The 72,089-nt window shown below is 38.0% G+C and overlaps 1 protein-coding gene and 1 pseudogene across 1 annotated transcript; both read left to right on the top strand.

Moving 5' to 3' along the window:
• The first annotated feature begins 2,534 nt into the window (after positions 1–2,534).
• On the top strand, positions 2,535–28,474 carry LOC122709267 (cytochrome P450 2C42-like). Its single transcript, XM_043926488.1, has 9 exons — positions 2,535–2,740; positions 4,224–4,386; positions 4,562–4,711; positions 8,880–9,040; positions 10,195–10,371; positions 18,641–18,782; positions 23,024–23,211; positions 26,211–26,352; positions 27,072–28,474. The coding sequence occupies exons 1-9, from the start codon at positions 2,573–2,575 to the stop codon at positions 27,251–27,253; spliced, it is 1,473 nt and encodes a 490-aa protein (XP_043782423.1). The 5' UTR covers positions 2,535–2,572; the 3' UTR covers positions 27,254–28,474.
• Positions 28,475–54,131: 25,657 nt separating this feature from the next.
• LOC122708548 lies at positions 54,132–71,090 on the top strand (annotated as a pseudogene).
• Positions 71,091–72,089: the final 999 nt, after the last annotated feature.

Genomic DNA, 72,089 nt, shown 5'->3' on the forward strand with positions numbered 1-72,089 from the left:
AGTCTAGTGAAAGTTGATTCAGTTACTTAATGAATCTATGTCTCTTGGGCTGCAGTCCTAACAACTGCCATGTCTTGATTGCAATATCCTGGTTCTTATATCAATCAGGTCTTCATTTTCTAAAGTTTTGGTTTGCTACTGTACAAACTTTATTGCATTGTTGTTTAGTTCCTCAGTTGTGTCCAATTCTTTTGTGACCTCATGGACTGTAGCCCACCAGGTTCCTCTGTCCATGGCATTGTCCAGGCAAGAAATCCTGGAATGGGTTGCTATTTCCTTCTCCAGGGGATCTTTCTGACCCAGAGTTCAAACCTGCAGCTCCTGCTGCATCCTGCTTTGTAGGAAGATTCTTTACTGATGAGCCATAGGAGAAGCCCCTTTTATTTCATTATTTCTGACAAAGTAAAACTCCAAAGGACAACAAAGCATTTGGGTTTGGAAGCAACTGGGAGGCTTAAGCCACAGGCCTTCTATATAAATTCTTGAGATTGACTCTTCCTTCTATTGCCTGAGCGAGTTTTACCTCTGTTGATGAGGAGGGGAGAGTACCTTTTTAACATTTCTCCACTAGAGAATCTATGATCCTTTTCACCTTGGAGTCCAGGGAGATGTATTTACTGTGATGCCTGTTGTTTTGTAAATTGTCAGTGGGGTGCATATTCAGAGTACCATTTTAGGGTATTTGGCTTTTTTTTTTTTTTCTAAAATTTTTCCTGAGGCAGCTGTAGTATATATGAGACAGCATCACAATGGGCATCAGAAAATTTCAGTTTAAATCCTAATTTTATTTATTATGAGCCTTTTGACACTGGACAGTTGTCCTCTTTACCCAGAATCTCCCTTTCCCTCATTTGAAAAACACAAATTTACCATCTCTACTGTCCAGTGTTTGTTTTGTTGGGGTAGTCCTGGGATTTCCAAGTAAAAGTCGTGTTGATTTACTTAGACAACTATCTTATATGTCTTTGGTCATTCAGGATGCTTGAATTATGTTATTGCTAACCATGAATTTCCAGAATGGAAAATGGTTGAAATCAAGAGGTGTTTATTTGGGATTTGTTAGGACTGCTTCTCAGAAGACACATATCCAGGAAGTACTTAAGCCGTGTTCTTCCACACTACGAAATGAGGAAGTTTATAAGGGCAAAAATTACAAATTGTGTCAAAAATTAGGATTGGATATATTGTAATAACAGTTAATGGAAAGTAACCTTAAATAATTGTACAAAAAATTAAAAATTTTTTAAAGTAAGGATCTTGAGAATAGAAAATCATCCTGGATTACCTGGTATGCCCAGTGGAATTGTAAGCGTCCTTGTAGCAGGAGGTCAAGAAGATCAAAGAGCTTTGCAGATGCTGTGCTGCTGACCTTGGCAATGGGGGAGGTGGTCGTGAGCTAAGGAATGAAGGTGGCCTCTAGAAACTGGAAAAGACAAGGAAATGGATTTTCCTGAGAGCCTCCAGGAGGAATGCAGCCCAGTCAACACCTTAATTTTCAGATTTGTGACCTCTAGAATTGTAGGATAATAAATTAGTGTTGTCTTAAGCCAAGGAAAAAGAAAAGAATTAGGATTGAAGATGGAAAGATGTAAAGATGTTTTGTTAAGCAAGGATTGGTTGTGCCTGAAGTGATTAAATAGTTGTGAAGTAGGCAGTTTTGATACTATAAACTTGCAGTTAACAGCTACTAGTATATATCATTTTGAAAATGGCTGGTGGAGTACTTGAGTTTGACATAGTTCAGAATTGAAGTAATCAGTGATGCAGGAACATGTCTGAAATCATGTCATCCACATGACTGCCCATAGTTACTCCATTTTGATTTTCTTAAATATGTCATCATTAACTATTTTATGAGTAGGTAACTGTAATGTTGGATTTCTGTGGTGGCTCCATGGTAAAGAATCCACCTGCCAATGTAGAAGAGGCAGGTTCGATCCTTGGGTCAGGAAGATCCCCTGGAGAAGGAAACAGCAACCCACTTCAGTATTCTTGCCTGGGAAATCCCATGGACAGAGGAGCCTGGCAGGCTACAGTCCATGGGGCACAAAGAGTTGGACACGACTTAGTGACTAAACAGCCACAAGTGCAATGTTAGTACAATGCATTCAAATACTTTGAAGCCTTTCACTTTCAAGGACAAAATATCCTAGCATTAGATAGAGCATTCTTTTTAAATAAACAGTGATTGTCCTCAAAGTGATACATTCCCAGCTGGTCATTGATTTGAATCCAGAATTTCAAGCCCTTTTTGTCATTAGATTTTTTATTTCAGTGGTTCTCAATCTTGGTTGCATAATGGAAACACTTTGTAAAATTATAACTGGAACACCATCTACTGTGATTAAATCAGAATCTCCAGAGCGGTCACTGGACACAGAGAAAACAGGACTAAAGGGCAGTTTATTTTGATTTTTATCAGTGGGGTAAAGTCTACTCAGAATAGAGTGCAAAGTGGATATAACTGATTGGCCTGTTTATATGGGAGAGGCCAAGGTTGAATTAACAGTGACTATTATAAAAGCTTTAGGTTTCAGAATCACAGTCGTCTGAGTAAGAAGAGACGGCGTCAATGGATCTGGCTGTGGCCCTGGTGCTCTGTCTCTGCTCTCTGCTTCTCCTCTTGCTCTGGAAACAGAGCTCTGGGAGAGGGAAGCTCCCGCCGGGCCCCACTCCTCTCCCGATTCTTGGAAACATCCTACAGTTAGATGTTAAGAACATCAAGCAATCCTTAAGTGATGTAAGTAGGTTTTAAGCTCCTCCAGTGTCTTGCAAACAGTAAGTAAATTAAGCCAAACTAAAAAAATAATATACATATATACCTAAACTTTGATATTTCTCCTTTTTTTTTTTTTAGCTCTGTCATTGTCATAGAGAAACAAAATAATGTGTTTTGTGAGTAGAGGAGCACTTAGCTCTTTGAATGGAGCAATCAAAATAATAAGGTGTCAAAAGTTAAAGATTTGCTTCCCTTGTTTATTTCACAGCCTGGGGCTGAAGGTAAATTGGTAAATGAAGTGTTTGGCAATAATAAAAGTTCCTTGTGGAAGATGTACACTATATAAGCTGTGTATTTTGTTCAGATGGTCAATTCTATGAAAACAGAACTTTTCTGAAGAAGCGCATTGGGCTTGGTATTAAGGAAATAGCTCTGTGTTCAAGACCAGCATGAGTGAGTGAAAGAAACAAGTCATCAGTTAGGGTCCAACTGGCGGCAGCTTCGTTCATTTGGATTCTGCAGGAAGCTGCCGTCTGTACCCTGTGGATGCTGCAGGATGGACGATGATGTTCTTCCATGAGATGCTGCATGTCCTCTCCCTGCCTCTACGATGCTTCCTGTCTTTCTGTGTTAGTGACACCAGTGGATCTCAAACAAGGCTGGGCGTTAGAACACTTGAACTTATTTTTTAAAATATAGGGTTGTAAAATATTCAGTAGTTTGCAATGGCCTATAATGGAACAGAATTTGAAAAAATAACATGTTTTATATCTATGTATTATGTATAGTATATACATGTATGTATGTATACATATATAAAACTGAATTGTATATACACATATGATATACATTGTATGATATATATATATACACAAGCATATATACATATATATACATACATATATATATATATATATATAAAACTGAATCAGTGTGCTGTAATCTTGAAACTAGTACTGTAGTTTTATAACAGTATTATAAGTCAACTATCCTTCAAAAAATTATTGTAGCATTCATCACAGGACTGAAGAATGAGAATTCTCATGGGAAGAACTCTACATGTAACTCTGAAGCAGTCAGCTGGGTGTTGGTTTAAAGGTTGGCTTTGAAGAATCATGTATTGTTCAAGGATCAGAAGTTGAACAAGGAGAGATTCAAATTTCAATCCTCTATATATAGTAACTCTGGGACACTGGAATGAAATGAAGTTCCTTGACCATGGTTTCCTTATTTATAAGTGGAGCAAATAAACTTGCTGAAGGTGTTGATGTGAGGATTAACTGTCACCTGTGTGCCAGTTACTTGGCATTGCCTGGCATTACAGTTCATCCATTAGTGGAAGCTGTAACAATCACCATCATGTTTAGGTATTGAATTCAGGAATATTTAGGCTGTATGTGGCAGAAGAAACACACAATTGTAGGATGATAACACATTCTGCATCAGGCACAAGGTATTATCAAATATTGACTTCTTTTGTTATTACATGCATCTCCATTCCCAGCTCTCAAAAGTCTATGGCCCTGTGTTCACTCTGTATTTTGGCATGAAGCCCGTAGTGGTCTTGCATGGGTATGAAGCAGTGAAGGAAGCTCTGACTGATCTGGGAGAGGAGTTTTCTGGAAGAGGCCGTTTCCCAGTGAATGAAAAAGTTAGAAAAGGACATGGTAGGTGTGAATGTGCACATGTTCTGCATTCAAAATGGGGATGAGGAGGATGGAAAAGAGGGATTTGAAGAGCCCTCCAGAAGAGCTGGATCCACCAGAAGGGCTGCCAACTGTAAGCTCACTCCTTGCCTCAGGCCTCCCTCCAGTTAATAGTTTCTGTTTCTCCTCCTGGTAGGAATCATTCTCAGCAATGGCAACAGATGGAAGAAGACCCGGCGCTTCTCCCTCATGACCTTGCGGAATTTTGGGATGGGGAAGAAGAGCATTGAGGACAGAGTTCAAGAGGAAGCACACTGCCTTGTGGAGGAGTTGAGAAAAACCAACGGTGGGTGATTCTATGCTCTGTAACTCTGACCTTAACGGACTGCCGTCTTCTCCAGTGATGCCCTTGGAAACATTTCAGGAGTAGACGCATTTTTCCTATGGATCATGATTGCCAGCCCTTCCTTCGAGGGGGAGACTGTGAAGAAGAGGAAGCCAGGGGAGTTTTGTGTAGCCAGCTGATCGTTTGGTGTATACCCATGGTTGTGTACACAGTGTGGGTTTAAAGATCACTTATCATACTTTCTCTGATACTTTTTTTTTGTTTTCACATCAGAAATCACAAAAAATAATTCTGAATAATTTACTGAAAAAGTGAGAAAACAGTATTTTCTCATAGCATAAATATGGATGGTCTACTTAGAGCATTTCATCAGGGAATAGTTGTTAACTGGACAGGGTGGGAATGACCTCCTCATATGCTTATGGAGTGTGAAACTAGTATCATGTACATTCACTTAATTAAACTATATTTATCATCCTCACAGACTTGTCTGAGAGTATTTCCAGGGCCCAAACCTACAATACTTGCCAATATTAATGCCATATGATTTTAATCATTTAAGGATATCTTATTGCAATTCTCATCTATTATGATTTTTCTAAAAACCAACACTATTTTAAAATATCAGCACTCTTAATTTTCTGTTGCATAATACTCACTGTATTGATTTATATATTTTGAATAAATATTTGCTGTGTCATAATTCTGTAAAACACCAAGTTATAAAAAATGTTTATTTAACTAGATTTCAACACCTGCTTACCCTGTCTTCTCTAAGTCAAACTTGGCTCTCTTTTCAATTTGCAAACTTGCCCCACCTTTATTGGACTTTGTAACAAATGTATGGTAATTATTTACCTTGCAGTACCAGGTGTAATCACCTATAAAGTGTTTGTCGTAATGACTCTAATTTTCAGCTTATATTACAAATTCCACTATTTAGTCTTTTGATATGTATTTATTTATTTATTTGGCTGCACGGGGTCTTAGATGTGGTATTTGGGACTTAGTTCCTTCACCAGGAATTGAACCCAGGCTCCCTGCATTGGGAGCATGGAGTCAGCCACTGGACCACCTTGGAAGTCCCCAATTCTGCTGTTTTAAAATTCTTTATCCTGTAGTAAGTGAAACAAATGACAGCAAATCAGATTTTACCTGTGACTCACATATAGACAAAGAAATACTTGCCCCAAATTACCTCTTTTCCAAATTATCTCTGCCAGTGTAGCTAAAATAATTTTTTTTTTTTTTTTTTAAGACTTAGGACCCTGGAACCTGGCATAGAAGCCCAAGATACATGTTTCTTTTATCTATTTCTTAACCATTTCTTCCCAACACCTTTTGAAAATTTATAGTTAAAAAACCACCTAACATGAAATCTACCATCTTAGCAAATTATTAAGTGAATACTTACTTACAACACTGAGTTTGTTAACTATAATCATACTGTTATACAGCAGGTCTCTAGAACTTTTCATCTTACATGCCTGATACTCTGTACTCTTTAAACTACGACTGTCTGTTACCATACCAAAAGGAGTTCACTTCTCGGTGTTTAATCAGAGACAACTCCAAGAGTAACTGACATATGAATTAAAGTGTTTATTTGCATCTAGTAAAGGGAATCCTTTTTCAAAGCTCTGGCTTCCTCAGCACCCTGAGTCACTTATCTGGCTTTCCTGATAAAAGTTTTGTCCTTTTATCAGGGCAGGGGCTGAATATTTGGCAGGAAAGTTTTGTCATTACATATAAAGGTGGTCATAATTTCACAGAAGCTCTGTTTGAGAGCATGCTTCTTTATAGATCATGTATTATGTTAATAGGCCTTAATCTCTGACTACAGAGGAGATTTTAGCATTCACATGAAGCAAAGGTAGCTTTTGGACAGTTTTTGGTTTGTGTGCTCAGTCTCCAGTCTTGTGGTTGGTCCCAACCTGGTTTGAATTGGCTTTTGAGTAATATCTCCTTGAACCTTCTGTACGTTAAAATAATCACACAACAGCAACAAAGAAATCAACACTGGCTGATACTCTTACATGATGAATTCCATAGGGATACGATGAGGTTTCTAGATCTCATTCTTTGCATGAGTTGCTCAAGGGCAGAGGCCTACTGGAGTCATCTTCATTTCCTCTTCCCCCAGACCCTGGCAACTAGCATTCTGTTTTCTGTTTCTATGAGTTTGACTACTATAGCTACTTCATGTATAAGTGAAATCATGCAACATTTGTTCTTCTGTAATTGATTATTTTCACTTAGCCCAGTGTTCTCACTTTTTATTCATGTTGTAGCTTATGATACAATCTTTCATTTTTATGGCTGAATAATATTCCAGTGTATTTATTTATCACATTGTCTTCTTTCTAAATAGCTTTATCTTGAAGTTCTAAGCAGCATTGTACATTATTTAGTACAGATTTTCCATGATTTGAAAAAAATTCAGAAAAATCCTTTATATGAATATAATTCATTCATATAACTGATACCCTGAGATTGCAGTTCATTGTTCTCTGACTTTCTCTCTTTTTTTGTTTTAATATTTATTTATTTTTGGCTACATTGATGTTAGTTGTGGCATCCTGGATCTTGATTGCAGTATGTGGGTTTCTCTCTAGTTGTGGCCTGTGGACTCTGTAGTTTGTAGCACACGGGCTCCCTAGTGGAGGTTCACAGGCTTAGTTGCCCTGCGGCATGTGGAATCTTAGTTCTCCAATAGATCCCACGTCCCCTGCATTGGAAGTTGAATTCTTAACCACTGACCACCACTGGAAAGTCCCCAGTGCTTAATTTTCTACAGAATTTTCAAACGGATGATAATCAGCATTTACAATGTTAGTAATTAAATTATATGAAAATGCCATCTTTTAAATTTTTTAAAATAATTTTTTAATCAATTTTCTTCATTGAAGTATATTTGATTTACAATGTTGTGTTAATTTCTGCTGTACAGCAAAATGGTTTAGTTATACATATATATATATATGTGTGTGTGTGTATATATATATACACACACACATTCTTTTTAAAATATTTTTTCGTTATGGTTTACCATAGGATAATGAATATAGTTCTCTGTGCTGTATAGTAGGACTTTGTTGTTTACCCACTTGATACTTAACTCTTATGTGTAACACCCCTCTCCCAAACTCTGATATCTGAAGTAGTAACTAAGTAACTGAGTTATTTAGTATCTAAGTAACTAACTCTGCTAACCCCAACTTTCCACTCCACTCCACCCCTCCGCCAAACCTCCCCAAAGGCAACCACCTGTCTCTTTTCTATGTCTGTGATTCTATTTTTGTACCCACGATTTTTAAATTGCATTTTCATTTTGCTTCATGGCTTTGCTCTTAGATTCTAATTTAAAGGCAAAGAATGACAGGATTAGAAAGCAGTGGGAGCATTGCATGGCCCATTGAACTTGAACTCCAAAGACCAAGGTTTGAGTCCCAGCGTTGCCCCTATCTTGCCATGTGACTCTGGCTGAATCTCTCCTGCTTCCAGGACCTTGTCCTCTTATTCTTTAAAATGGGCACAGTAATACCTAACAACAATAGTGTGAAATATATTCAGTGAGTTTAACTGAATGGGCTTTGAAAATGCTGAGCTACCACACAAATACTACAAAATATAATTACTCAAGACCATGTCAAGTACAACCACTTCTTACAACTAATTAAAAGTTGTCCTTTTCCTTTCCTGAGCTTCCATAATCCTTTTCCCAACAATTGCTTGTATTCCGATTTTAAGTTTGTATTGCATGGTGTGCCCCCTACTGTTATCTGCCAGTTCTGCATCTTGCCTGTACAAGGGGATTGTAAACCACCCAAGGGATACACTTATATTCTCTCCTATTTCTCTTAAAAATAGTATCTTTAAATATTTTCTTCTTTATCCCTTGGGCAAAGGAACGTTGGGTTCTGAAGAGAGCACAAGTATTGGCAGTGGATATGATTTTAATATTTTTTAAAAGCATTATTTAACTAGCTATTCAGATCAAGGTAAAAGTTGATGTGTTAATTTTGTGCATGTTGAATATTGTGCTGTTAAGGGATTTTGTAGGAGAAATACTGATAAACTTTCTAACATAACGTTTACTTCCTGTCTCAAAGGCAAAGCGTTTTTCACATGTATGCTTTAATGACGTGCTTAAATTGTTATTCTTCAGGGTTGCCCTGTGATCCCACTTTCATCCTGAGCTGTGCTCCCTGCAATGTGATCTGCTCCATTATTTTCCAGAACCGTTTTGAGTATAAAGATCAGGTGTTTCTAGATATAATGAAAATGTTTAATGAAAACACCAGAATTCTGAGCTCTCCATGGCTGCAGGTGAGACCAAGTTCCTTTCTTCTTGAGGAATCATTTCTGCTCTTTTCTGCGTGAGGTCCAGATCTCTCTCTGCACGAAGCTGTGAGGCGAATGTATGAAGAGCACAGTCCGGCCCAGAGCTTAGCATTGTGGAGTGTTCATCTGGGGTAGATAGCTGAGCCCTTTAAGAGCAGACAGGAAAGTACATGCCCAGAATAATACAGAACTGCAATTCAGTCCTGTTGACTCTGTTCAATGGTTTTTCCATAAACTACTTGGGTGACTTCTCCAAAGCATGCCCACAGCAGTAGAAGGACGTCCAGACCCTTCTGGAAAGGCTTCCATTGCCCACAAGTCTAGTCATTCAGTCTCCACTTAGTTACTACTTCAGCATATTAATTGGCAGAAATATCTGCTTTGGGGAAGGAAGAGAAGATCTCCTTCAAGGGGGAGAGTGCTGCCAGGGGACACCGACTAGGATAGGAGAGTTTGATACTTCAGTTGGCATCCTGACTGACAAAATAATTGCTTTGGGGATGACAAAATGATTGTTTCCTTGGTGTAGGAACCAAAAACAAACCTCACAGGTGTACCCTGTGCTGAGCTGACATGTTCTGCCCTCTGCCTAAATGACAATGGTGTGACCTCATAAAGGTCACTTAATTGCTCTGGTTCCCAGTTACTTTATCCATAAAATGTTGAGTTGTGTTTCATGGTGTCTTTTGAACCCTCTAGGTTCTAAAATACTGATTTTGTGTTTGAGGCTACTAAGCAGAAATAGAAACATCAGGAATCATCTCTGTGCATATCAAGTTATCCAAATTCTCTTAACCTCTACTGTCATCTATAAAATGTAAATCTATCCCTTATTTCATGATTGTAGGGAAAAGTTGTTGTAAGAAATAATAAGATAATTGATACAAGGATGATTTTATACTGTAAACTTGATGTGTGATTATAGGAAATGATTATCATTTTTTATCCCTGGGTTGTATTTTCTTCCTCAAATACATCTATCAACATAGATACAGTGTATTGTGAAATAAATATTTCCTTCAATACAAAGACCATTTTATATCACTATTTTAACATGGCTGCTCACCAAGGACGGGCATATAGTATATAAATTTTCATAAGGTATTCTTTAGTTAATAAACTATTGTTTTCTTTTGTAGATCTGCAATACTTTCCCTGTTCTCATTGATTATTTCCCAGGGAGCCATAACAAATTCATTAAAAACTGTGCTAATTTAAAGAGTTATGTTTTTGAGAAAGCAAGAGAACACCAAACATCCCTGGACATTAACAATCCTCGGGATTTTATTGATTGTTTTCTAATCAAGATGGAGCAGGTAAAATGTTAATGACAACTCAATAACTTGGTTGCTTATGCAGTTTGGGGGGGATCATTGAATTTACTGGAGATATTTCAGTGGTTTGGCACTATATGCTGACAAGTATTTGAATTGTGCACAAATCTATAGTTGAGAATCTATTTTGGAAGATATGACATTTAACTGTTTAATCAGTTGAATATATTGATTCTACTCTTCACATACTAATAATATACCTATGGAAAGACTGATGACATCTCAGGTGAAATGGAAACATTTAGAAACAAGTTAGAACATACAAAATATCATGGTATGATATGATGATGGACATGATCATTGCACACACTGTATGAGGAAATGGAAAAGAAAGCCTTAATCTAGCCGAAGTTTTTGCATGTCAGGTGGTTGGAAATAAATCTGAATATATTAGCACTGAAGGGCAAGGTAGGGAATTTCAGATGGGTGAATGCTGTATATATAATGCCGTATATATTGGCCTGTGATGGGAACGAGTAGATGGATGGAAGAGAGAAGCCTTAATTTTGTGTGAAGTAAAATGAATTGCCATAGATATGGAGGTGGAGTTACATGTCTGTGAGCATAAATCCTGCACCATGTGTTGAAAAGACTATTTTCCCCATATGAATCACCTCGGCATCTTTGTCAAAAATCAGCTGACCCAAAATTTGAGGTATTTATGTAATCTGATGTCTGTTCCAGTAATCAAAATGTTAGTCCTTACACTTTCATCTGGTCATTTTAATTAGTTTTCTTTTTTTTAAAATCAGAGACATCTCTTTGCCAACATAGATCCATATAGTTAAAGCTATGGTTTTTTCATTAGTCATGTATGGATGTGAGAGTTGGACCGTAAAGAAGGCTGAGTGCCAAAGAATTCATGCTTTCGAACTGTAGTGCTGGAGAAATTGAGTCCCTTAGATTGTAAGGATAGCAAATCAGTCAATCCTAAAGGAAATCAACCCTGAATATTCATTGGAAGGACTGATGCTGAGGCTGAGACTTCAATATTTTGGCCACCTGATATGAAGAACTGACTCATTGGAAAAGACCCTCATGCTGGGGAAGATTAAGGGCAAAAGAAGAAGGGGAAAAAAAAAAAAAAAAAAAGAAGGGGATGGCACAGGATGAGATGGGTAGATAGCATCACTGACTTAATGGACATTAATTTGAGGAAACTCTGGGAGGTAGTGGAGGACAGAGGAGCCTGGCATGCTGCAGTCCATGGTGTCACAAAGAGTTGGACACAACTTAGCAGCTGAACAACAACAGTTAGTTTTGAAGTTGAGAAGTGTGAGTCCTTTAATTTTTTGTCATTTTTAAGATTGCTTTGGTTTTGTGTGTCTCTTGAATTTCCAGATGATTTTTAGGAAAAACATATCAATTTATGCAAAGAAATCAGTGGTGCTTTTGACAGGAAATATGTAGATCAACTTATGAAGCAGTGTCATTTTAAAATTGAGGTGAAATTTATATCCGTATAATTAACCATTTTAAGGTATACACTTTATTGATATTTAGTGCTACAATTTTTGTGTTGCAATTAGCTCATTCATTAAAATATTTTTTCATCACTTTGCAGAAACATACCATATCCATTAAATCATCACTGTCCATTTCCTCCACCCCATCATGTGTCAACCTGTAGTCTATGTTTTGAGTCTATGAATTTTCTTGTTATGGATATAGTGTATAACAGAACTCATAGTATTGCCACTTTTGTTTCTAACTTCTTTTACCTAGTATGTTTTGGAAGTTTATCTAAGTTATAGTATGTATCAGTACTTTGTTTTTCTCTTTTATGGCTGCATAATTTTTGATTTTATGTACATTTGATAATTTTTATTCACTCATGTACTGTTAAACATCTGTGTTGTCTACCTTTGGGTCTTATAAATGATGTTTCTTCATGGGCATGTTTTCATTTTCATTGAATATATTCCTAGGGGTGGAATTGATGAGATGTGGTAATTTTATGTCTAACATTTTGAGGAACAGCCAAATTTTTTCAGTAGTGACTGCAGCATTTATATTCCTACTGTCAATTAAAGGTTTCTATTCTCTGACATAATTGCCAGTACTTAATTTCCAATTTCTTGTCATTATTAAAGCTTGCCTAGTTAATGTGAAGTAGTTTCTCATCGTAGCTTTAGTTTTCATCTCCCTAATGAACGATGATGTTGAACATATTTTTGCAGGGTGTTCGTGGGTTGTTACCCATTTTTATATCTCCTTTGGAGAAATGTTATTCAAGTTCTTTGTCATTTTAAAATTGTGTTGCTTGTCTTTATCATTGAACTATAGCTGTAGCTCAAATTTGATATTTTGTGCGTCATGCCCTTACATATATATAAAGTGCAAGTATTTTCTCTCAACGTGTATATTTTCATTTCACGTCTTTGATTATGTCTTTTGATACACAAATATTTTTACTTTGATACACAACAACATTTTTTACTTTGATGAAGTCTAGCATGTGTATCAGACAAATACATATATAAGACAAATATATGCACATATATTTGTAACTTTGGTGTCAAATCTAAGGATCTGTTGCCAAATCTGTGCTTGTGAAGATTTACCACTTTTTCTTCTAAGAGTTTTATACATTTAGCTCTTACATTAAAGTTTTCATCTATTCTGAGTTACATTTTGTGTATGAAGTGAGGCTGACTCTTAACTTCACTCCTTTTCTTGAGCTTACCTAGTTGTTTCAGCACCATTTCACAGAGAATAGCAAAATAATTCTGTTTCTTCCCTTCCATTCCTTGTATCAGGCTATCATTCTTCCCACTTTTATATAAGCATATATGTTTGTATGACATATTCATAAGCATTACCCAATTAAATTCATTGTTATTATTTTGAACAAACTTTTAGCTTTGAGATCAATTAAGAAAAAAGAAAATAACTTTTTTTAACCTTCACTCATTCTTTGTAGCTCTTCATTTATATAGGTGTGTTTCTCACCTATGTGATTTTCCTTCTCTCTGAAAAGTTCTTTTAACAGTTCTTGCAAAGTGGTTCTATTGGCAACAAATTCTCTCAATTTTTGCTTTCCAGGCTTTTTTCCCCCCAAGAAAGTCTTCATTTCTCTTTCCTTAATGAAGCATCATTTTGCAGGGTTCACAGTCTTGGTTGGTGATTTCTTTCTCTTGATGCTTTAAATATTTCACTCCACTGTCCTTTTGCTTCTGAGGTATGTAAGGAGAAGTTGGAGTGATTCTTCTTATTGTTCTTGAATAAGTAAGATGCTCTTTTCCCCTTTTTTTCAGAATTTTAAATTTATTTATTTATTTATTTTGGTAATATGAAAATATATGCCTCGGTGCAGGAGCTTTTGGATTATGTTTTGCTTTTTTGATATATATTTTGTTTATGTTCCTTACATTTTCTTAATTGGTGGTTTAGTATGTGATATTAATTTGGGGGAAATTCTGTCATTATTGTTTCAAATATTTCTTCTGTTCCTTTATCTCTTTTTTTCTCCCTCTCCAATCACGAATGTGTTACACATTTTGAACTTGTCTCATAGTCCTTGGATATGCTTTTTTTCTCTTTTTTAAAAGTCTTTGGTCTCTTTGCATTGGTGGTTTCTGTTGAGATTTCCTCAAAATAGAGATTCTTTCTTCAGCTGTGTCCCGTGTACTGAGAAGCCCATCAAAGGCATTCTTTATTTCTGTTACAGTGTGTTGATCTCTAGCATTTCTTTTTGATTCTTTTTTAGGATTTCTATGTCTCTCCTTACATTTCCCATCTGTTCTTGCATGGTTTCTACCTTATCCTTTAAATCCATGAGCAGAGGAATATAATTTTATGTCCTAGTCTGATAATTTCACATCCCTGTCATGTCTGGTTTTGATGCTTGCTCTGTCAAATTCTGGTTTCTGCCTTTTGGTATGCCTTGTAATTTCTTGTTGAATGGTGAACATGATGTGCTTGGTGAAAGGAACTGTTACAAATAGTCATTTAGTAATATGATGGTGACATGTGGGAGGAGAGGAAACATTCTATAGTCCTATGACTTGGTCTCATATATTAAACAAAACTTTGCCTCTGGACTGTGAGCTTTACATGTATTTTTCTCCTTCCTTAGGTGGGAGAGGGTAGGTTTAGTAGACTAGAGGTGAATATTTTTCTTCCCTCACATGGAATGCTAGAGCTGACTGGATTGAGTACTTCCCTTTCCTTCAGTCAGTTAGGCTCTGATAATACCCCAGCAGGTGAGACTATTGATTACTAATTTCTGTTGAGGGCAAGGCTTGTTAAGAAGAATCGAGTGCTCTGATATATTTTAAAAACACTCCTTTTGCTCTTCACCTGCTGGAAGCTTAACGGATTTTTTTTTTCCAGTTGTACTTTGAGAACTTGCTAAAACTCCTAGAGATAAATCTCAAAAACTTTGATGGCCCCTGGAAGATGGGGTCACCCTGTCTCTCAAAGTTGTTCAGGCTAAACTTTGAGAGATTTCTCTATTACAATTCAGACTTTTCCTTCCCTGATACTTGTTCTCACGGTTCTTTTCACTCATTGAAGCTCCTTTTGGTAAGTCTGACTCCCTGTATTCCCCTGTCAACCTCTCCAAGCTAGGGGGCATTGGTGTTCCCTTTGTGCTAAACACTCTTAAGAGTCTTTGAAAAGTTTATTTTTTCGTCTGCTCAGCTTTTTAATTGTTTTTAGGAATGGAGTTGAAGCTTCCAAGGTCTTTACATGTATAACTATCAGATTTATTTTTCTACATTTACATATTTGTGAATTTTTAATTTTTCATTCTGCTATTGATGTTTAGGGGATTCTCAGGTGACAGACCATGAAGAGTCTGCCTGCAATGCAGGAGTTATAAATGCAGGGATTGCCTTCAATCCCTGGGTCAGGAAGATTCCCCTGGAGAAAGAAATGCAACCCACTCCATTATTCTTGCCTGGAGAATCCCATGGGCAGAGGAATTTGGCGGACGATGGGGTCACAAAGAGTCAGATACAGCTTCACTTTCTATCTTTCTTCTATTAATGTTTAGCCTCATTTTACTGTGGTCAGAGAAGATAGGTTGTATCATTTTTAAAATCTTTTTGAGTCCAAAAGTCTGTTCTGTACATCTGTGTCTCTTGAGTTTGTTGAGAATTGTTTATGATCTAACATGTGGAGAATGCTGTATGTGCACTGGAGAAGTGTGTATATTCTGCAGTTGTTGAGTGAAGTTTTCCTTATATGTCTGTGAGTATAGTTGATTCTAGTGTTGTTCAAGTTTTTATGTTTGCTCATCAATCTTTTGTCTAGTAGTACTATCCATTATTGAAAATTGAATATTGAAGTCTTGCATGATTATTGTAGAACCCTGCATTTATCCTGTTGGGTCTTTCAATGTTTGCTTCATATATTTGGGGGGCTCTGTTGCTTGATGGATACACGTTTATAATTCTATAACTTCTTGATGACTTCACCTTTCTTAGTCCAGTATCAAACATCCCATTCTTATTTTTTCCCTTTAAACTATTTTTGATAATTTTTTTCTAATATTAATATAGTCAGTATAGCTTTATTTGGTTACTCATAGCTTACAAAATCTCTTTCCTTCTTTCTCATTCAATATATTTGTATTTTAGCATCTCAAGTGAGTTTCTTGTACAACATGCAGGGTTTTTTTGTTGAGAATAGTTGACCTGTAACACGTACAGTTATATATCAGTTAGCTATAGGTGTACCACATAATGATTCCATATATTACAAGATGATTACTGCAATATGTATAATTAACATTTATTACCACACATAGTTATAGATTTTTGCTTGTAAATCTTAGAATTTACTCTTAGCAATTCAGATAGGGAATATGTCATTAACTACAGTCATCATGCTGTGTATTATATCACCAGGACTTATTTATTTTATAACTGGACATTTGTACCTTTGATTCCCTTCATTCATTTTGACCTCTTCTCCCTTCACTGGTAGCCACCAATGTGGTCTCTCTGAGATAAAGTTATTAGACTATTTCACATATAAATTTGATCACGTGGTATTTGCCTTTCTGTGTATAATTTATTTTACTTAGCATAATAGATATAAGGCCCATCCATCTTGTCACAGACATCAGGATTTCCTTCTTTTATGGCTAAATCATATTCTATACTGGTGTAGATTCATTATGGATACATAGTGGAATATTTCTACACACAGTTTAAAATTTTATTCCTTCAATATCTGTCTTAAATTGTGAGTTTCAATCAAAGAGATCAGTCATATTGAAGGATCTATTTCTGCCCTATAATTTTTTCTTCTAATGTATTTTATAATTTTGCTTCTCAATTCCTTCAGTATAGCCTTGTTTTTTTTGATCAACTTTTTTCTAGTGTACCTTTTTTATTTCCATTAAAATTTTTTGTGTATTTTAAAATTAACTTCTTAGTACTTATAAAAGACATTATTGTTGCCATTCTAAATTCATAACATTCAACATGAACTGATTTCTCAGTAGCTTCAAATCACATACAGTAACTCTGCTCCCATCCAACTTCACCCCCTTATTTCATTGGTGTACAATATTATATCTCTATATTTTGTGCCTTAAATCATCTATTTATAATGATTTTTTAAATAAACTTTTCTTTTACATAATTTAGAAAATGAAATGAGGCTTTTCTACTAGAATGCAGTAGAAGCAGTGACAGGTTTCCTCTTCTCGGTATCTAAAATCACTGTGGATGGTGACTGCAGCCATGAAAGCTATGACAAACCTAGATAGCATATTAAAAAGCTGAGCCATTACTTTGCCAACAAAGGTCCATGTAGTCAAGGCTATGGTTTTTCCAGTAGTCATGTATGGATGTGACAGATGGACAATAAAGAGGGCAGAGTGCTGAAGAATTGATGCTTTCTAACTGTGGTGCTGGAGAAGGCTCTTGAGAGTTCTTTGGATAGCAAGGAGATCAAACCAGTCAATCTTAAAGGAAATCAACCCTGAATATTCTTTGGAAGGACTGATGATGAACCCAACACTCCAGTACTTTGACCACCTGATACACACAGCCAACTCATTGGAAAAGACCCCGATGCTGGGAAATAGTGAGGGCGGAAGGAAAAAATGGTGACAGAGGATGAGATGATTGGAGGATAAACCATCTCAGAGGATAAATGGTATCACTGATTTAGTGGACATGAACTTGTGCAAATTCCAGGAGATAGTGACAGGGAGGGAAGCCTGGCATGCTGCAGTCCTTGGAGTCCCAGAGAGTCGGACATGACTTGGTGACTGAACAACAACAATAGTGGTTTTTGCTTTTCTATTTGCCTACATGTTTATTTGAAACAATGAACTTTATAAATCTGGCTTTGAATTATTATCTTGTATCTTTGGTTTTGTCAACCAGGAACCCCTTAGTCTTTATTTTGGGGTGTCTTATAGCTCCTATTTATGGAGGAGTAGTTTTGCCACATACGAAAGTCTTGGTGGGCATAATTGCCTTCAAGATTTTAAATATATCTTTCCACTGATTTTTGGCCTCTACAGTTTCTGTGGAAAAAATGTAATGTTATCATATGGATGAGCCTTTGTATATGACAAGTTACTATTCTCTGGATGCTTTGAACATTCTCTCCCTTGCTTTGGCTTTTGACAGTTTTTTTTTTTTTTTTGACAGTTTTATTACAATATGCCTTACTGTGAGTCTGTTTGGTTTTATCCTTCTTGGAGTTTAACTTTTTGGATTTCTAGATTCAGGTACTTCGCAAAATTTTGGAAGTTTTCAGTCATTCTTATTTTAAATACTTATTCCTTCCTGATCTCTCTTCTGGGACTCTATAAAGTGGATGTTACTACAATTGATTGAGTTCCATGGGTCCCTTAAGATCTGTTTATTTTTCTTTATTCTTTTTTCTTTCTGATAATCACACTGCAAATTTTTATTCTTTCTTCAGGCTTGTTGTTTCTTTCTTGAGTTTCCTGTAGTCTATTATTCAAACTTTCTGGTAAAATTTTAAATCTTCAAGGATTGCATTTTTTTTTAGCTCCAAGACTCTGTTTGGTTTATTTTTATAGAAACTTTCTCATTATTCTGTACTTGTTCATATACTTTTCAGATTTTCTTTCATTCTTGATGATTTTCATCGGTTGTTGCATATTTAAGGCATTTATCTAAAAGTTTTTATTTAGTAAGTCCATGCCTGGACTTCCTCAGGAATGATTTGTGTCAACTTGGTTTTTTAGCTGCTAGTGTTTCATGCTTCTTCCTTTTTTGTATACTTTGTAACTTTTTAATTAAATTATTCCTAGGAAAAGGACAATCAAGAACTTGTGTATACGGCTGAAAACTTGGCAAACACTATATTGGATTTGTTTGCAGCTGGGACAGAAACAACAAGCACCACACTGAGATATGGGCTCCTCCTCCTGCTGAAACACCCTGAGGTCACAGGTATGATAACATGGTGGGCAGGGTGACTGCAGAAGAGATGAGAGAAAGATGCTTGAAAGTATTCCACCTTGTTTCTCTCAGAAAACTATTTAAGTCTCTGAGCAGCTTCATTTTTCTCAAATTTAATGAAGGGATAGCAATGTGACATCTTTACATAATATGAGATGACTAAGAGGAGTGAAGACTCTGTGAATGGTAAGAACATCAACACTGTAGCATCTGAATTTCATGGGAGGTCATGTGTAGCAGGCATGGCCAGCATGAATTGACCTGGAGCTGCATATTGGTTTTATCATGGAAATGTAACTGTGATGGCCCTTCATTCTGAAAATGAGATGTTCCAAACAACAGTGTCTGAGGACTACTCGGTGGTCTAGTGTTTACAACTCCACCTCCAATTCACGGGGTATGGGTTCAATCCCAGTTTGGAGAGCTAAGGTCCCATGTGCTGTGGAGGGTGGCCAAAAGTCAAAACAAAAGAAAAAAAAAAAAGCCAGTGTTGGGAAAATAGAAATGCTCCTTACTGAAGCATCATTGGAAATTATAGAAATTTAGTGAAGCTGCCTGATATAATTTCCACAGTCTAGGAAGTTCTCTAAAGAGTTAGATTGACAATAAATTGGCTTAAGATATTTATGTAAAGGAATTTTATTGGTCCATAAGTTTCTTTTCAGAAGAGTGGTTATTGCCAAAAAATGCATTTTGAGGAGTCAAGAATTTTATCTTTCACAACAACTTTTTGTTAGAAATTAATTTTTAAAGGATTATGGCTATGCGTCACTGTTTAGAAACATACATTACCTTGATTAGTGTCAGAATAGCCCTGAAATGATTATAACATATAAGAATTAACCTTTTAAAGTTGGAGAAGAGGAGGTCAAGAAGCAGCCAACAAATATTCAAAAAATTTCTGAAACACAGAGAGCATATTGAGGGGTGACAATGAAGTCAGTAGAGAGGATGAAGTTGTTTAGTCACTGAGTTGTGTCCAGCTCTTTGCAACCCCATAGACTGCAGCATGTCAGGCTACCCCATCCTTCAGTATCTCCCAGAGTTTGCTCAAATTCATTTCCATTGAGTCAGTGATGCTATCTACCCTCTCATCTTCTGCTGCTCCTCTCTACTTTTGGCCTCAATCTTTCCCAGCATCAGGGTCTTTTCCAAAGAGTTGGCTCTTTGCATCAGGTAGCCAGAGTATTGAAGCTTTAGTTTCAGCATCTGTCTTTCCTTTGAGTATCCAGGGTTGATTTCCTTTAAGATTAACTTGTTTGATCTCCTTGTAGTCCAAAGGACTCTCAAGAGTCTTCTCCAGCACCACAATTCAAAACCATCAATTCTTCAGTGTTCAGCCTTCTTTATGGTCCAACTCTCACATCCATACATGACTACTGGAAAGGCCATACCTTTGACTATATAGAATTTTGTCAGCATCATGATGTCTCTGCTTCCTATTACTCTGGCCTGGTTTGTCATAGTTTTCCTTCCAAGGAGCAAGCGTCTTTTAATTTCGTGGCTGCACTCACCATCTGCAGTGATTTTGGAGCCTAAGAAAATAAAATCTGTCACTGCTTTCACTTTTTCCCCTTCTATTTGCCATGAAGTGATGGGACTGGATTCCATGATTTTATTTTTTTGAATGTTGAGTTTTAAGCCGACTTTATCCCTCTCCTCTTTCACCCTCATCAAGAAGTTCTTCAGCCTCTTCACTTTCAACCATGAGAGTGGTATCATCAAATGAGGAGAAGTCAGTTATATTCTTATAGCCCTAAAAGTTCTGAATTGGGAAGTACCTAGTTTCAAAAAGGATGAATGGAGACAAAGGCTGATAAAAGTAGCTCTCCCAGCCACAAGTCTTTGATAACTCCTTTTATCAGGTAACTTTGATTCTCCAATAGGATGAGAGAGGTTTGCTGTCTAGAAAAATGGAATCTAAGAGGTCCTACACTCAGGATGCTTGGCTGAGACAGGGGAAAAGAGTGAGGTCACAACATAGAGGAAAGATTAGGGAAGATCCACTTCTTGAATTCAGAGATTCTTAGTTCCTTTCTCCAACCTATTTCCTGAAATTCAGCTGCCAGAGAAAAACTCCAGAGTGAGCACTCTGGAGAAAAGATTTCCAAGTTTTGCCATCTAGATAGAAAATTATCTTAACATGTCTCACAGAGTGAATGAAATAAAAACATCCTTCCCAAGACACAAGGTCACGAAATTTCAGAACCCCAGGATGAAAGAGAAAATCACTAAAACTTTCAGAGAGACATAGCAGATCATAGATAAAAGATTAGAGTTCACAACAGCATCAGAATTCAGGAGTAACTATCAAACTGAGTATTATTTTTTAAAGGGTTTTTTCAGTCTAGAATGTTTGTCACAGTTTTTTTCCACTCTTTACCCTTTCTCATGCAGATGCCTGAAATCATATCGAGGAAGTCATGGGCTCCGGGGATTTGAAAAACTCATGAAGGAGAGTGAAAGTGTCAGGGCTATTGATAGATAGCGAGCCTGGAAAATATCCACAGCTAAATGGATTAGGTGGATAAAGCAGGTGTGAGGAGAGACACCAAGAGCAAAAGAGAGGTGGTGGAATATCTGTAACTTCTGAATAATAAGTAAATTATTATTAGGAGTTTGAAGCATCTGCCTCAGTGTTAGGAAACAATCCTAAATCAAGATACAAAGTTGTTTGAATTGAACTAAAATAATATGGTTAGGTCCAAGAAAGTACCAAAAAGGAATATAATCATAATTTTCTTACCAGGAAGCAATGTTTATTTAGTCAGAATGCTGTTAGAGTGAATATTCTAATAACCAAAAATTGTGATGTAAATATATTTGGGAAATGGACTAAGGGGATTTGTGTGTGTGTTTGTGTGTGTGAGTGTGTGATTTTGTATGCTCTCATGCCAGGACATCAGATTATTGTTTTAAAATTTGCAAGTTAAAAATAGAAACAAAGAGGTATTATTTAGAAATAGGACATGAATTTCAGAAGAAGCTGCTAAAATGCTCCAAGTGGTGGCATTTGGCAACAGGAGGATAAAGTGAATACCATTGTAAACTGTTCACGCAAAATACACAAATACAGTAAAACACATATAAGTTAAATTTTAACCTATATTATTTTGATATCAAATTAATATTTTATTATTGTTTGTTTTTTGAAGGACAATATTTTTTAATTAATTAATTAATTTTAAATGGAGGCTTATTACTTTATAATATTGTGGTGGTTTTTGCCATACATTGACATGAATCAGCCACAGGTGTACATGTGTCCCCCATCGCAAACCCCCCTCCCACCTCCCTCCCCATCCCATCCCTCTGGGTTGTCCCACTGCACCTGCTTTGAGTGCCTTGTTTCATGCTTCGAACTTGGACTGGTGATCTATTTCACATACAGTAATATACATGTTTCAATGCTATTCTCTCAGATCTTCCCACCCTCACCTTTTCCCACAGAGTCCAAAAGTCTGTTCTTTATATCTGTGTCTCTTCTGCTGTCTTGCATATAGGGTCATCGTTACCATCCTTCTAAATTCCATATGTATGCATTAATATACCATATTGGTGTTTTTCTTTCTGACTTACTTCACTTTGTATAATAGGCTCCAGTTTCATCCACCTCATTAGAACTGATTCAAATGTGTTCTTTTTAATCGCTGAGTAATATTGCATTGTATATATGTACCACAACTTTCTTATCCATTAGTCTGCCAATGTAAAGTTTTTACTTTATATTTTGTTTATATTTGAAACATTCCATCATTTCTCTTTGTTTTATCATGTATGCTAATATAGAGATATGTATAGATGTATCTTAAGCCAGGCTTGTAAGAGACTTGTGTCTCTACTATGGCCATTACCTCTCTATGTTTAGGTTCATTTCTGGTCTTGTAGTTTATGTGTATAATGATGTTGAAAGTGAAAGAAAGTGTTAGTCGCTCAGTCGTGTCCCTTTGAGACCCCATGGGCTGTAGCCCACCATGCTCCTCTGTCCATAGGATTTTCCAGGCAGGAATGCTAGAGTGAGTAGCCCATTTCCTGTTCCATGGCATCTTCCCAAACCAGGGATAGAACCCAGGTCTCCTACTTTGCAGGCAGATTCTTTAACATCTGAACTACTAGGGAAACCCATAATGCTGTTGGGACACCTTCATAATGCCTCATGTATCCCTGAATTGGTATGGAATATGGGTGTACATTTTCTTCTTTCTCCATCCTTCTTACTTATCTCTTATCAGCTAAGGTCCAAGAAGAGATTGACCGTGTCATTGGCAGACACCGGAGCCCCTGCATGCAGGACAAGAGCCACATGCCCTACACGGATGCTGTGATCCATGAGATCCAGCGATACACTGATCTGCTCCCCACCAGTCTTCCCCATGCAGTGACCCGTGACATTAAATTCAGAAACTACCTCATCCCCAAGGTAAGACTGGTTTCTCTTATACTGACCTCATTGGTTTCATAGTTCCTATTTACATAGTGTGGGCACAACCCTCAATGAACACAAGGTGAGAGAAGTAAAAGTAGTCTTGTGTGTGGTGGCTTGATGGGTTGTGTGTTGCTTCCAGTTTAATTTGTAAAGCTTTGTAATAGATTTTGACAGGCAGCATGCAAGACTTCCACACTTTTTGTTTCTTTTATATTGTTTGTCTAACCATAGCTGTCCACATTTCCAACTGAATGTTAGTATCAATTTGTCAATTTACCAAAATACTCTGCAGGGATTTTCTTTTAGAAAGGTGACATTTTAGATCAATTTAGAAAGACTGAATATTATGATATGAATATGATATAGTCTCCTTGTTTTAAAGGGCTTTCTGTAATGTTTTTCAATAATTTATTCCAGGCACTGGCTTGAATATTTTGGGGATAATTTTCCCAAGGTGGTTATAGTAGTTATAAATTTTTTAAATGCCTTTTCCATTTTTTCATATATAATATCAAAATAGAATTGATTTTATCATTTTTATGACCTTATATATAGCAAACTTGCTAAATTTAAAATCATTTCTGAAAATTTCTCTCTAGTTAATTGCAATTTCTATATACATTATCCTGCCTATCTGAGTTAATATCTTTGTATCATCCTTTATTTATTTCTGATCTGAAGGAGAGTTGAGATTCAGTTCAGTCGCTCAGTCGTGTCCAACTCTTTACGACCCCACGAACCACAGCACGCCAGTCCTTCCTGTCCATCACCAACTCCCGGAGTCCACCCAAACCCATGGCCATTGAGTTGGTGATGCTATCCAACCATCTCATCCTCTTTTGTCCCCTTCTCCTCCTGCTCTCAATCTTTCCTAGCATCAGGGTCTTTTCCAATGAGTCAGTTCTTCGCATCAGGTGGCCAAAATATTGGAGTTTAAGCTTCAACATCAGTCCTTCAAATGAACACCCAGGACTGATCTCCTTTAGGATGGACTGGTTGGATCTCCTTGCAGTCCAAGGGACTCTCAAGAGTCTTCTCCAACACCACAGTTCAACAACATCAATTCTAACGCATTCAGCTTTCTTTATAGTCCAACTTTCACATCCATACATCTCACTACTAAGAATGATGTTTTATGTACATTTTGTTATTTTTTTTTAAATCAAATTAGGAAAGTTTGCTTGGTGGCCTAGTGGTAAAATAATCCTCTTACCAGTACAGGAGATTCAGGAGACACCAGTTCAATCCCTGTTGGAAAGCTCCCCTGGAGAAGGAAATGGCAACCCACTCCAGTATTCTTGCCTGGAAAACCCCACCAGAGGAGCCTGGCGGGCTACAGTCCATGGGGACAAAAAGTGTTGGACATGACTGAGCAGGAGCACAGACAGCGTATATTTGATAGACCATACCAGGTTGTTTTAGTTAATGCAGAATTCAGGTTAAATCATTGATAAGCCAGAATGATTTCACTATATTGCAATATGTGAAAATTTCTTCCATTAATAGCCACTTAAGTATCCTTATCCAACTATTCATCAAAACCTCCTTACTTCGGTATGCATGCCTCAATAACAGTGATTATTGTACACAGAGGAATAATAGCATGTGTACACAAGGGTTATCACTGAAACAATGATATTATCTAATGCACTGGCTATACTTAAAATATCCCTATTTTCTTAGAATAACCTTTCTAGTGGTTTTTTTTTTTCCTTCATAAATGAGGTGAGGGTCCATACTGCCACTTATTCCATTATTATTTGTTATGCAGTGCTGTCCACATGATAAAGTGGTATTTGCCAGACTGCTCCAGAGCAGAGGTCCTTTTCTTAGATTTAATACACCAAAATCTATTGCACAGTCCATTAGGGCTTTGAGAGTATAGTGTTTCTTAATCATTTACCCAACAGTTTTAGCTTTGCTAGCAAAACTTGTTTAAACTGATGATACTAACCTGATTGATATGAATGATTTTTCTTGTTTTATCATTCTTTCTGTGTTTCAAATCTAGGATTAATTTGTATTACGTCTACTGTATTTTTGTTTCTTAAATAATTCCATTTATTTATTCATTTATTTTTGGCTGTGCTGGGTCTTTGTTGCTACATGCGGGCTTTTCTCTAGTTGTGGTGAATGGGGGTTAATCTTCACTGCAGTGCATGGGCCTTCCATTTTGCATGACTTCTCCTGTTGTGGAACATGTGCTCTAGGGCACAAGAGCTTCACCAGTTATGGCGATTTGACTCAATAGTTGTGGTTCCCAGGTTCTAGAGCACAGGTTCAGTAGTTTGGTGCCTTGGCTTCTCTGCTCCACAGCATGTGGGATCTTCTTGGACAGAGATCAAACCTGTGTCTCCTGCATTGGCAAGTGGATTCTTTACCAATGACCTACCAGGGAAGCCCTACCATATATTTTTAAATAAAGACTGAAATGTTGTGAAGTAATTAGCCTCCAACTAATAAAAAAATTAAAAAAAAAAAAAAAGACAGACTGTCTGCATGCCAATGGTAAACACTAATATTTGTTACCATACTTATTCTTATTATCACAGAAAATCATATATCCATTTATAAAAAACACTGTGAACAGGTAACTCCAGAACTTTCTAGTTCAATAGAGACTTCCATTTTAAACCATAATCCAAATATGAGATGAGTGAAAATTGAAATGATAAAATAAAGCACCTGGTGGGAACAGACACTAGTATCCAAATATGGTGATTAGCAGATGGAATTCATAAGGTCTGACACCCTAGGACCCAGATACCGAGGTTTTCAGATGCTGTTGAAGTTCACTTTAGCAGCATCACTGCCACTAGTCTTAAACTTATCCTTGTTAATTACTTGTTCTGTCTGTCTCAAAATACCACTGCCGTTCTTTGGACTGAGGATTCCTTATTATTAATCCTTAGAATGGACTAAGCGATTTGCAGCATTCCTTCTAGCTTCGTGACTTCTCCATAGTTTAGTTTATCTTCATATATTTTTTCCAGGGCACAGATATATTAGCATCACTGACTTCTGTGCTACATGATGACAAAGAATTCCCCAACCCTGGGGTATTTGATCCTGGCCACTTCCTGGATGATAGTGGCAACTTTAGAAGGAGTGACTATTTTGTGGCTTTTTCTACAGGTAATAATTTTTTTTTTCCTCAGTCCTTTAAAGGACAAGATACCTTCTAAAGATCAGTTGGGAGTTACATAGTAATCCTATGGGGCTGGTAGAAGTGCTTTCTCCATGATGAGGGGCAGCAATCCCAATGCCCACGCACTTTCCCTTCACATGAGACATTGTCAGTATTGGGCTAGATTACTGGAGCTTTGGAGAGGTGACTCAGTTATTTCAAATTTAGAAATAAAACTTGAGCTGGAAACTGAACATATAAGAGAACCATATCTTAGCCAAAAAGAACCATGTGTTATAAAATGTCAAGGTGTGTTGGAGGTTGATGAAAAGTAGGTATACTTAGTGCAGAGAACAGAGGCTGTGTGGAATGAAAAGAAACATGTGGAACTACTAGACTAGGATCATAAAATAAAGCCAGTATATGTGACTTTCTAGAAAAAGATGGATAGAAACCTGAAAATATGAAATTGTGGTTATAATATGTGAATAATTTAATGAAGTGTTTGGAATAGTCAGTAAATATTTGTTGAAAGGGTAATATTTGCTATGGGAAGATGTCAGGTGGATAGCATATGTGTCCACCCTTTGTCCATCAGTCTCCCTAGTCATCCTGCTTTCCATCCATCCATTCAAACATTCATCAAATGGATATTACATAATCTCTTTCCGACAGCCAGAAAGACAGAGTTCAAGGAATATGTACTCTCTGTGTTTGTTATTTTCAGGAAAACGTGTTTGTGTGGGAGAGGGCCTGGCCCGCATGGAGCTGTTTTTATTCCTGACCACAATTTTACAAAAACTTACCTTGAAATCTGTGGTTGACCCAAAGGACCTCGACACCACCCACGCTGTCACTGGGTTTATTTCTTTGCCACCTTTTTACCAGCTCTGTTTCATTCCTGTGTGAGGAATGTTAGGTCATCTGGCTTCTTCACTGATGTTGTCTTCAACTCCCTCTCATCTGGGGCATCGTTCACCTGCTTCCCCTCATCGTTCCTGAGAGTGCTTGCTCTGACCTCTCTTCATTCATTGTGCAATTTCAATGCAGAAATGTATCTGCCATTCTTCATACTCTGTAACATCTATATTGGCTACCAGATAATGCACATAATTATCTGATGTTGAATAGTTCTACATTCATGGGACTATATACTCCATCAAAATAAAACAAGATGATTACTCTCTGTACAATGCAGAGCTCTTTCTGCTATGCCTGTTCCTAATACACATACCTTGGTAAGCCAGTATGAAACTTTCCTTCTTTTGTGCATATTGCAGATAAGGGAGGAAAGAAAAAAGAGGCAAAGATGTCACATGGTCCTCATATGCACAGAGGAGGGAATGAGAGTAGAAAAGCTCCCTTGGTTGCATGTTACCATGAGTTACTTGAGGTTTGGACTTGAAAGTGAAAAATTGTTTTCAAGAGCATCTTCATCCTGTAGGGATTATGGAGATCACTGAGTGTTGTTTAGTTGCCCAGTAATGTCTGACTCTTTGATGAAACTCCATGGACTGTGGCCCAGGTGCCTCTCTCCATGGGATATCTCAGCCAGGAATACTGGAGTGAGTTCCATTTCCTTCTCCAGGGGTTCTTCCCCACCCAGGGATTGAACCCCGGTAGCCTACTTTGGCAGGGAGATTCTTTACTGCTATGCCACAAGGGAAGCTCAAAGTCAAAGTAATCCAGGAAAACTACAATTGAAAATCAGAATAGAAATCAATGAAATTGTATAAAGGAAATCACTAGATAGAATCAAAGAAACCAATGCTAGTTCTTTGAAAATTTGAAGAGAATTGATATATCTGTAGCTAGGTTACCCTCAGAAACACGTTGGACACGAGTTTGAGTAGGTTCAGGGAGCTGGTGATGGACAGTGAAGCCTGGTGTGCTGCAGTCCGTGGGGTCACAAAGAGTTGGACCTGAATGAGTGACTGAACTGAACTGAACCCTCAAAAAAGCCATAAAAGAGAAATTACACAAGTTATCCTTGAAATGGGGAGTCATCTCTTTAGTGCCATGGACATAAAATGGATAATGAAAGAGTATTCTGAATAGCTCTATGTCCACCAGTTTGATGACTTAATTGAAATGGGTCAATTTTGTAAGAACACAGTCTGACAAAATATACATAAGGAATAACATCTGTACCGTGACATTATAGAGAGTGCTAAAGTACACTTTCCCCTGTGGGCATATTGATTCAAAGCAACATGAATAAATTCTCTTTGTCAAAAAACAGTCCAGAAACTAGTGGAAAGATTTCTATACCCTTAGTGAGTGTGAATTCAGCTACATCAAAGCCAGAAGGAAAGACAAGGACAGAGTCTCACAAATTCAACAACAAATTAGAAGGACTATACATCATAGCTATTCAGGATTTATCCCTGTCATGCAGGAGTGCATCAACATACAAAATTCAAACAATGTGATATGCAACATTGCCACAACAAAGAATAAAAATCACATGATATTCTCAACAGATGTAGTAAAAGCATTTGACAGCATTCAACAAGCTTTCATTACGAAAAAACTCAACAGACTAGGAATAATAAGCCCATATGAAAAGCAGTACTTAGAATCATAGATTTCAAAAAGCTGAAAGCTCTTTCTCTAAGCTCTGGAGCAAGGAAGGAAATCCACTCTCACCCCTGATACCTGACATCATATTAGAAATCATAGTTAGAGAAATTAGAAAAAGAAGTAAAAGGCATTCAAATCAGAAGGAAGAACTAATATTATATCTGTTCACAGATGACATGATCTTATATGAAGAAAACCATAAAGATTCCATGATAAAATCCTGTAAGAACTAATAAATGAAATAATTCAGTAAATTTGCAGAACATAAGGTGGTCAACATGCAAAAATCAGTTGCTTTTCTATATACTACTACTAAGCTATGTGTTAATTAGAAATACAATACCATCTGTCGTAGCAAGGAAAATATCAAAAAGTTAAGAATAACTTAATTAAAGAAATGAAAGCCTGTACACCAAGCCGTGTAAAACATTGCTGAAAGAACTTTTAAAAGACACAAAGAAATAGAAAGATATTCCATGTTCATAGGTTGGAAGAGTTAATATTGTTAAACTGTCCATACTACCCAAAGTCATCTAATATTCCATGTAGTATGCATCAAAATCATAATGACATTTTATACAAAAATAGAAATAATCTTAAAATTCATGTGGAAGCACAAGGCTCCAAATAGCCAATGCAATTTTGAAAAAGAAGGACAAAGCTGGAGGCATCACACTTTCTGATTTTAAATATATTTAAAAGGTAATTAAACAGTTTTGTACTAACTTAAAAATAAACACAGAGCAATATAATAGTATAGAGAGCCCAGAAGTGAATCCAAGTTTACAGAGTCATGTGATCATCATCTAGTATGCCAAGACTACCCAGTGGGGAAAGAGCAGTCTCTTCTACAAATAATGCAGGAAAAATAGATACTCATGTGCAAAAGAATAAAATTGGACCCTTATTTTACACCAGAGAGAAAAGTCAACTAGAGATACATTAAAGACCAAATATAAGACCTGAAACTATAGAAGTTTTGGAAGATAACATAGGGTATGATCTCCATGACATTGATTCTGACAGTGATTTCATGCTTATGACACTAAAAGCACAGGCAGCAAAAGCAATCTTAAACAAGTGGGACAATAAAAACAAAATCTACACAGGAAGCAAAAACAGTCAAAAAGATTAAAAGACAACATACAAAACAGGAGAAAAATATCTGCAAGTCATATCTGACAAGGGGTTAATCTCCAAAATATATAGGAACTCTTAAAACTCAATAGTAAAAGTTAGAAAACCTATTAACCCAATTTAAATATGGGCAAAGGGCTAGAAGGGCCATACCTCTAAAGAAAAACAAGAATGGCAAGCAGGTGTATGAAAAAGTGCTCAACATCAGTAATCTTCAGAGAATGCAAATCAAAACCACAATGATATAGCTCCTTACATCTGTTAGGCTGAATATTATAAGAAAGAAAAATGTGTTGGCAAGGATATGAAGAAATTGAAATCCTTGTATACTGTTGGTGAAAAGACAAAATGGTGCAGCTTATAAGGAAAACAGAAGAGAGGTAAACCAAAAAACTAAAAATAGAATTACCACATGACCCAGCAATCCCATTTTGGACTATTTAATAAAAGAAGTGAAATCATGATGCTAAGGAGATATTACACACCCATGTTCAAGTTAGCATTATTCACTCTAGACAAATGTGGAAAATCCTCAATGTCCATCAGTGGGTGGATGGGAGAAATGTGGTATTTAACAAATGAATGTGTATGCAAAGCTGAAACAGACTCACAGATATATTAAACAAACTAGTGGTTTTCAAAGGGGACAGGAAAGTGGGCATGGATAAATTGTTGGTTGGGTTTAAGAGATATAAACTAGTATGAATAAAATATGTAAGCAACAAGAATATATTGTGTGGGCTTTCTGGTGGCTCAGCGGTAAAAAGCTGACTGCAATGCAGGAGAAATGGGTTGGATCTTCGGGTGGGAACTATCTGCTGGAGAAGGAAATGGCAACCCACTCCTGTATTCTTGCCTGAAAAATAACATGAACAGAAGAGCCTGGCGAGCTACAGTCTCAAGGCTGTAGCCTTGGATGTGACTTAGCAACTAAGCAACAACCATAATAGAATGTATGACACAAGGGGTTAAACTTAAGTAAACCCTGAACTTTGGCTGATATTGCTGTGTCAGAGTTGGTTCGTTGAAACAAATGCACCACACTGGTGAGGGTTATTGATAGAAGAGGCTTTGTGGGTTTAGGATGAGCTATGTGGGAATTGAATACATGTTGCCCAGTTTTGTGTGAACCTAGAACTTCTTCAAAAATAACATTATTTAAAAGAAAAATACACAAAAATAGTTGTAGAATAGCTCCATTCTACAACTCTTGCCAAGACAAGGTGCATTCCTCTCTGGTTGTGGAGACTTTAGTGCTGATGCCCTCCTGGTCATTTGGACATCAATAGGAATTCCATCAGATGTGCGATATCGCTAAACTGAGAGTAAAAAATGCTGAACTCTCAGATAAGGTCTTGTACTGATGAATTGGTGATAGTTAAACTCACTAAGACATACATTGTTCACTTGAAAAAATAAAGGTCAGATTGGCTGATCTAAGATTTCCACTTATTAGTCATTCTTTCATTCCATATAAAGAAGAGCCTTTCAGAAATCTTAGCAGGAAGAAGGAGGTACAGAGCAAGACACTCCTTAATCAAGGAATAAAATAGTTGCTAAAGGAGCATGACTGAGCTTCTTTTATTCAGAATAAACTGCTGTGGTTCTATTAGTGTGAGAGGCAAATGAATTGCTCGTTGTTCAGTTGCTAAGTCTTGTATAGCTAATTGTGATCCTATGGACTGCAGGATGCCAGGCTTTGCTGTCCTTCACTGTCTCCTGGAGTTTGAACAAACTCATGTCCGTTGAGTCAATGATGCCATCCAAGCACCTCATCCTCTGTTGCCCACTTCTCCCCCTGACCTCAAGCTTTCCCAGCATCAGGAATTTTTTCAAATGAGTTGGCACTTCGCATCTGTTGGCCAAAGTATTGGAGCTTCAGCATCAGTCCTTCCAATGAATATTCAGGGTTGATTTCTTTGGCGTTGACTGGTTTGATCTCCTTGCAGTCCAAGGGATTCCTCTCCAGCATCACAGTTTGAAAGCACGCAGTTTGAAAGCATCAATTCTTGGTGCTCAGACTTCTTTATGGTCCAACTCTCAAATCCGTACATGACTACAGGAAAAACCATAGCTTTGACTAGACAGACCTTTTAAGAGAAGTGATGTCTCTGCTTTTTTAATATGCTGCCTAGGTTTGCCATAGCTTTCCTTCCAAGAAGCAAGCATCTATTAATTTTATGACTGGAGTCACCATCCACATTGACTTTGGAGCCCAAGAAAATATTATCTGCCACTGTTTCCACTTTCCCCTCTTCTATTTGCCATGAAGTGATGGGAACTGTGGTGTTGGAGATGCCTCTTGAGATTCCCTTGGACTGCAAGGAGATCCAACCAGTCCATCCTAAAGGAGATCAGTCTTGGGTGTTCACTGGAGAGACTGATGCTGAAGCTGAAGCTCCAATACTCTGGCCACCTCATGCAAAGAGTTGACTCATTGGAAAAACCCTGATGCTGGGAAGGGACTGGGGGCAGGAGGAGAAGGGGGCGACAGAGGATGAGATGGCTGGATGGCATCACTGACTAGATGGGCATGAGTTTGAGTAAACTCTGGGAGTTGGTGATGGACAGGGAGGCCTGGTGTGCTGCGATTCATGGGGTCGCAAAGAGTTGGACACGACTGAGAGACTGAACTGACTGACTGACTGACTGATGGGATTGGATGCTATGATCTTAGTTCTTTGAATGTTGAGTTTTAAGTCATTGTCTTCACTCTCCTCTTTCACCCTCTTCCAGAGACCCTTTACTTTTGCCTTACTTTGTGCCATTGGAGCAGTCTCATCTGTGTATCTGAGGCTATTGATATTTCTACAGCAATCCTGATGCCAGCTTGTGATTTCATCCAGTTTAGTATTTCATATGATGTCCTCAGCATAGATGTTAAATAAGCAGGGTGACAATGTACAGCCTTGACATATTCCTTTCCCATTTTTGAAAATATAGCAGTAATGTACTTTGTGAGTATATTTTATGGAAAGTGAGATACATTACAACAATGCTATTAGTAAGGGGAGAGAGACCTTAGATATACTTTGTTACAAGGTACTTGTACTTCATATGAAATAGTATTGGATTATTTTAAAATGGACTTGAATTAATTGTATATTGAGAGCTCTAGGGAAACCATCAAAAACAAGTAATAAAACAGGTATAAGTAATAAGAATAAGTAATAAGAAAATTGAGAAGATGAGAGGTGTCAGCTGCATGGTGACTTAAAACGTTCCTCCTTTCTCTTCCCTCTTTAACAACAAGTTAGAGATCTTTGCCAGCAAATGTCTGTTTGTGCATGCATGTGTGCTAAGTCACCTCAGTTGTGTCAGACTCTGTGCAACCCTGTGGACTGTAGCTCACCAGGCTCCTGTGTCCATGGGATTCTCCAGGCAAGAATACTGGAGTAGATTGCCATGTCCTCCTCCAGCAGATCTTCCTGACCCAGAGATCGAGCCTGCATCTTTTATGTCTCCTGCATTGGCAGGTGGGTTCTTTACCACTAGCACCACCTGAGAAGCTCCAAGGTCCCTATAGTCAAAAACATGTTTTTTCCAGTAATCATGTATGGATATGAGATTTGGCCATAAAGGAGGCTGAACACTGAAAAATTGATGCTTTCACACTGTAGGGCTAGAGAATACTTGAGAATCCCTTGGACAGCAAAGAAGTCACACCAGTCAATCCTAAAGGATATCAACCCTGAATATGCAGGGGAAGGACTGATGCTGAAGCTGAAGCTCCAATACTTTGGCCACCTGATGTGAAGAGCTGACTCACTGAGAAAGACCCTGATACTATGAAAGATTGAGTGCAAAATGAGAAGGTGGCAGCAGAAGAAGAGATGGTTAGATAGTATCACTGACTCAATGGTCATGAATTTGAGCAACTCCAGGAGATAGTGAAGGACTGGCATGCTGCCGTCCATGGGGTCAAAAGAGTTGGACAACACTGAGCAGCTGAACAACAATTAGAGATTTATCCATGAGTGAAATGCTTCAGTGGAAGCAGTGGGGCCACCTGTGCACCTGAAAATGGACAGTCAGGTCTCAGTAAGGGCTGGAGATGCAAAGGGGTTGGTGAAATTGCCCCATTACCTCTTCCTGCCATCAGGGTAAAAACATGGAGAGTGCTGACTTTGACAGATATCCACACATGAGAGGGAATTTCTAGCAGTCTAGCATGTCTGATGGACAATTTCAGTGTAGAATCAGAGCAAGAAGGATATGAGTTGAGATGCAGTGGAGAGAGAAGAACTCCACCACAGACCCCTCCCCTCACCCCACAACCAGGGACTGAGCTGTGTGCTGGCAGCATCCTCTCCTGTGGAGGAGATGGAAAGCAGTGAGTGAGGGCCTGGTCACCTTAGTTGTGTGGGTTGCAGCTGGAGAAACTCATTTCTTTCCAGCAGCAACCAGAGTACTACAGCAGGACCCCCATGACTGGGCCAGAGAGGAGAAAGTGAATGAAGTAGATAAGAATTTCAGAGGACATTAGGGGGAGATGCTGTCCTGCTGACTCTCTTTATGACTCCAGCAGGGAGTCTGTTCACAAGCCTCTGCTATTTATTGGAAAGCGAAAAAGAGGTTTCCAGCAGCAAGTCTGGTTTGTTTTAAGAAGAGAAAACTCAAAAGATTAAGAATTCTGCTGTAAAAGTGAGCAAGAAAGAGTGTGTGTTTTTCAGTACAAAACCTAAGAAACAGCACCACTAATAGCAGCACCAATGATCTATACCACCATCTGAAGACAACTAGTTAAGATTTAAGATTTTCACTTAAAGTGTGGCTGGGGCATAGGCTTGGATTACGTGATATTGAATGGTTTGCCTTGGAAATGAACCAAGATCATCTTGTTGTTTTTGAGATTGCACCCAAGTACTGAATTTTGAACTGTTTCATTGACTATGAGGGTTACTCTATTCCTTCTAAGGGATTCTTACCTACAGTAGTAGATATAACGGTGGTCTGCATTAAAGTCACCCATTCCTGTCCATTTTAGTTCATGGTATCTAAAATGTTGATATGCACTCTTGCCATCTCCCACTTTACCACATCCAATTTACCTTGATTCATGGACCCAACACTCCAGGTTTCTATGCAATATTATTTTTTACAGCATCACACTTTTCTTTCACCACCAGACACATCCACAACCTGGCGTCATTTCTGCTTTGGCCCAGGCTCTTCACTCCTTCTGGAGCCGTTTCTCCACTCTTCCCCATTGGATACTGGAGACCTACTGACATGGTGGGCTCCTTTTCTGGTGTCTTTCTTTTGATGAGGTTGAAAGAGAGTGAAAAAGCTGGCTTAAAACTTAGCATTCAAAAAACTAAGATCATGGCATTTGGTCCCATCACTTCACGGCAAATAGATTGGGGAAAATTGAAAACAGTGGCATATTTTATTTTCTTGGGTTCCAAAATCACTGTGGACATTAACTGCAGCCACAAAATTAAAAGATGCTTACTCCTTGGAAGGAAAGCTATGACAAACCTGGACAGTGCATTAAAAAGCAGAAACATCACTTCTCTGCAAAGCTCTGTCTAGCCAAAACTGTGGTTTTTCCAGTAGTCATGTACAGATGTGAGAGTTGGACCATCAAGAAGGCTGAGTGACAAAGAGTTAATGCTTTCAAATCGTGATGTTAGAGAAGATTCTTGAGAGTCCCTTGGACAGCAAAGACATCAAAGCAGTCAATCCTGAAGGAAAGCAATCCTGAATATTCATTGGAAGAACTGATGCTGAAACTGAGGGACTGAACAACAGCAACTATTATTGTAGAACTCTCTGTTTATCATTTTAGGTCTTTCATTATTTGTCTTATATATTTTGGGGCTCTGTTCTCTAGGTATATTTATGTGTATAATTATATTGCTTCTTGAAGGATTTACTTTTTAAATCCAATATAGAGCATTTCCCTGGAGAAGGAAATGGCAACCCAGTCTAATATTCTTGCTTAGATAACCCCATGGACGTGAACCTGGTGGGCTACGATCCATATGTCACAAAGAGTTGTACAAGTCTGAAGTGACTTAGCATGCAAAGCATTTCATTCTTATCGTTTCTTTTAAATTGTTATTTATTAAAAACCATTTCTTCTTAACCTTAGTAATGTCATTCCTGCTTTATTTGGCTATTCATTGATGGCAAAATCTCTTTTCCTCTTTCCCATTCAACAGATTCATGTCTTTGTATTTCAAAAGTGAGTTTTGTATTGACAAAATGTAGTTAAGTTGAGAGTGATTGACATGACTTTAATTTCGGGTGTACAACATAATGATTCAGTAAAAGGGGATATTGCAAAATGATTACCACAATAAATATAGTTAACATCCATTGCAACACATAGTTTCAATTTTTTCTTGTCATGGAACTCTTAAGATTTACTTTCCTAACAACTTTCAAATATATAATACAGTATTATTTACAGTCATCATGTAGTATAGTGTATCTGCAACACTTATTTTATACCTGAAAATTTATACATTTTGATTCCCTTCATTCTTTTTGACCACCCCTCATCTCTGGCAGGCACTGATATCAAATACCAAATTTGTATTAATGAGATCAGATTTTAAAGTATTTCACATACATGATTGATCATATGGTATTTGTCTTTCTGTGTCTGATTTATTTCACTTAGCACAATAACTTCAAGGCCCATCCATGTTGTCACAAGTGTCAGGATTTCCTTCTTTATTTTACAGCATATTATATTCTATATATGTATGGATTGTGTCTTATAGCTATGTAATGGAATATTTATGTACATAATTTAAAAATGTATTCTTTTGGGCATTCCTTGGTAGCCTGATGGTCAGGTTCCTGGTTTTCACTGCCATGGCCTGGGTTCAGTGCCTGAGATCCTACAAGTGAAGTGGCCAAAAATATAAATATGTATATATTCTTATATTTTTAAAATTGTGAGTTTCAATCCATTAAAGTGATTATTAATATTAAAGGACTTATTCCTGCTGTTAGTTTTTGTTTTCATGTATGTTTTTTGTTTCTCAGTTCTTCCGGTATAGCTTTATTTTTTGTATGATCACTTTTTTCTAGTGTAACTTTTTACCCCTTTCAAATGTTTGTATATTTCTGTTAATCTTTAAAATGGGAATTATTGTTAACCTCTCTTAAAAAAATGATTTTATTTATTTATTTATTTTGGTTGCAATGGCTTTTCATTGCTTTGTGTGGACTTTCTCTACTTGTGGTGAGAGGGGACTACTCTTTGCTGTGATATGTGGGCTTCTCATTGTGGCAGTTTCTTTTGCTGCATAGCACAGGCTCTAGGTGCGTGGGCTTCATTAGTTTCAGCATGCAGGGTCAGAAACTGTGGCACACGTGCTTAGTTGCTCTGAGGCATGTGGAATTGCCCCTGACCAGGGATCAAAACCATGTCCCCTGCACTGGAGCTGAATTTTTAACCACTGGACCACCAGGGAAGTCCTGTTAACTTCTTAAATTTAGAAAAATCCAATATGAATCATTTTCACTGTAGCTTCTAATTGTATATGTTAATTCTGATCCCATCCAGTTTCATTCCACTTTCTTTCACTGGTATCACAGAATATATCTGTATATGGTTTTTTCTAGAATAATGTATTTCTAATGATTGTTTTTATGCATTTTTCTTTTATTTATTTATTTTTAATTTTTTTTATTAGTCAGAGGCTAATTACTTTACAATATTGTAGTGGTTTTTTGCCATACATTGACATGAATTAGCCATGGATTTACATGTGTTCCCCATCCTGAACCCCCCTCCCACCTCCCTCCCCATCCCATCCGTCTGGGTGTTCCCAGTGCACCAGCCCTGAGCACTTGTCTCATGCATCCAACCTGGGCTGGCGATCTGTTTCACCCTTGATAGTATACATGTTTCAATGCTATTCTCTCAGGTCATCTCACCCTCACCTTCTCCCACAGAGTCCAGAAGTCTGTTCTATACAACTGTGTCTCTTTTTCTGTCCTGCACATAGGGTTTTCATTACCATCTTTTAAAATTCCATATACATGTGTTAGTATACTGTATTGGTATTTATCTTTCTGGCTTACTTCACTCTGTATAATGGGCTCCAGTTTCATCCATCTCATTAGAACTGATTCAAATGTATTCTTTCTAATGGCTGAATAATATTCCATTGTGTATATGTACCATAGCTTCCTTATCCATTCATCTGCTGATGGGCATCGAGGTTGCTTCCATGTCCTGGCTATTATAAACTGTGCTGCGATGAACACTGGGGTACATGTGTCTCTTTCAGATCTGGTTTCCTTGGTGTGTATGCCCAGGAGTGGGATTGCTGGGTCATATGGCAGTTCTATTTCCAGTTTTTTAAGGAATCTTCACACTGTTCTGCATAGTGACTGTACTAGTTTGCATTCCCACCAACAGTGTAAGAGGGTTCCCTTTCCTCCACACCCTCTCCAGCATTTATTGCTTGTAGACTTTTGGATAGCAGCCAATCTGACTGGCGTGTAATGGCACCTCATTGTGGTTTTGATTTGCATTTCTCTGATAATGAGTGATGTTGAGCATCTTTCCATGTGTTTGTTAGCCATCTGTATGTCTTCTTTGGAGAAATGTCTGTTTAGTTCTTTGGCCCATTTTTTGATTGGGTCATTTATTTTTCTGGAATTGAGCTGCAGGAGTTGGTTGTATGTTTTGGAGATTAATCCTTTGTCTGTTTCTTCGTTTGCTATTATTTTCTCCCAATCTGAGGGCTGTCTTTTCACTTTGTTTATAGTTTCCTTTGTTGTGCAAAAGCTTTTAAGTTTCATTAGGTCCCATTTGTTTATTTTTGCTTTTATTTCCAATATTCTGGGAGGTGGGTCATAGCGGATCTTGCTGTGATTCATATCAGAGAGTGTTTTGCCTATGTTCTCCTATAGGAGTTTTATAGTTTCTGGTCTTGCATTTAGATCTTTAATCCATTTTGAGTTTATTTTTGTGTATGGTGTTAGAAAGTGTCCTAGTTTCATTCTTTTACAAGTGGTTGACCAGTTTTCCAGCACCACTTGTTAAAGAGGTTGTCTTTTTTCCATTGTATATTCTTGCCTCCTTTGTTGAAGATAAGGTGTCTACAGGCACATGGATTTATCTCTGGGCTTTCTATTCTGTTCCATTGATCTATATTTCTGTCTTTGTGCCAGTACCATACTGTCTTGATGACTGTGGCTTTGTAGTAGAGACTGAAGTCAGGCAGGTTGATTCCTCCACTTCCATTCTTCGTTCTCAAGATTGCTTTGGCTATTCGAGGTTTTTTGTATATCCATACAAATTGTGAAATTATTTGTTCTAGTTCTGTGAAGAATACCATTGGTAGCTTGATAGGGATTGCATTGAATCTATAGATTGCTTTGGGTAGTATACTCATTTTCACTATATTGATTGTTTTGATCCATGAACATGGTATATTTCTCCATCTGTTTGTGTCCTCTTTGATTTCTTTCATCAGTGTTTTATAGTTTTCTATATATAGGTCTTTTGTTTCTTTAGGTAAATATATTCCAAAATATTTATTCTTTTTTTTGCAATGGTGAATGGAACTGTTGACTCAATTTCTCTTTCTGTTTTCTCATTGTTAGTGTATAGGAATGCAAGGGATTTCTGTGTGTTAATTTTATATCCTGCAACTTTACTATATTCATTGATTAGCTCTAGTAATTTTCTGGTGGAGTCTTTAGGGTTTTCTATGTCGAGGATCATGTCATCTGCAAACAGTGAGAGTTTCACTTCTTCTTTTCCTATCTGGATTCCTTTTATTTCTTTTTCTGCTCTGATTGCTGTGGCCCAAACTTCCAACACTATGTTGAATAGTAGTGGTGAGAGTGGGCACTTTTGTCTTATTCCTGACTTTAGCAGAAATGCTTTCAATTTTTCACCATTGAGGATAATGTTTGCTGTGGGTTTGTCATATATAGCTTTCAGTATGTTGGGGTATGTTCCTTCTATTCCTGCTTTCTGGAGGGTTTTTATCATAAATGGATGTTGAATTTTATCAGAGGCTTTCTCTACATCTATTGATATAATCATATGGTTTTTATCTTTCAATTTGTTAATGTGGTGTATTACATTGATTGATTTGTGGATATTAAAGAATCCTTGCATTTCTGGGATAAAGCCCACTTGGTCATGGTGTATGATATTTTTTTAATGTTGCTGAATTCTGTTTGCTAGAATTTTGTTAAGGATTTTTGCATCTATGTTCATCAGTGATATTGAACTGTAGTTTTCTTTTTTTGTGGCATCTTTGTCTGGATTTGGAATTAGGGTGATGGTGGCCTCATAGAATGAGTTTGGAAGTTTACCTTCTTCTGCAATTTTCTGGAAGAGTTTGAGTAACATAGGTGTTAGCTCTTCTCTAAATTTTTGGTAGAATTCAGCTGTGAAGCCATCTGGTCCTGTGCTTTTGTTTGCTGGAAGATTTCTGATTACAGTTTCGATTTCCTTGCTTGTGATGGGTCTGTTAAGATCTTCTATTTCTTCCTGGTTCAGTTTTGGAAAGTTATACTTTTCTAAGAATTTGTCCATTTCTTCCAAGTTGTCCATTTTATGGCATAGAGCTGCTGGTAGTAGTTTCTTATGATCCTTTGTATTTCAGGTTTGTCTGTTGTGATCTCTCCATTTTCATTTCTAATTTTGTTAATGTGGTTCTTCTCCCTTTGTTTCTTAATGAGTCTTGCTAACGGTTTGTCAATTTTGTTTATTTTTTCAAAAAACCAGCTTTTAGCTTTGTTGATTTTTGCTATGGTCTCTTTAGTTTCTTTTGCATTTATTTCTGCCCTAATTTTTAAGATTTCTTTTCTTCTACTAACCCTGGTGTTCTTCATTTCTTCCTTCTCTAGTTGCTTTAGGTGTAGAGTTAGGTTATTTATTTAACTCTTTTCTTGTTTCTTGAGGTAAGCCTGTAATGCTATGAACCTTCCCCTTAGCACTGCTTTTACAGTGTCCCTTAGGTTTCCGGTTGTTGTGTTTTCATTTTCATTCGTTTCTATGCATATTTTGATTTCTTTTTTGATTTCTTCTATGATGTGTTGGTTATTCAGAAGCCTGTTATTTAGCCTCCATGTGTTTGAATTTTTAATAATTTTTTCCCCTGTAATTGAAATCTAATCTTTTTGCACTGTGATCAGAAAAGAAGGCTGGAATGATTTCAATTTTTCTGAATTTACCAAGGCTAGATTTATGGCCCAACATGTGATCTATTCTGAGAAGGTTCCGTGTGCACTTGAAAGAAAGGTGAAATTGATTGTTTTGGGTGAAATGTCCTATAGATATCAATTAGGTCTATCTGGTCCATTGTGTAGCTGGTCCCTGAGGTTGTCCTCATTTCTTTTCATTCTTTTTTCTTTTTTCCTCTCTGCTTCATTTATTTCCACCATTTTATCTTCTACCTCACTTATCCTACTTTCTGCCTTTGTTATTCTACTGTTGGTTCCCTCCAGAGTGTTTTTTATCTCACTTATTGCATTATTCATTTTTAATTGTCTCTTTTTTATTTCTTCTAGGTCCTTGTTAAATATTTCTTGCATCTTCTCAATCCTTGTCTCCAGGCTATTTATCTCCATTTTGTTTTCAAGATTTTGGATCATTTTTATTATCATTATTCTAAATTCTTTTTCAGGTAGATTCCCTATCTCCTCCTCTTTTGTTTGGCTTGGTGGGCATTTTTCATGTTCCTTTACCTGCTTGGTAATTCTCTGCCTTATCATCTTGTTTAGATTGCTGTGTTTGGGGTGGCCTTTTGGTATTCTGGTAGCCTGTGGTTCCTTTTTATTGTGGAGGTTGCTCCCAGTGGGTGGGGCTGGATGATTGGCTTGTCAAGGTTTCTTGGTTAGGGAAGCTTGCGTAGGTGTTCTGGTGGGTGGAGCTGGATTTGTTCTCTCTGGAGTGCAATGGAGTGTCCAGTAGTGAGTTTTGAGATGGGTGTATGGGTTTGGTGTGACTTTGGGCAGCCTGTATATTGGCTCTCAGAGCTATGCTCCTCCATTGCTGGAGAATTTGCATGGTATGTCTTGCTCTGGAACTTGTTGTCTTTTGGGTGGTGCTTGGTTTCAGTGTAGGTATGGAGGCTTTTGGATGATCTCTTATTACTTAATGTTCCCTGTAGTCAGGAGTTCTCTGACATTCTCACGTTTTGGGCTTAAGCCTATTGCCTCTGCATTTCAGTCTTATTCTTCCAGTAGCCTCAAGACTTCTCCATCCATACAGCACTGATAATAAAACTTTTAGGTTAATGGTGAAAAGATCTACACAATGAGGGACACCCATAGAGGTTCACAGAGTTACATGAAGAAGAGGAGAGGGATGAAGGAGATAGAGGTGAGCAGGAGGAGAAAAAGGGGGATTCAAGAGAAGAGAGACAGATCTAGGCAGTACTCTGTCCCCTAAGTGTTCTCCACAGCCCAGAACACCCACAGAGATTCACAGAATTGGATTGAGAAGAGAAGGGGGAGGGAGGAAATAGAGATGATCTGGGGGAGAAAAAGGAGAGTCAAAAAGTGTGAGAGAGTAATCAAACCAGTAATCACACTCCTGAGCAAAAATGGGTACTGAAGGTTGGATTCTTAAATGTCTAAAATTGATATCAAATACTGAAAAACAAAGATTAAAAATCTAGAGTCGAGGTTAGACTCTTAAAAATACAATATTTAAAAAAAAACCAAAAACACAAAAAATTTGAGAATTACATATGAAGTTCGCTTTAAAAATAGGATCCCCTCCCCCTTTTTTTTGCAAGGTTATAGTGGGTTATAAAAGTGAAAATTATGGAGTAATAGATGAGTAATAGAGGACTTTAAAAAAAAGGAAGAAAAAAATTTTTTAATAAAAAATAATAATAGTAAAAATATATCCAGGAATTTCTCTCGAGCTGTTGCAGGCAGTGTGGGTTCAGTTCAGTTTCAGATAGCTCCTTGTTCCAGCTTACACTTCTCGATATCTATAGGCCCCTTCCAGTGTATTCGGTGTTAACTACAGGGATTTTAATCTGTTGCTCCTGTCACTTTTAAAGTGGCTCCCTTTGTTTATTTGGCTTCTGTTTGCAGGTCTCTACAGTGTCTAATTTCCACCCTGACACAAGTGGATGGAGGTGGTCTCTTGTTTAGGTTCGCTTGTTAAGTCGTGCTGTGGGGATGGAGGAACACAGACAAATATCACTGGTGTGTGTGGGGAGTACTCGCAGTGTTCCGGCCACACTAGGTTTGCCCCCACTCACAGCGTGTGTGCTTTCCCCGTCTACACTGCTCAGGCTCCAGGCTGCTCTACAGGGAGCGGGCACTGGGTTGCATGGACTTCCCAGGCCCAAACCGCTCAGGTTCAGGTTTTCAGGTACTCCACAAAGGCACAGCCTTGGTTGGGCCTGCGTTTTTTGCCTTCCCTATCTGAGCAGCTCAGAGAATCAGGAGCTTGACTAGTGCACTCTCCCCAGGTGCAGCGCGACTTCTCCCCTCCCCGTCCCCGCCTCAGTTTCAGGGCATACCGGTCTGGTGTGCCATGTGTCTCTTCTGGGGAGCTGATCTCTGGCTGCGACCCTCCTGGCCGATGTCAACCATCCAGAATCTCAGGAAGTCTTTGGTTAGAGACTGGAAGCCTGCTTGCAGTTTGGTCGGGGATGCCGTTTCTGGGGCCAAGAGTTTGCCCCTTTCCCCTCCCCCCTGCCTCCTGACTCCGGCGGGGGATGCGCTGGTCCGAAGCCGGCTAGCTCTTCTCTGGAATTGCTCAGTCCTTCTTTCATTATGCAAATGGCTGGCAGTGCCTTCGGTTAGGGCTTGTCACAGGTTAATTCTCTCTCTCTCTCTCTCTCTCGCTATCCCACAGTTTAAGTTGCTATCTCATGTTAGCTCACTCAGATTGCCCTCAGGGCTTTCAGGCCCGGTCCTTACCCTAAGCAATGCCGCCCTCTCCTCTCCGTTCAGCCCCAACTTGCTGGTGGCAGATGCGAGCGTCTGGGGTACTTTTCTGCTGGGAGTTGCTTTTAGGCATGTAATCTGTGGGTTTTATTTATTTTTCCTCCCAGTTAGGTTGTCCTCTGAGATTCGAATACTTCCCCCAGACCCATCCGGTGAGAGGGTTTTCTGGTGTTTGGAAACTTCCTCTATTAGGACTCCCTTCCCGGGATGGATCTCTGTCCCTAACTCTTTTGTCTCTCTTTTTATCTTTTATATTTTGTCCTACCTCCTTTTGAAGACAATGGGCTGCTTTTCTGGGTGCCTGATGTCCTCTGCTAGCAATCAGAAGTTGTTTTGTGGAGTTTGCTCAGTGTTCAAATGATCTTTCGATGAATTTGTGGGGGAGAAAGTGGTCTCCCTGTCCTACTCCTCTGCCATCTTAGCTCCTCTCACATTTTTTCTTTTAAAAAAAATAGAAAATTAAAAGAAGGTTTTATATTAGAATATGATAACATTAACTTTTATATTTACCTACATGGTTATTTTTAACAAGGAACTTAGTCTGGCTTTGGATTATCATTTGGTGGCTTTTGCTTTTAACTGGGAAGATGATTACTATTAGCATTTCTTGTAGGGTCAATCTATTAGTCAGGAACCCCCTTAGCTTCTATTTTGGGAATGTCTTATATCTTCTATTTTCTGGAGAGATAATTGTGCAGATACAGACTTCTTGGTTGATATTTTTACATCCAGGATTTAAACTATATCTTTCCACTGATTTCTGGTCTCCATTGTTTGTATAGAAAATGAACTGTTATCCTATTACAAACCTTTGCATATGATGAAGGATTTCTCTGTAGATGCTTTAAACTTTCTCTCTTTTGCCTTGGCTTTTGACAGTTTGGTCAAAATGTGCCTTGCTGTGAGTCTATTTGGGTTTATAATTCTTGAGGCTTATTTAACTTCTTGGATTCATTGGTTCATGTATTTCACCAAATTTTGAAAGCTTTCAGCCATTCTTTTATTTTTTTATAAAGATTTTTTGATGTGGACAATTTTTAAAGTCTATTTAATTTGTTACAACATTGCTTCTGTTTTGTAAGGTTTTTTTGTTTTGTGTTTTGACTGGGAGGCATGTGGGATCCTAGCTCCCTGACAAGGGATTGAACCCTCACTCTCTGCATTGGGAGGCAGAGTCTTAACCACTAGACCAACAGGGAAGTTGCCATTCTTTTTTTTTTTTAATATTTATTTTCTATTCCTTTGCTCTCTCTTTTCTCAGATTTCCATTAAATGGATGTTGGTATACTTGATTGAATTCCATGTCTCTTTCAGTTCAGTTCAGTTCAGTCACACAGTCGTGTCCAACTGTTTGGGACCCCCATGGACTGCAGCACGACAGGCCTCCCTGTCCATCATCAACTCCCGGAGCTCACCCAATGTCATGTCCATTGAGTTTGTGATGCCATCCAACCATCTCATCCTCTGCAGTCCCCTTCTCCTCCTGCCCTCAATCTTTCCCAGCATCAGGGTGTTTTCAAATGAGTCAGCTGTTCGCATCAGTTGGCCAAATTATTGGAGTTTCAGCTTCACCATCAGTCCTTCCAATGAATATTCAGGACTGATCTCCTTTAGGATGGACTGGTTGGATCTCCTTGCAGTCCAAGGGACTCTCAAGAATCTTCTTCAACACCACTGTTCAAAAGCATTAATTCTTCTATGCTCAGCTTTCCTTATAGTTCAACTCACACCCATACATGACTACTGGAAAAACCATAGCCTTGACTAGATGGACCTTTGTTGGTAAAGTAATGTCTCTGCTTTTTAATATGATGTCTAGGTTGGTCATAACTTTCCTGCCAAGAAGTAAGCGTCTTTTAACTTCATGGCTGCAGTCAAGATCTGCAGTGATTTTGGAGGCCCCCCCCCCAAATAAAATCAGCCACTGTTCCCACTTTTTCCTCATCTATTTGCCATGAAGTAATGGGACTGGATGCCATGATCTTAGTTTTCTGAATGTTGAGCTTTAAGCCAACTTTTCCACTTTCTTCTTTCACTTACGTCAAGAGGCTCTTTAGTTCTTCTTCACTTTCTTCCATAAAGGTAGTGTCATCTGCATATCTGAGGTTATTTGTATTTTTCCCATCAATCTTGATTCCAGCTTGTGCTTCATACAGCCCAGCGTTTCTCATGATGTACTCTGCATTTAAGTTAAGTATGCAGGGTGAGAATATACAGCCTTGACGTACTCCTTTTCCTATTTGGAACCAGTCTGTTTTTTCATGTCCAGTTGTAACTGTTGCTTCCTGACCTGCATATAGGTTTCTCAAGAGGCAGGTCAGGTGGTCTGGTATTCCCATCTCTTTCAGAATTTTCCACAGTTTATTGTGATCCACACAGTCAAGGGATTTAGCATAGTCAACAAAGCAGAAATAGATGTCTTTCTGGAACTCTCTTGCTTTTTTGATGATCCAGCAGATGTTGGCAATTTGATCTCTGGTTTCTCTGCCTTTTCTAAAACCAGCTTGAACATCTGGAAGTTCACGGTTCACATATTGCTGAAGTCTGGCTTGGAGAATTTTGAGCATTACTTTACTGGCGTATGAGAAGAGTACAATTGTATGGTAGTTTGAGCATTCTTTGGCATTTCCTTTCTTTGGGATTGGAATGAAAACTGACCTTTTCCAGTCCTGTGGCCACTGCTGAGTTTTCCAAATTTGCTGACATATTGAGTCAGCACTTTCAAAGCATCATCTTTTAGGATTTGAAATAGCTCAACTGGAATTCCATCACCTCCACTAACTTTGTTCATAGTGATGCTTCCTAAGGCCCATTTGACTTCACATTCCAGGATATCTGTCTTTAGGTGAGTGATCACACCATCGTGATTATTTGGGTCGTGAAGATCTTTTCTGTACAGTTCTGTGTATTCTTGCCACCTCTTCTTAATATCTTCTGCTTCTGCTAGGTCCATACCATTTCTGTCCTTTATTGAGCCCATCTTTGCATGAAATGTTCCCTTGGTATCTCTGATTTTCTTGAAGAGCTCTCTAGTCTTTCCCATTCTATTGCTTTCCTCTTTTTTTTTGCATTGTTCACTGTCTCTTAGGTTCGGTTAATTTGTTCTGCTAATTTGTTTTGTAATTTGTTCTGCTAATATGTGTCTTAGGTTCTGTTAATCTTTCTTTTTTTTTAAATATAAGTTTATTTATTTTAATTGGAGGCTCATTACTTTAGAATATTGTAGTGCCCAGCAATGGGATTGCTGGGCCATATGGCAGTTCTATTTCCATGTTTTTAAAGAATCTCCACACTGTTCTCGATAGTGGCTCTACTAGTTTGCATTCCCACCAACAGTGTAAGAGGGTTCCCTTTCCTCCACACCCTCTCCAGCATTTATTGCTTGTAGACTTTTGGATAGCAGCCATTCTGACTGGCGTGTAGTGGCACCTCATTGTGGTTTTGATTTGCATTTCTCTGATAATGAGTGATGTTGAGCATCTTTCCATGTGTTTGTTAGCCATCTGTATGTCTTCTTTGGAGAAATGTCTGTCTAGTTCTTTGGCCCACTCTTTGATTGGGTTGTTTATTTTTCTGGAATTGAGCTGCAGGAGTTGCTTGTATATTTTTGAGATTAATTCTTTGTCCGTTGCTTCGTTTGCTTTTATTTTCTCCCATTCTGAAGGCTGTCTTTTCACCTTGCTTATAGTTTCCTTTGTTGTGCAAAAGCTTTTAAGTTTCATTAGGTCCCATTTGTTTATTTTTGCTTTTATTTTCTATACACTGGGAGGTGGGTCATAGAGGATCCTGCTGTGATTTATGTCAGAGTGTGTTTTGCCTCTGTTTTCCTCTAGGAGTTTTATAGTTTCTGGTCCTACATTTAGATCTTTAATCCATTTTGAGTTTATTTTTGTGTGTGGTGTTAGAAAGTGTTGTAGTTTCATTCTTTTACAAGTGGTTGACCAGTTTTTTTTCAGCACCACTTGTTAAAGAGTGTGTCTTTTCTCCATTGTATATTTCTGCCTCCTCTGTTGAAGATACAGTGTCCATAGGTGGTGATTTATCTCTGGGCCCTCTATTTTGTTCTATTGATCTATATTTCTGTCCTTGTGCCAGTACCATACTGTCTTGATGACTGTGGCTTTGTAGTAGAGACTGAAGTCAGGCAGGTTGATTCCTCCAGTTCCATTCTTCTTTCTCAAGATGCTTTGGCTATTCGAGGTTTTTTGTATATCCATACAAATTGTGAAATTATTTGTTCTAGTTCTGTGAAAAATACCGATGGTAGCTTGATAGGGATTTTATTGAATCTATAGATTGCTTTGGGTAGTCTACTCATTTTCACTATATTGATTCTTCTGCTCCATGAACATTGCTCCATCTGTTTGTGTCCTCTTTGATTTCTTTCATCAGTGTTTTATAGTTTTCTATATATAGGTCTTTTGTTTCTTTAGGTAAATGTATTCCTAAATATTTATTCTTTTTTTTGCAATGGTGAATGGAACTGTTGACTCAATTTCTCTTTCTGTTTTCTCATTGTTAGTGTATAGGAATGCAAGGGATTTCTGTGTGTTAATTTTATATCCTGCAACTTTACTATATTCATTGATTAGCTCTAGTAATTTTCTAGAAGAGTCTTTAGGGTTTTCTATATCAAGGATCATGTCATCTGCAAACAGCGAGAGTTTTACTTCTTCTGCAATCTGGATTCCTTTTATTTCTTTTTCTGCTCTGATTGCTGTGGCCCAAACTTCCAACACTATGTTGAATAGTAGTGGTGAGAGTGGGCACCCTCGTCTTGTTCCTGACTTTAGGGAAATGCTTTCAATTTTTCAGCATCGAGGATAATGTTTGCTGTGCCTTTGTCATATATAGCTTTTATTCTGTTGAGGTATGTTCTTTCTATTCCTGCTTTAAGGAGAGTTTTTTTTTTTTTATCATAAATGAATGTTGAATTTTGTCAGAGGCTTTCTCTGCATCTATTGAGATAATCATATGGTTTTTATCTTTCAATTTGTTAATGTGGTGTATTCATTGATTGATTTGCAGATATTGAAGAATCTTTGTATCCCTGGGATAAATCCCACTTGGTCATGTTGTATGATCTTTTTAATATGTTGTTGGATTCTGTTTGCTAGAATTTTGTTAAGGATTTTTGCACGTATGTTCATCAGTGATATTGGCCTGTAGTTTTCTTTTCCTGTGGCATCTTTGTCAGGTTTTGGAATTAGGGTGATGGTGGCCTCATAGAATGAGTTTAGAAATTTACCTTCTTCTGCAATTTTCTGGAAGAGTTTGATTAGGATAGGTATTAGCTCTTCTCTAAATCTTTGGTAGAATTCAGCTGTGAAGCCATCTGGTCCTGGGCTTTTGTTTGCTGGAAGATTTCTGATAACAGTTTCAATTTCCATGCTTGTGGTGGGTCTGTTAAGATTTTCTATTTCTTCCTGGTTCAGTTTTGGAAAGTTGTACTTTCCTAAGAATTTGTCCATTTCTTCCAAGTTGTCCATTTTATTTGCACATAGTTGCTGAGAGTAGTCTCTTATGATCCTTTGTATTTCAGTGTTAATGTTGTGATTTCTCCATTTTCATTTCTAATTTTGTTGACTTGATTCTTCTCCCTTTGTTTCTTGATGAGTCTGGCTAATGGTTTGTCAATAGCTGCTTTTACCTTTGTTGATTTTTGCTATGGTCTCTTTTGTTTCTTTTGCATTTATTTCTGCCCTAATTTTTAAGATTTTTTTCCTTCTACTAACCCTGAGGTTCTTCATTTCTTCCTTTTCTGGTTGCTTTAGGTGTAGAATTAGGTTATTTATTTAACTTTTCTCTAGTCTTGAGGTAAGCCTGTATTGCTCTGAAGCTTCCCCTTAGTACTGCATTTAGAGCGTCCCATAGGTTTTGGGTTGTTGTGTTTTCATTTTCATTGCATATTTTCTATGCAATGCATATTTTCATTTCTTTTTTGATTTCTTCTGTGATTTGTTGGTTATTCAGCAGTGTGTTGTTCAGTCTCCATAGGTTGGAATTTCTAATAGTTTTTCTCTTGTAATTGACATCTAATCTTACTGCATTGTGGTTAGAAAAGATACTTGTTATGATTTCAATTTTTTTGAATTTGCCAAGGCTAGATTTATGGCCCAGGATGTGATCTATCCTGGAGAAGGTTCCATGTGCACTTGAGAAAAAGGTGAAATTCAATGTTTTGAGGTGAAATGTCCTATAGATATCAATTAGGTCTAACTGGTCTATTGTATCATTTAAAGTTTGTGTTTTCTTGTTAATTTTCTGTTTATTTCTATCCATAGGTGTGAGTGGGGTATTAAAGTCTCCCACTATTGTTGTGTTATTGTTAATTTTCCCTTTCATTTCATATTGTTAATTTTCCCTTTCCCTTTCCCTTTCATACTTGTTAGCATTTGCCTTACATATTGCGGTGCTCCTATGCTGGGTACATATATATTTATAATTGTTATATCTTCCTCTTGGATTGGTCCTTTGATCATTATTTAGTTCCCTACTTTGTCTCTTTTCATGGCCTTTATTTCAAAGTCTATTCTATCTAATATGAGTATTGCCACTCCTGTTTTCTTTTGGTCTCCATTTGCGTGGAATATCTTTTTTTCCAGCCCTTCACTTTCAGCCTGTATGTGTCTCTTGTTTTGAGGTGAGTCTCTTGTCAGTTCAGTTCAGTTCAGTAGCTCAGTTATGTCCAACTCTTTGTGCCCCCATGAATTGCAGCACGCCAGGCCTCCCTGTCCATCACCAACTCCCGGAGTTTACTCAAACTCATGTCCATTGAGTCAGTGATGTTATCCAGCCATCTCATCCTCTGTCGCCCCCTTCTCCTCCTGTCCCCATTCCCTCCAAGCATCAGGGTCTTTTCCAATGAGTCAACTCTTCGCATGAGGTGGCCAAAGTACTGGAGTTTCAGTTTCAACATCGGTCCTTCCAATGAACACCCAGGACTGATCTCCTTTAAGATGGACTGGTTGGATCTCCTTGCAGTCCAAGGGACTTTCAAGAGTCTTCTCCAACACCACAGTTCAAAAGCATCAATTTTTCGGTGCATAGCTTTCTCCACAGTCCAACTCTCACATCCATACATGACCACTGGAAAAACCATAGCCTTGACTAGACGGACCTTTGTCTGACAGAATGTGGCCCACTGGAGAAGGGAATGGCAAACCACTTCAGTATTCTTGCCTTGAGAACACCATGAACAGTATGAAAAAGGGTCTCTTGTAGACAACATATATAGGAGTCTTGTTTTTGTATCCATTCAGCCAGTCTTTGTCTTTTGATTGGGGCATTCAACCCATTTACATTTAAGGTAATTTTTGATAAGTATGACCCCATTGCCATTTACTTTGTTGTTTTGGGTTTGAATTTATACACCCTTTCTGTGTTTCCTGCCTAGAGAAGATCCTTTAGCGTTTGTTGAAGAGCTGTTTTGGTGGTGCTGAATTCTCTCAGCTTTTGCTTGTCTGTAAAGCTTTTAATTTCTCCTTCATACTTGAATAAGATCCTTTCTGGGTACAGTAATCTGGGTTGTAGGCTTTTCTCTTTCATCACTTTAAGTATGTCCTGCCATTGCCTTTTGGCCTGAAGAGTTTCTATTGACAGATCAGCTGTTATCCTTATGGGAATCCCCTTGTGTGTTATTTGTTGTTTTCCCTTGCTGCTTTTAATATATTTGTTTTTTGTGTTTGATCTTTGTTAATTTGATTAATATGTGTCTTGGGGTTTTTGCCTTGGGTTTATCCTATTTGGGACTCTCTGGGTTTCTTGGATTTGGGGGCTATTTCCTTCCCCATTTTAGGGAAGTTTTCAACTATTATCTCCTCAAGTGTTTTCTCATGGCCTTTCTTTTTGTCTTCTTCTTCTGGGACTCCTATGACTCAAATGTTGGGGCGTTGAACATTGTCTCAGAGGTCTCTGAGGTTGGCTTCATTTACTTCAATTTTTTTTCCTCTGTGTTTCCTTTATTTCTACCATTCTGTCTTCCATCTCACTTATCCTATCTTCTGCCTCCGTTATTCCACCAGAGTATTGGTTCCCCCCAGAGTATTTTTGATCTCATTTATTGCAGTATTCATTATATATTGACTCTTTTTTATTTCTTCTAGGTCCTTGTTAAACATTTCTTGCGTTTTCTCAGTCCTTGTCTCCAGGCTATTTATCTGTAACTCCATTTTGTTTTCAAGATTTTGGATCAGTTTCACTATCATTATTCTGAATTCTTTAGCAGGTAGATTCCCTATCTCCCTCTTTTGTTTGTTTTGGTGGGCATTTATCCTGTTCTTTTACATGCTGAGTATTTCTCTGCCTTTTCATCTTGTTCATATTGCTGTGTTTGGGGTGGCTTTTCCGTATTCTGGCAGTCTGTGGTTCCTCTTTATTGTGGAGGTTCCTCGCTGTGGGTGGGATTGGATGGGTGGCTTGTCAAGGTTTCCTGGTTAGAGAAGCTTGTATCAGTGTTCTGGTGGGTGGAGCTGGAGCTCTTCTCTCTGGAATGCAATGAAGTGTCCAGTAGTGAGTTTTGAGATGTCTTTGGGTTTGATGTGACTTTGGGCAGCCTGTATATTGAAGCTCAGGGCTATGTTCCTGTGTTGCTGGAGAACTTGCATGGTGTGTCTTGCTCTGGAACTTCTTGGCTCTTGGATGGTGGTTGGTTTCAGTGTAGGTATGGAGGCTTTTGATGAGCTCTTATCGAATGTTCTCTGTAGTCAGGAGTTCTCTGGTGTTCTCAGGTTTTGGACTTAAGCCTCCTGCCTCTGGGTTTCAGTCTTATTCTTACAATAGCCTCAAGACTTCTCCATCTATACAGCACCAATGATAAAACATCTAGTTTAATGATGAAAAGTTTCTCCACAGTGAGGGACACCCGGAGAGGTTCACAGAGTTACATGGAGAAGAAAAGAGGGAGGAGGGAAATAGAGGTGACCAGGAGGAGAAGAGGGGAAATCAAAAGTGGATAGAGCAAGTTAGCCAATGATCACTTCCCTATGTGCTCTCCACAGTCTGGACCCCTCTGAGATGTTCATGGTGTTACACAGAGAAGAGACCAGGAGGGAAGGAGACAGAGGTGGACAGTAGGAGAAAATAGGGAATCAAGAGGAGAGAGACAGATCCAGCTAGTAATCAGTTCCCTAAGTATTCTCCACAGCCCAGAACACACAAAGAGATTCACAGAGTTGGACAGAGAAGAGAAGTGGAAGGGAGAGATAGAGGTGACCTGGTGGAGAAAAAGGAGAGTCAAAAGGGGGAGAGAGCAATCAAGCCAGTAATCTCACTCCAAAGTGAAAATGGATACTGAAGATTGGGTTCTTAAAGGTACAAAATTGATAACAAATACTGAAAAGCAAAGATTAAAAATCTAGAGTAGAGGTTATATTCTCAAAAATACAATATTAAAAAAAAACAAAACAAAGTCAGAAAAATTATATATATATATATATATATATATATATATATATATATATATATATATGAAGTTTTCTTTAAAAATATTTTTTTGGGGGGTGCAGGGTAATAGTATGTTATAAAAATGAAAATTAAAGGAGTAATAGAGGACTTAAAAAATTTTTAACTTAAAAAATGATAATAGTAAAAGTATATCTAGGAATTTCTCTGGAGCTGTTGAGGGCAGTGTGGGGTCAGTTCATTTTCAGATAGTTCCTTGATCCGGCTTATACTTCTTCTAAAGATCTATAGGCCCCTTCCTATGTAGTCAGTGTACAGGGTTTTAATCTGTTGCACCTGTCACTTCCAAAGCAGTTCCCTCTGTTTATTTTAGCTTCTTCTGTTTGTTGGTCTCTTCAGTGTCTAATTTCCGCCCTGACACAAGGGGGCGATGGTGGTCACTTTTTAAGGCCACGTGTTCATTCGTGCTGTGGGGAGGGAGGAACACTGCAAACAAATATCACTGACGTGTGTGGGGAGCGCTCGCAGTGTTTCAGCCACACTGGGTTTGCCCCCGGTTCCCGGCGTGTGTGCTTTCATGGTCTACACTTCTCAGGCTCTAGGTTGCTCTGCTGGGAACTGTGTGAGGCAGGCCCTGGGTTGCCGGCACTTCCCAGGTTTAAGTTGCTCAGGTTCAGGTTCTCGGTACGCCACAAAGGCCCAGACTCAGTTGGGCCTGCGTTTTGTGCCTTTCTCAGGTCCAAGCAGCTCAGGTGACCAGATGCATGGCAAGCGCAGTCACCCCCAGGTGTGGTGTGCATCTTATTGCCTCCCTTGTCCCAACCGCTTTGTTTTTGTGGATGTACATAGGGCACGCCTTTTCAGGTATGCCGTGTGTCTCTTCTGGGGGGCTGATCTCTGGCTACGACCCTCCTGGTGGATGTCAGCCATCCAGAATCCCGAGAAGTCTTGGCTAGCAAGGAAGCCTGCTTGCAGTTTGGTAGAGGATGCCTCTCTGGGGCCGCGATTGCCCCTTTCTGGCTCTGGCTGCCCCCGCCTGCCTGTCTCTGGTGAGGGATGGGCTGGTCTGCAGCCAGCTAGCTCTGCTCAGTCCTTTGTTCTGTGAGCGGACCTGGCATTGTCTTAGGTTAGAGCTTTTCGCTGAATAGCTCTCTCTCTCTCTCTCTCTCTCTCTCTCTGGTTAGAGCTTTTCGCTGAATAGTTCTCTCTCTCTCTCTCTCTCTCTTTTTTCTCTCTCTCTCTGGCTACCCCACAGTCGGGTTGCTATCTCAAGTTAGTTCCCTCAGATTGCCCTTGGGCCATTCAGGCCCGGTCCTTACCCTAAGCAATGCAGCCCACGCCTCCCTGTCCAGCCACCGCTTGCTAGTGGCGAATGCAAGCGTCTGGGCTGCTTCTCTACTGGGAGTTGTCATTAGGCACATGATCTGTGGATTTTATTTATTTATTTATCCTCCAGGTTATGTTGCCCTCTGAGATTCAAAGACTCGCCACAGACCTGCCAGTGAGAGTGTTTCCTTGTGTTTGGAAACTTCACTCTTTTTTAAGTCTCCCTTCCCAGGATTGGTCTCCATCCCTATCTATTGTGCCTCTCTTTTTATCTTTTATATTTTGTCCTACCTCCTTTTGAAGACAATGGGCTGCCTTTCTAGGTGCCTGATGTCCTCTGCCAGCATTCAGTAGTTGTTTTGTGGAATTTGCTCAGCATTCAGATGTTCTTTTGATGAATTTGTGGGGGGAGAAACTGGTCTCCCTGTCCTATTCCTCTGCCATCTTAGGACTGCCCCCTGTTAATTTTTCTTTATTCTTTTTTCTTCCTGATAGTCACAGGGGAAATTCCTGTACTCCTATCTCCATGTTTTCTATTGCTTTCTTGGGCTTCCTCCAGTCGGTTGTTGAAATTGTCTGGTAAGTTTTTAAAAATTTTAAGTGTTTTTTTTTTTTTTTAAATTTTTATTTATTTATTTTTTTGTCATACATTGATATGAATCAGCCATAGATTTACACGTATTCCCCATCCCGATCCCCCTTCCCACCTCCCTCTCCACCCGATTCCTCTGGGTCTTCCCAGTGCACCAGGCCCGAGCATTTATCCATGGACCTATGGACACCTTATCTTTGACAAAGGAGGAAAGGACATACAATGGAAAAAAGACAACCTCTTTAACAAGTGGTGCTGGGATAACTGGTCAACCACTTGTAAAAGAATGAAACTAGAACACTTTCTAACACCATACACAAAAATAAACTCAAAATGGATTAAAGATCTAAATGTAAGACCAGAAACTATAAAACTCCTAGAGGAGAACATAGGCAAAACACTCTCCGACATAAATCACAGCAAGATCCTCTATGACCCACCTCCCAGAATATTGGAAATAAAAGCAAAAATAAACAAATGGGACCTAATGAAACTTAAAAGCTTTTGCACTACAAAGGAAACTATAAGTAAGGTGAAAAGACAGCCCTCAGATTGGGAGAAAATAATAGCAAATGAAGAAACAGACAAAGGATTAATCTCAAAAATATACAAGCAACTCCTGAAGCTCAATTCCAGAAAAATAAATGACCCAATCAAAAAATGGGCCAAAGAACTAAACAGACATTTCTCCAAAGAAGACATACAGATGGCTAACAAACACATGAAAAGATGCTCAACATCACTCATTATTAGAGAAATGCAAATCAAAACCACAATGAGGTATCATTACACGCCAGTCAGGATGGCTGCTATGCAAAAGTCTACAAGCAATAAATGCTGGAGAGGGTGTGGAGAAAAGGGAACCCTCTTACACTGTTGGTGGGAATGCAAACTAGTACAGCCGCTATGGAAAACAGTGTGGAGATTTCTTACAAAACTGGAAATAGAACTGCCATATGACCCAGCAATCCCACTTCTGGGCATACACACTGAGGAAACCAGATCTGAAAGAGACACGTGCACCCCAATGTTCATCGCAGCACTGTTTATAATAGCCAGGACATGGAAGCAACCTAGATGCCCATCAGCAGATGAATGGATAAGGAAGCTGTGGTACATATACACCATGGAATATTACTCAGCCGTTAAAAAGAATTCATTTGAATCAGTCCTAATGAGATGGATGAAACTGGAGCCCCTTATACGGAGTGAAGTAAGCCAGAAAGATAAAGAACATTACAGCATACTAACACATATATATGGAATTTAGAAAGAAGGTAACGATGCATGAGACAAGTGTTTTTTTTTTTTAGTTATAAATTTGTTTGTTTATTTTTATAATACCTTTCTCATTATTCCCCACTTGGTTATACAGTTTTCTGATGTTCTTTCATCCTTGTACATGGTTTTCTTCACCTGCTTGAGTATACTTAAGACATGTATCTCAAAGTTTTTACCTAGTAAGTCCAATATCTGGGTTTACTCAGGGAATGATTTCTGTCAACTTCTCTTTTCTTTTAGCCATTAGTGGTCCAAAGTTACCTGCTTTGTATATACCTTGTAATTTTGTAATTAAATCATTCCTAGGAAAAGTACAACCAACAATCGGAATGTCCATTTGAAAACTTGACAACACCTAGTATCTGTTTTGGTTGGAGCTGAGACAGAGACAATGAGCACCCCACTGAGATATGGGCTCCTCCTCCTGCTAAAAGACACAGAGGTCACAGGTATGATAACATGGTGGGTAGGGTGATTTCAGAAGACATTGGAAAGAGACTGGGAATGCTTTCCATCTATGACTCTTAGAGAATTACTTAAATCTCTGTTTGAACAGCTTAATTTTTTCAAACTTAATGAAGAGATCCTTCATTAAATACTAATGGGACACCTTTGCATAATATGAGACGATGCCTGAGAGGATGAAGACCCTGTGGGCTGTAGCAAAATCAACACAGCAGCATCTGGATTTCATGTGTAGCATGAATTGACCTGGGGCTATATAATGGCTTTCTCATGGAAATACTACTTTGCCTCCTCATTCTGAAAATGTATATATGTCAATCTCAATCTCCAAATTCATCTTACACCTCCCTTTCCCCCTTCTTAACCATACCTTTGTTCTTGATTTGTCTGTCTCTATTTCTGCTTTGCAAATAAGATCACCTACACCACTTTTCAAGATTCCACATATATGTGTTAATATATGATATTAAGACGGTGCAAAAGTTAATGCAGTTGGTGCAAAGTCAACTGCAATTACTTTTAAACCTCAGGTGCTTTTTTTTTTTTTTCACCAACAGCAATTGCTTTTGCACCAACCACAATTACTTTTGAATCTCAATTACTTTTGCACTAACTGCAATTACTTTTGCACCATCCTAATTGTTTTTCTCTTTCTTACTTCCTTCACTTTGTGTGACAGCCTTTAGGTCCAATCATTTCTCTGAAAATGACATAACTTTGTTCCTTTTATGGCTGAGTAATATTCCATCGTATATATGTACACTTCTTTTTTATCCATTCCTCTGTTTATGGGCATTTAATTTGGACACGACTTAGCGACTAACACTTTCACTTTCACTGTTGATGGACATTTAAGTTGATTACATGCCCTGACTATTGTAAATAGTGCTGCTGTGGACATTGGGGTACATGTATGACTTTGAATTATGGTTTTTTTTGGGGGGGGCGGAATATGCTCAGTAGTGATATTGCTAAGCATTCAGTTCAGTTCAGTCACTCAGTCGTGTCCAACTCTTTGCGACCCCATGAATCGCAGCACACCAGGCCTCCCTGTCCATCACCAACTCACGGAGTTTACTCAAACTCATGCCCATTGAGTTGGTGATGCCATCCAGCCATCTCATCCTCTGTCATCCCCTTCTCCTCCTGCCCCCAATCCCTCCTAGTATCAGGGTCTTTTCCAGTGAGTCAACTCTTTGCATGAGGTGGCCAAAGTACTGGAGTTTCAGCTTCATCATCAGTCTCTCCAATGAACACCCAGGACTGATCTCCTTTAGGATGGACTGGTTGGATCTCCTTGTAATCCAAGGGAGTCTCAAGAGTCTTCTCCAACACCACAGTTCAAAAACAATTTTTCGGCGCTCAGCTTTCTTCACAGTCCAACTCTCACATCCATACATGACCACTGGAAAAACCACAGCCTTGACCAGATGGACCTTAGTTGACAAAGTAATGTCTCTGCTTTTTAATATGTTATCTAGGTTGGTCATAACTTTCCTTCCAAGGAGTAAGCGTCTTTTAATTTCATGGCTGCAGTCACCATCTGCAGTGATTTTGGAGCCCCAAAAAATAAAGTCAGCCACTGTTTCCACTGTCTCCCCATCTATTTCCCATGAGGTGATGGGACCAGATGCCATGATCTTAGTTTTCTGAATATTAAGCTTTATGCCAACTTTTCCCCTCTCCTCCTTCACTTTCATCAAGAGGCTTTTTAGTTCCTTTTCTCTTTCTGCCATAGGGGTGGTGTCATCTGCATATCTGAGGTTATTGATATTTCTCCCGGCAATCTTGATTCCAGCTTGTGCTTCTTCCAGCCTAGTGTTTCTCATGATGTAGTCTGCATATAAGTTAAATAAGCAGGGTGACAATACACAGCCTGATGTACTCCTTTTTCTACTTGGAACCAGTCTGTTGTTCCATGTCCAGGTCTAACTGTTGCTTCCTGACCTGCATACAGGTTTCTCAAGAGGCAGGTCAGGTGGTCTGGTATTCCCATCTATTTCAGAATTTTCCACAGTTTATTGTGATCCACACAGTCAAAGGCTTTGGCATAATCAATAAAGCAGAAATAGATGTTTTTATGGTAGTTCTATTTTTAGATTTTAAGGAACCTCTACACTTTTCTACTTAGTGGCTGTATCAGTCTATATTCCTACCAACAGTGTAAGATGGTTTTCCTTTCTCCATACCTCTCTGATTGTTGATTTTTTGATGATGGCCATTCTGACAAGTGTGAGGTAATACCTCATTGTAGTTTTGATTTACATTTCTCCAATACTTAGTGATATTGAGCATCTTTTCATGTGTTTGTTGAACATATGTATGTCTTCTTTGGAAAAAATGGTTATTTAGGTCTTCTGCCCATTTTTTGATTGGGTTGTTTTTGTTTTTTTGTGGTTTTTTTTTTTTTTTGACACTGAGCTGCATGAGCTGTTGTATATTTTGGAGATTAATCCTTTGTCAGTTTCTTCATTTGCAAATATTGTGTCCTATTCTGAGAGTTGTCTGTTCATTTTGTTTATGGTTTCCTTTGCTGTGCAAAAGCTTTTAAATTTAGTTTGATTCTATTTGTTTATTTTTGTTTTTATTTTCATTACTCTAAGAGATGTATCAAAAAAATCTTGCTGCAATTTGTGTCAAAATTGTTCTGCCTAGGTTTTCCTCTAAGAATTTTATAGTGTCTGACCTTACACTTAGATCTTTAGTTAATTTTGAGTTTGTTTTTGTGTGTGGTGTTAGGAAGTATTACAATTTCATTGTTTTACATGTAGTTGTCCAGTTTTTCCAGCAGGACATATTGTAGAGACTGTCTTTTCTTCATTTTATGTTCTTTTCTCCTTTGTCATAGATTAGGTGACCATAGGTATGGTGGTTTCTCTCTGGGATTGCTATCCTGTTCCATTGATCTCTGTTTCTGTTTTTGTGTAGGTACCATACTGATTTGATGACTGTAGCTTAGTAGTATACTCTGAAATCAGGGAGCCTGGTTCCTCCAGCTCTGGTTTTCTTTCTTAAGTTTGCTTTAGTTATTTGGAGTCTTTTGTGTTTCTATACAAAGTGCAAAATTTTTTGTTCTAACTCTGTGAAAAATGCCATTGGGAATTTGATAAGGATTGCATTGAAATTGTAGATTGCTCTGGTGAAAGGTTGTTGCTGAACGATAAGACGCCGGGATTCTTGGCCTCCGGAGGAGATGAATTCAATCCGGGGCCAGAGATGAGGCTGGATCACTCAGAGCTTTTGTGTAATAAAGTTTTATTAAAATATAAAGGAGATAGAGAAAGCTTCTGACATACATCAGAAGGGGGCAAAAGAGTACCCCCCCTCCTAGTCTGTAGCTGTATGTTATATAGTCACTCACAGTCTGTTAAAAGAAAAGAAAGGGATGTCATAAAATTTAGAATGGCACCAGATAATTCATCCCTGGACATAAAACAATTGACTTGAATCTGTAGAAGGGCAGAATACCAACAAATAGTTTCATTTACATAGATTAGGGGAACAATACCTGAGTAAGTAAATTAGGCCTTTTGGCGGAACCAACTTGAAGATAGAGTCTGGGGTACATTAACATAGCTTAAGACAACATTTCCATAAGAAAAAGAAATGTATTGGTTAACTCAAGGTTTGAGAGTAGTTAGCTTTAGGTGAGACCAGGTGTCATGGCAAAACAGCATTTTAAGAGAAACCTCCTTTTAAATTTGTATGGAGAAGGAAAAACATATCACTGGTTTGTTTCTTCCTGCCGCTTAAGAGAGATAAAAATGTCTGGCACTTGCAGCCTCTTTCCTCCATTTGGAGACCCCTGGCCTTCCTGCCTGTTACCCTCTCACTGGGTAGTATAGTCATTTTCACAATATTGATTCTTCGAATCCAAGAACGTGGTATCTCTCCATCTGTTTGTGTCATCTTTGATTTCTTTCATCAGTATCTCAGTTTTCTACATACAGAAATTTTGCCTCTCTAAGCAGGTTTATTTCTAGGTATTTATTCTTTTTGTTACAATGATAAATGGGATTGTTTCCTTAATTTCTCATTCTGATTTTTTGTTGTCAGTGTATAGGAATGCAAAGGATCTTTTTGTACTTATTTTGTATCCTGCCACTTTACCAAATTCATGAGCTTTAGTAGTTTCCTGGTAGCATGTTTTGTATTTTCTTTGTGTAGTACCGTGTCATCTGCAAACAGTGACTTCTTCTTTTCTAATTTGGATTCTTTTTATTAAGTGTGACACTTAACAATGATGTCTAGCTGCTATGGTGTCCTGGGCTCCCTCCACAAACGTTTTTGGTTGTGGGGTTGCTTATTCTTGTCCCTTCAGGCTCTCTTCTCACAGTCAACAGCTGTCCCCTCCTGGGTCCATGCTCTAAACACCAGTCTCCAGCACCCAGGCCCCTCCACAACAGGAGACACTTGACTCAGGCTGGGGTGTGCAGGGCTGTGACACAGATCAAGTGTACAGTTATTCTTTTGTCCTGCTTTGCGCAGTCTATCCGCTGTATTGCCCTTTGATCCCCTGAAGGTCTCCTTCTGTCCCAGCTAATTTCGCCACCTTAAGGGTTTTTTTCTAAGGGCGGAAACTTCTCACCTTCAACTTCCCACCAGGTTTCTGGTCCTTTTTATGATTCCTCTTTTCATTTTTTTCTTTCATTCATCCTACCTAGTTGCAAAGGGATTATTCTTGTCTTTTTAGATGTCCAAATCTTCTGCTAATGTTCAGCAGGTTCTCTATGACAGTCTTTATTTGTAGGTGTATTTTTGATGTACTTGTGAGGCAAGATGAATTCCATGCCCTCCCATTCTGCTCTCTTGACTTTTCCCTTGCCTAAGATAATTTTCAAAGTATTTTAAATGCTTCAAAAAGTTAGATTCGTGAGGAATTGGTTTAAGTTGTGTATATAAAGGAATTCTGTTAGTTTGGAAGTTTGTTTCCAGGAAAGTGATTATTGCCAAAATACGAATTTGGTGGTGGGGGTCAATAATTTTATCTTTTACAAATAATTTTTTGTTAGAAATTAAATGCTAAAGAGTTATAGTTATGCACAGCAGTTTAGAAATACACATTATCTTGTCTTGTGTTAGGATTCCACTGAAATAATTATAGCCTATTACAGGTCAGCCTTTTAAGGCTGGAGAAAAGAAAGTCAAGAAGCAGCCAATGAATCTTCTAAAAACTTGGGTAACAGAGAGAGCATACTGAGGAGTGACAATGAAGTCAGTACAGAGGATGAAGCTATAGCTTAAGTGTCAGAAGATGAAGTTGAAGAGCAGTCAACTGTGTCCTTAGAATCCTATAAGGTTTTGTATTTGGAAGTACTAATTGTCAAAGAGATTAGAGGGAGAAATAGGCTGAAAAAGGTAGCTCTCCCAGCCATGAGAGCTTTGACAACTCCTTTTATCAGGTAACTCTGTTTCTCCAATAGGATGAGAGAGGTTTACTATCTAGACAAATGGAATCTAAGAGGCCGTTCACTCAGGACACTGGGCAGAGACAGGGAAAGGAATGAGGTACACAGCTTAGAGGAAAGATTAGGGAAGAATCTACTTCTTGAATTGAAAGACCCTTAGTTCCTTTCTCCATCATGATTCCAGAAATTCAACTGCAAGAAAAAACTCTTCACAGTGAACAATGCAGAAAAGACCTCCAAATTTTGCCATGTAGATAGACAATTCTCTCAACATGTTTCACGAAGTGAATGAAGTACATCTACCCCAAGACACAGGGTCATAAAATTTCAGAATATTGGAGTAAAAAGAAAAAAATCATAAAAACTTTCAGAGAGATGTAGTAGGTTCATAGATAAAAGATGAGAGTTCAAAGCAGCATCTGAATTCTCAAGAGCAACTGTCAAATTGTGTATTAATAAAAAGAGTATTTTCAGATCTGTACTGCAAAAATTTCCGCCCACTTCCCCCTTTCTCATCCAAATGCCTGAAGTCATATCAGAGGAAGTCATGGAGTCATGGGCTCCGTGGATTTAGAACGCTCATGAAGTAGAGTGAAAGTGTCAGTGCTGTCGTTAGATAGCCAGCCTGGAAAATATCCATTTCTAGGTGGATTAGATGGATGTATATGAGGGGAGACACCGAGAGCAACAGAGAGGTGATAGATTTTCTGTGGCTTCTGAATAATAGGGAAATTGGGAGTTTGCAACATCTACCTCAGTATTTGGAAATAATCCTAAATCAAGGTACAGTGTTTTATGAATTGAACTAAAGAGACATGGTTAGGTCCAAGAAAGTACCAAATATGAAGCATAATCATAATTGTTTTACCAGGGAGGATTGTTTAGTCAGAATGATGTTAAAATGAGTATTCTAACAGCCAAAAATTGTGGTGTAAATATATTGGGGAGATGGACTAAGGGGATTTGTGTGTGAGTGTGTGTGTGATTTTGTAAGAAGGGGGATGCAAATGTAAATTCTTAACTTTCACACCAGGACTTCAGATATTGTTTAAAAATCTGTAGGTAAGAAATAGAAATGGAGGGTCATTATACAGAAGTAGGACAAGAATTTCGGAAGACATTGCTAGAGCATTGAAAGTGTGTCATTTGGCAATTGGAGAATGAAGAGTAGCTTTACAAATTGCACACACATTTCACAAATACAGTAAAACACATATATTATAATTTAACTTTACAACTGACACTCTTATATATTATGACAAGTACTTTTATTTCAGTAGTAAAATAGTTTCCAAAAAGAAAAGGAGCTAAGTTTCTTACAGGCAGAAGTTTTAAAAAATTTGTATAGTATTCTTTTTCTACCCACTCACCATTTCCCCAAAAAATGTTACAATGAATTGTCAAATATCTTATTAAACATATAATATACCATCGTTATCATAATGCCTAATGATCCTGCATTAAAACATAATTCAAAAAAGTACTATTACCATAATTACAATGAAACAGTTTTCCTTATCATTTCAATCTCAATTATTACTATACTATAATTACAATCCAATAGCTCAGTTGAAAAAAAAAATCCGCCTGTAATTCAGGAGACCCCACTTCGATTCCTGGGTCAGGAAGATCTGCTCCAGAAGGGATAGGCTACCCACTACAGTGTTCATGGGCTTCCCTTGTGGCTCAGCTGGTAAAGAATCGGCCTGCAATGTGGGAGACCTGGGTTTGATCCCTGGGTTAGGAAGATCCCCTGAAGAAGGAAAAGGCTGTCCACTCCAGTATTCTGGCCTGGAGAATTGCATGAACTAAACAGCCCTTGGGGTCCCAAAGAGTTCGACATGACTGAGTGACTTTCACTATCACTACTATATATACATATAATTTTGATATAAAATTAATATTAGATTTCTGTTTTTCTTTCTGCAAGGACTATAGTTTCTTGTGTTTATGTTCTGTTTATATTTTGAAACATTTCATCATTTCTGTATTTATTACTATGTATGCCACGCTTAGTGTCTCAGTCATGTCTGACTCTTTGCAACCCCATGGACTGTAGACAACCAGGCCCCTCTGTCCATGAGGATTCTCCAGGTGATAATACTGGAGTGGGTTGCCATTCCTTTCTACAGGGGATCCTCCCCAGCCCAGGGATGGAACCCAGGTCTCCTGCATTGCAGGTGGATTCTGTACCATCTAAGCCAACAATATAGAGATATTTATTGATATATCCTAAACCTAGCTTGCAGGAGACTTACATGTCTCTATATTATGGCCTTTTTCTCTATATATTTAGGTGCATTCCTGGACATATAATTGATATTTAAAATGATATTGGGACTTCTTCATAATGCCTATTTATCTCTGAATTTGTATGGAAATGTGGTGTGCCTTTTTCTTTTTCCATCAGTCTGAATTGTCTCTTATCAGCTAAGGTCCAGGAAGAGACTGACTGTGTGACTGGCAGACACTGGAGCCTCTGCATGCAAACAAGGGCTACATACCCTACACGAATGCTGTGATCCACAAGAGCCAGAGATACATTGACCTGACTCCCATCAGTCTGCCCCATGCGGTGACCCATGACCTTAACGTCAGAAACTACCTCATCCCCAAGGTAAGATGGATTTCTCTTATACTGACCTCAGTGGTGAAGTTCTCCTTTTAAGTATGGGTGCAATTTTCTATAACTACAATATGAGAGAAGTTTAAAAAAAACTTCTTTGTTTTTTTTGTGGCAGCTTAATTGGTTCTGTGTTGTTTTTAGTTTAGTCTATAAAACTTTAGAACAGGTTTTGATGGCTGGTGGTATAAATATTCCAAATTTGTTCTGCTTCTTTAATCTTGTTTGGCTAATCTTAGCTGTTGACATTTCCAAATGAATGTTAGCTATCCGTTTGTAATTTATCAGAACACTCTGCTGGGATTTTTATCAGAGTGACAGAAGATGAAATTGGAAAGATTTATGACATGTTGAATCTTTCAACTAATGAATTTGATAAATGCCCCCAATTTTGAAGAGGTTTCTTTAATTTTATCAGTAATGGTTTTCTTTTGGTGATTTGAATTGCAAATCTTACATTTATTTTTAATTACTACCTGTTATTGTTGCTGTAAATTTTTTAAAAGGCCTCTTCCAAAATATAATAAATGTTGTCATTTTGATGACCTTATCTGTAGCAACCTTGTTAAATTTAATATGATTGCCAGAAGTTTTTCTCTAGATTATTTGCAATTTCTCTATACATTGTCCTGCTTTGTGGATTAATACCTTTGTTTTGTCCTTGTTTCATTTCTGATCTGCAGTAGAGCAGAGGTTAACATCTCACTATTGAGAATGATTTTTATATACATTTTGTTATAAATTTAAAAATCAGATTAGGGAAACTTACACTTTCATTTTTAATGCTTTCTTTTAGTCATGAACATGTATGTAGTTTTTTCACTTGACGACTTTATCTATTGGTATGTTTGAAGATATTGGCCTCATATTCCCACTAAATACACATATTGTAAGTATATACAGCTGGATTCGATATGCCACATTTTGTTCAGTACTTCTCTGTTTCCAGTCATTAGAAATTTTGGTTCTACAATTTTTCTTCCTCAAAATTTTCTTGTCATATTTCTGTTATCAAGGTAATTCTGGTATCATAAAATTAGATGAGAAATATTCCATAATATGAGTGTATTTTTGTTGTCTTCCCCTCTTCTACTTATGGTCAATTAGTTGTGTCTTCAAAATGCTTGGTTAGTTTTGGTTAAATATCCATTATTATAAACAAAAAAATGCATGGTTTTGGATGGTATTTATTTTCTTCCAGAAAGGGTTCATCCCTCTTCTCCTTGGCAGACAGAATAATACAACCTCTCCCGTTTTGAGTAAAATTTGGACATTGACACACACTAAAATTAACTTTAGGTGTCAGCTTACTTCTCTGAGATTCTCCCAAGTATGGAATATTGAGATGGATTTTTGCCTTAGGAGATTTCTAATGCTTTCTAACATGCAATTTCTGTATACATTCAGACTTTCTAGTTGGTTTGCTGTAAACTACTCTATTCCCACTTGAAGCCAAGACACACTGCTATTCATATTAGAAAAGATTATAACCAAAATTTATATTTTGTTAGGGAATGTAAGTAATAAGATTGGTAAGGCTTCAAGTACTAACGCCAGTTTTTGGAGAAGACAGACTTGCTGACTTTACCAAGAGGTTATGGGACTTGTCTCAGTGATCACCAGTTTTGTACAAGGGTTAGGACTTCAGCTCAACTATTTTTTCACCAAAGGATATAATAAGAAAAGACTTTTTAAAAAATATTGAGTTTAAGGTAATAAATAGTCAATTTGGTTTTTCTTTTATTTCCAAGTAAATGGGAAACAATACACTAGAAATCAGAATGGAATGACTCATCTTTCACATCTATTGTAATAGGAAATAACCAACATATTGTCATATGTATATTCCCAAGTGTACATTGAAAATGACCATTCCCTTCTGTATGGCCATCTCAGAATATTGGCAGGCTGATTTTGCTTTTTTACCAATCAGATAAGTGATTTCTTTTATCCAAGGCTGGAGCCACTGAGCTAGCTAGAGATAATTGTCTAAGACAGGAGTTGGTAAACTTTTTCTCTAATATGCCAAAGTGTAAATATTTCAGATTTTGGGGCCTTGCACTATCTGATTCCAGTATTCACTTCTGCAGCTGCAGCATGGAAGCAGTCATAGACATATTGAAACAAATGTGAATGGCTGTATTCCAGTCTTTATGGAAACTCAATTTGAGATTTCATATAACGTTCATGTGTATCAAAATGTTTTTCTTCATTGATGTTTTTCAATTTAAAATATACAGCTCATTATACAAAAACAGGTGGCAGGTTATATTTGCATGTGGGTTGTCAGCATCTAAGAGTGTCTGTCTAATAGAACACTTTGCAGCTCTATGAGATTGGTTTGTAATAGTTTTGTTTGGGTTTTTTTGTTTGTTTGTTTGTTTCTCTAAAGAACATTTCCTAGCTCAGGGTCCCAAATACTTACTCTTAACTATTGCTAAAACTTTATAATCTTAGTTTATACATTTAGATTATTGATTCAGGGCTTCCCAGGTGGTGCTAGTGGTAAAGAACCCGTCTGCCAATGCAGGAGACATAGATTATTGATTCATTCAGTTAATTTTTATTCGTGATGGGAAATAATGATTATGTTTCCCTTTTTATGAACATGAATCTTATCCAATTTCTGGAGCAACATTTGAAGAGAGTATATTGGTTTTGTATCTTTTTAAAAGTTATTTATTCATTTATTTATGTATGACTGTGCTGGGTCTTTGTTGCCACAAGGATTTTTCTCTAGTTGCAGCCAGCGGGGGCTACTGTCTAGTTACTGTGTGTGGGCTTTTCATTACAGTGGCTTTTCTTGTTGCAGAGCATTGGCTCTAAGGCGCATGGACTTGAGTAGTTGTGGCAAGTGGGCTCAGTAGCTGTGGCTCCTGGGCTCTAGAGCACAGGCTCAGTAGTTGCAGCACATGGACTTAGTTGCTCCACAGCACAAAGGATCTTTCTGGATCAGGGGTCTATCCTGTTGGTGTCTCCTGCATTTGCAGTGGATTCTTTACCACTGAGCCACCAGAGAAGCCTCTTTTTTTGTACCTTTGAACTTGTATAAAAATATACAAGGGAATAATAAAAGAGTTGCAGACATTTTATATAATAAAATTAGGGGATGGAATGCTTCCCCAAGTTTGCATTAATTATTTTTTAAACATGAAAAACCTGTTTTATGTATATGTAATACATGAATTTGTGTGTATATCTGTTTTGCAATGTCAGTGGAAATCATCAATAAACAATCTCTAATAGGAAGAGAAAAGATTTTTGAGTCAAACTGAGGGCTATAACCCAGAAGGCAACCTCAGATAACTCTGAGGAACTGCTCTGGATTTTCCACACAGTCTTATACCTTGTCAGAAAGAAGAACATGAAGAAGTCAGGGATAGATTCTTTTGAGGTTTAAAACAACACCAACAAAAGATCAGCATGGACACAGAGAGTTAGTATGTCTTTGGCGTCTGGGAAAGGAGTCTTATCATTGGAATTCCAGCATTGGTGTCCCAGGAACAGGACATTTAATATTTATATTTACTATGGACATTATTTCTGGTCAGTGCATCTTTTTCTTCAATGATTAAACAAATGTACAGTGTGTTTGATAGCCTACAAACTGTTTTTATTTTAGTGAACATAACATTCAAGTTAAATTATGTATAAGCCAGAATGACTTCCCCATACCTCAATATGTGAAAATTTCTTCCATTAGTATCCATTTATCAATCTGTTCATTTACACATCATTACCTCCCTACTTCAGTATATATTCCTCAACAATTTTTATATACAGAACAGCAATAGCATATATACAGAAGAGTTGTCATTGATTCAACAATATTATCTAATATATAAGTTATATGTAAAATTTCCCAGTTTTCCTCGAATAATATTTTTTCTTTTTTAAAAAGGTTTTCTTTATTGATTTTTTTTGGGGGAATAAACTTTATAGCTTTTTTTTCATTGCCGATCAATATCCAGCCAGGAACAAGCCTAACATTTGGTTATCTTTCCCTGTTTTCTCATGTTATCAGTTCTCTTTGCCTTGTTTGTTTTCTTTTAGTACATTTAACTTTGTGAAGAGTTCAGTTTAGTAGTCATGTAAAATTTTCCTCAGGCTGGTTTTATGTGATTGTTTTCTGGACACAGATTCCAGTTATGACTTGGTAAGAGAATTACATGGGTGCTTTGTGTGTCCCACTGAAATTCATTAGGGAGGTGGAGCACGTCGTGTCACTTATCCCATTGTTGGTTATGCAATGTTGTTCACATGATAAAGTGGTATCTGCCAGATTTCTCTACAGCAGAGTGTTTTTTATATTCAATTAACTGAATGTTTCTTTATGGCTTTCTGAATATCATGCTTCTTATTCATTTACCTAGCAGTTTTTAGCATTAATAGATACAATTTTCTTTAATTAATGATCCTAAGCTGAATTGTTTTAAAATAATTTTTCTAATTTTGTCATCCTTCCTGAATTTCAAAGCTAGGATTAATCTGCAATAAAGTCTACTCTATATTTTTAAATTAAGACAAATAGTTTGTGTGGCAATGGTAAACACTAATATTTGTTACTGTGCTCAGTGTTGTTATCACAAAAGAGGTTATAACTCCAGATATTTCAAATTAACAATAATGATTTGTTTTAAATCATAAACCACATATGAGATGAGTGAAAATTGGTATAATAAAATAAAGCAGCTGGTGGGGACTTATACCAGTATGATAAGCAGATTGGATTAATAATGTCTGATACCCTAGGACCCAGGTACTGAGTATTTCAGATGCTGTCGAAGTTCACGTTAGCAACATCACTGTCACTTATCTTAAACTTATCCTTGTTTGTTACCTGTTTCTTCTGCCTCAAAATGCCACTGCTCTTCTTTGGACCTAGGATCATTCATCTATATCATAAGACTGGAGTAAGTAATTTGCAACGTTTCTTCCAGCTCCATGACTTCTCATAGTTCAGTTTATCTTCATCTGTTCTTTCCAGGGTACAGATGTATTAACATCCCTGACTTCTGTGCTACATGATGACAAAGAATCGCCAACTCAGAAGTGTTTGAACCTCACCACTTCCTGGGATGAGAGTAGAAACTTTAAGAAGACTGACGACTTCATGGCTTTCTCAGCAGGTAACTTAAATTTATTTTCTTCACTACTTCAGAGGACAAGATTACCTTTTGGTGATCAGCGGGAACTTACATAGTTCTTGCTCTGGGGCTGGTAAAAATGTTCTTTGTCTATGGTAAGGGGCAGCAGTCCCAGGGCCACACACTTTCACTGCTCATGATACATCCTCACTCTTGGGCTAGGCTACAGGAGCTTTGGAGAGGTGACACAGTTATTTCAAACTCAGAAGGAAAATTTGAGCTGGGTACTGAAAATGTCCAAGAAGTTAATCTTAACCAAAAGGAACCATGTGTTATAAAACTTGAAACTTCAAGGTGTTTTGGAGGTTGATGAAGAGTAGATATACTTACAGCAGAGAAGAGGCTGTGAAGAAATAAAACTAACATATTGGGACCATCAAGCCAAGAACAAAAATACAACCAAGGTATGAGTGTTTCTAGAAAAAAATTTATGGAAACTTGAAAATATTAAATTGCAGCTATAATGTATGGATACTTGGTATAGTGCTGATACTCAGTAAATATTTGTTGAAAGAAGGATGCCTGTTAAGGTAAAATGTTACATGGATAACACGTGTGTCAACTTTTGTCCATCTGTCTATCCTGCCTTCCATACATCCACTCAAACTTTCATAAAATGGTTACTACATAGTCTCTTTCTGACAACCAGCAACGCAGTGTTCAAGAAGTATGTGCTCACTATGTTTGTTATTTTCAGGAAAACAGACTTGTGGGTGAGAGTACCTAGCATGGTGCTGTTTTTATTCCTGAGCACAATTTTAGAAAAAAATTTACCTTTAAATCTGTAGTTGACCCAAGGGACATCGATACCACCCCAATTGCCAGTGGGTTTGCTTCTCTGCTGCCTCCTTACCAGCTCTGCTTCATTCCTGGGTGAGGAATGTGTTAAATCATTTGACTTCTGTGGTGTTGTCTTCAACTCTCTCTTATCTTGGGCATCCTTCACCTGTTTCTCATCAATCTTTCCTGAGAATAGCTTCTCTGACCTTTCCTCATTCATTGTACAGGCAGAAATGTGTCTGCTGTTCTTCATACTCTGTAACATCTGTATTGGAGACCATATATACAAATACTTATCTAACACTGTGTAGTATTCCCTACGTGGGCTTTCCCAGGGGGTGCTAGTGGTAAAGAACCCACCTGCCAAGGCAAGAGACTTAAAAGATGTGGGTTTGATCCCTGGGTTGGGAAGATCTGCTGGAGAAGGAAATGGCAACCCACTCAAGTATTCTTGCCTGGAGAATCCCATGGACATAGGAGCCTTGCAGGCTACAGTCTATAGGATTGCAAAGTGTTGGACATGAATGAAGAGACTTAACACAAACATACACACTCCATACTCCATACTAGCTGCATGCATGCTAAGTCACTTCAGTCCAACTCTTTGCAACCCTATGGTCTGCAGCCCGCCAGGCTCCTCTGTCTGTGGGATTATCCAGGCAAGAATATGGAATGGGTTGCCATGACCTCCTTCAGGGTATCCTCCCAACCCAGGGACTGAACCCAAGTTTCTTACATCTCTTGCATTGGTAGGTGGGTTCTTTAACACAAACAACACCTGGGAAGTCCACATAGTACTAGGCACTCCAGATAAAATAAGGTGATTAGTATATACCAAAGCAGATCCATTTCTCCTGTATATGTTCCTAGTGAAAAGCAGAGCTTGATAAATCACTTCTCAAATTTGTGCACATTGTAGGTCAGAAAAGAAAGGAAAAAGTGCAAAGATATCATGCTGGGTTGCCATGCTCTCCTCTAAGTGATCTTCCCAACCCAGGGACCGAACCCAGGTCTCCCGCATTGTAGGCATAGTCTTTATTGTCTAAGCCACCAGGGAAGCCCTGGTTGCATGTTCCCTAAAGTTAATTCTTTCTGG

The sequence above is a fragment of the Cervus elaphus genome, chromosome 15 (genome assembly GCF_910594005.1).
Source record: "Cervus elaphus chromosome 15, mCerEla1.1, whole genome shotgun sequence".
Classification (NCBI taxonomy): Eukaryota; Metazoa; Chordata; class Mammalia; order Artiodactyla; family Cervidae; genus Cervus; species Cervus elaphus.

Coding starts and splice junctions, on each gene's coding strand:
- LOC122709267 (XM_043926488.1), top strand. CDS start 2,573: ATGGATCTGGCTGTGGCCCTGGTGCTCTGTCTCTGCTCTCTGCTTCTC. Junction 10,372..18,640: donor TTCTAATCAAGATGGAGCAG/GTAAAATGTTAA, acceptor AATTATTCCTAG/GAAAAGGACAATCAAGAACT. Junction 26,353..27,071: donor TTTTGTGGCTTTTTCTACAG/GTAATAATTTTT, acceptor TGTTATTTTCAG/GAAAACGTGTTTGTGTGGGA.